Genomic DNA, 72,089 nt, shown 5'->3' on the forward strand with positions numbered 1-72,089 from the left:
TGTATATATGTGAGTAGATGAGTAACTATAGGTGTGCTAGCATGGTTGAGTGTAAGTGAATGTAGGTGAATGAATGTATGTGTACTAGAGTGGCCGAGTATAAGTGGCTATGTATGTGGATCAGTGCATGTATTTATGCATAAATGACCAAGTATGATGTCATGTATGTGAGTGTTGGTGTGTGGGCAAGTGCTAGCTCATGCGAGTGAGTGAGTCTTGACTTATGTGCACGAGCGATTTTATGTGTGTTAGAGCACATGGTTGAGTACCATCACTTTCACAAGCCATGCATGCTAGGCTTAATGGAGTGCTTATTGTTTCAAGTGCTTCAAGCCATGTGGCTATGGCTACCTCTCACATAACCATTGCAAACTCTCCAAACAAATATAGTGAGCTCACCAATCTACCTTCTTGTTGTAATATTTCCACAAAAGGATCGTCGATGGCTCCACGATCCAAGTGATACACCTTAAGTGAGCTTCACCTTTATAGCTTCAATCATTGTGGAGGCTTCAAGAATAAGAAGAAGAAGAATAATAATAATAATAATAATAATAAGAGGGGGAGGAAGCAAGAGCTTCTCCATGCTAATCACTCACACACACACACACACACACACACTCTCTCTCTCTCTCTCTCTCTCTCTCTCTCTCTCTCTCTCTCTCTCTCTCTCTCTCTCTCTCTCTCTCTCTCTCTCTCTCTCTCTCTCTCTCTCTCTCTCTCTCTCTCTCTCTCTCTCTCTCTCTCTCTCTCTCTCTCTCTCAAGGTGCATGCAAGAAGCGAGAAGAGAACTCATAAGATTGCACACTATAAGAATGATCTTATCAATTCACTTTCTAGCTTTTATACATGATCTTGGTTTTCTTGGGCACCTTGCATTAGCTTAAATTGCTTTCCCTTACCTTGCACACACTCTTTTATTTTTTACAATCATTTTTTACTTGTTAGGCCAAGATCTCTTGTGCTCATGCTTAGCTCGAGTTTTATAATTTGCACAAGAGTGAGCCCAACTTTCATTTACAAAACAATTTCAAATTGATTTTCTTATCCAAAAATTACATGCAGTGGACAATCGCTCTGATTTTTGCTTCTCTTATCCTTCTAAATTTGTAAATTTATGTCATCATTTTGCATGTTTCCTTTTTTGCACCTTCTTAGAAGAGCTTAGCATTACCCCCTTCTAGACTTGTGTCATTCCCATGGTACTTTGTAGCTTTGTGGGTATCAATGTGTGGTTGGTCATATAGAGGGTAACTATGAGTAGCACGGGAATTTTAGGCCATTGTTGGTGTGGATGTGATTAGATCTTGCTTGATTCTTTAGGGGTTGCCTTGTCATTGAGGTAAAGGAGAAAGAGAGAAAGCAAGATGACATGGGCCATTGATATTGTTGGTTTGATCAAAGCCAATCTTCAAGTTGAGCTCTCATTACAAAAAAAATTGTGCACTTCTTAAGGGTATGTGTTTACCTTGTTGTGTTGTGAGTACTATATGTGCATGTGAGTGAAACTAGGAGATGGGTCCAAGCTTGGAGTATTGTTTTACACTTGAGGACCTAGTTGGTGCTAAGGTAGGTGTGGTTCAAGATCAAGGTAATAGGTCTACTAATGCTTTATGGATATCCTGCCCTTGAGATGCCATGAGTCTGTGAGGTGGGGAAGGGCTAGGAGGTTAGAGCCCCCTAGGTGTTGTGACTGTGTGTGAGGCTTTCTTTTCTTTTTCTTCTCTCTCTTCTTTTTTCTTTTTCTTTTTCTTTTTTCTCTCTTTTTATTTTTTTCATTTCTCTTTTTTTCTCACTCTTTTTATAAAAAAAGTACAAATAAATGATGAGAATTTCATTGTGGCTCTCTTTGATTCCTTGGTGTTAAGTTAAGGAAATGGCCACGGTGATCTTTCTAAGCATGCTCTACTCATCATGTAGGTTTCTAGTGCTAACCTTGCAACCAAGGATGCTAATGGAGAAAGGGGTGGTTGCAACAACTGGTGAATTGGCTGACATTCATATTCTCTAATAATTTGAAGCAACATGCCTGTAATAGTGTAGTGCGAAGAAGTAGGCTTACGATGGTATACCTATCTATTCTTACATTTAGATCAAAGAAGAGTGGATATAGACCCTCTTCTTCTACCACTTTCTTTTGATTGAATAGTTGGAGAAACAACCTTAAGTAATTACACTTGGTCAAGAAAACAAGGCATGCCAAACTAAATGGTCTTGCACCAACTATTTAAAAGAGGGAATTAAGCCCTTCTTTTAGAATCTAAGCTTTTCTTCTAGCTTATCTACTTTGATATTGAAAATTAGGGGGGAAATCATGATTGCAATGCTTTGTAGTCATAGTCAATTCCACGCCTCCTTGGATAAGACATATTGTTGGGATTCCCTCATTCAAAAGATATAATGCACTATAGAAGGCTACCCACTCTTCCATATTGTCATCCAGGATATTCCTTCTCTATCATGGTCTTCTACACCTTGAATACTTTATCCCAACAAGGGTTGACTACTTTGCATTGCTACAGTCTAGGATCTCGAGTAACTTGTTCTAGCCATTCCTCCCCTAATCTTGAGGACACCTAAATTACTTTTTGCAACATAGTGAGTGGCAGCATCTTTGTGGGTTTGTGGGGAAAGTTGAAGGAGAACTACATGGGGAATTCTTGAGCCTCTCACTACTCCCAATTATTGAGTTACCTATCCCAATTGACTGAGATCTACTCCCCTGTTTATGGAAATGGTACGATGTGGCGGTGAACCTTCTACTTCACTCCACCCTCTTCTTCTTTGCATGGCTTTTGTAATTCCTTCTAGAGGAGCAAGTGCCTTTTCCAAATCTATGGTAGTTTTTGGTTTTGAAAATAGTTTTTCCTTAATCTCTTCTTATTCCCTATCTAGCTTAAGTCCAAGGGGTGATGGTGGTGGTTCTTTTGTGGTTTGAGTGGGTTCCTCGTTGCCTACCATCCCAATTAGCCTAAGATATTTTGCTGAATTGGTGCATCTACTCTTCCTTTGTCATCCTTCATTCCAATTTGGGAGGTTCTATCTCCACACCATGTTTAAGCGCTTGCCTAGTGAGTTCTAGTAGCTTCTTAAGATTATCCATTGTGTCCTCCTCACATGGATCCTATACTTCAAGCAACATGTTGGTGAAGCTTTGCTGTTGAGCCCATATCACTTAATCTATTGCTTTGGCTCTCTCAACTACTAAGTTCTTTTTGCACTTAGCTTGAACTAATCAGGTGGTTAGGTCTTGCAAGGCATCGATATTTCTCTCCTCCCATTGATACATTTTTTCCTTTGCATGCTCTAGCCCTTTGATTTGCCACTTTGTGACAGAACTTCCAGCATGGTTTTCTATTCTTGCTAGGTTTAGTTAAGGATGTTTCTTTACAATAATTTGTAGCCTAGTTGCTTTTGGAGTAGAGTCTAGTTGTGCATGGTTTTTTCTATCTCATTCTCTAACTCCACGAGCTTTGAAATCATTTGATGGGTCTCCTTTCTTGTTTGATTTCCCTCCTCCAACTCCTTCACTAGTTGCCCTTCAATCACTTCAACTCCTCTAGCTCCCCTTAGACCTTGGCTTTCTCTTCCATTGCTTAGGCATTGAGTTTTGAGTTGCATATGATTTTCCCTTTCAACATCTCATTGTTCTTGTAACTCTTCAGACCCCTTCCCTTTGTCACTACTTTCCTTTAGCATGGTCAACTCTCTCTTTAAATCAAATATTTCCCTTGTTTTCTATTGTCGATACGTTGGATGAGCTTTCTTTTCCCTCTCTAATGCTACTAAGGACGTCTTTCTCTCGTTATCCAACTAGTTTCTTTTCTCTTCTAGTTCTTTTCCTAGCTCTTCAACGCCTTGTGCCAAACTTTATGTAGTTATACTTTATGATCCTTCCACTCTCGACATCTTAGGTGCTTTCTAACAAGACTCTACATCTACAACTATTGAACTTTTAGTGCGTGTGGTTGCATTTTTTTCTAATATTGCACGAGAGAGCACAACAACTTGTGTAGGAAGCTCATAAATCGTGCTCTTTAGTCTACTTCTAGCCATGTCCTCTACTATGGGAACTAGGGTGATTGATGTAGTTGCTACAATTGAAGGAAGGGGTAGTTCTGTTGGAGCCTTACCCTTGCATATGACTAGTGACCTTATCAAAGGTCTTACTACATTGATGTCTACTTTTGATGAACTATCCAAGTTACGACTCATTAATGCAAGCTTTTCTACTCTTGAGAGTTGTTTCATAGACCTTTTCTCTTGTCACACTATAAGCCTTCTGGCAGTTTCCTCCACTCCTAGCTACTGTTTTTTGATTTCCTGTTCTTCTTTCCTAACTAAGGGTTCATGCTTGAATGTTACTATGTGCTTGGATGATACCTCATGCATTGCTATGGTTGGGGGTTCCTAGAAGCACACCCCTAAACCCTATCAATGTAGCTTTGGTTGCCACTTTTTTCCTCTACTTCCTTCCTTACTACTGACATGGGTCATGATATTTCAAAGTCATGCACTAGTTCCAAGTGCCTTCACTGTATCATGGATAGTTTTTATGATAAATGCATTGAGGTTTCAAAGTCATGCACTAGATCCAAGTGACTTCACTATATCATGGATAGTTTTTATGATAATGCATTAAGATTTCTATTACCCATTGCACATGCAACCACTTGTTTTAGCATTGCCACTTCGATCCGGCTCATCACACCTATTGTGCTAGAGAATAGGGTGTGTATCAATTTTGCTTGAATTCTCATTACAAGGCCTAAGATGTCCTCCAAGCTAATGCCATCATTGATAAACACTTTCCATTTGTCCATTTCAAGCACTATATATACATATATTTTTGGTATGTTCTCCTTTTTATTTTGCATGCCTAGGGCTTTATGGACCACTTTTGGATTGAGAGCGATTTCCACATGTTTTTGCTCATTGTCATCACTCACTATGACTAACCCATTGTGCCTATCAAGGTGATAAGTCATGAAAAATTATGTGCACTTGTTATAAGTTACTTCTTCAAAAATTTCCATGTAATTGTTCAACCCCCACTGATCCAGTAGCTCTTTGGCATCTAGATTTTCAATTGCCACTTTTTTTAGGTTATGGATCTAAGTATATTGCAAGTGGTGATATCCTTTGATCTCTATGCTCAACTTGTAATCCACCTATTCTTTCTCAGTGAATGGTGTAAGTGACTTGGTTGCTTTCTCTCATGTAGCTTTTTCTCATTGTCCTACCATGTCAAAAAACTAACAACACCTTGTGGTGAGATTTTAAGAAGGATTCGTTAAGAAAAATACATGAGAGAAAAAACGTATTTGCACCTTATCATGAAAACTTACTTGAATATACTTAAAATTTTATGCCTAAATGGAAAATTGCATCTAAAGGGGAAACAATCAATTTTGCAAAGTCCTACAAGGTCCCCTTCCCCTCCAAATGAATTGCAATACTTCCCACGATTGCAAAAGAGGGGTCAATAAAGGTGAGTTAATGTGTGTGTCTCAATTATAACCTTACTATGCATTAACACTTATTTATATACAAAGAGATGACTAGCTATTTTTTTAATAGCTAATCGTAGAAGTGCAAATTGTATTGCATAGTAGTGTAACAGTCCACATTGTGTGGCCAAATGTCAACATGGGTGATATAGGTTAGGAAATCAATGAGGAGATCATGTGAACCTATTCAGCTAGTTATGTGAAGATCTTCCTCACTAAGGATTCAATCCATGTAAGGGTGCAACATCACGTAATCTTCTAAGCTATGATTACAAGTTAAGACAAGCACTTGAAATGAAGTGGAGGTGACATAAGTGGGGTCATATTTAGATATCTTTATGGCATGAGGTTGCTCAATATTGGTCATGATTTGACATCCCATTCTTTCACACTATGCTTGTAATATAAACCATCACTGGAAGAATGAGAACTCACATTGTCTAAGACGATCCAAGTTGGCAAGATTCTTAAGTACTATCTTGACACAACTACGCTTGAAGGAGATGATTAGGCATCCTTTCAAGGCTTGCTCACATGAGATTTGGGTGGCAGTGAACTCATTGGTAATTGAGGATGCCTTACTAAAGATGAATTTGAATTCTTTGTATGACTAGGGTAGAGACTTCACATCATTGACAATGTTATGATTGAGGAGGCCTAGTGAAAACAAATAAGAGGGGAGAGAGGTGAAGAAACTAAGAGCACACACACAAAGGCAATGCAAACTTGAGCACACAAAGAGACAGGGCTGAAATCTTCTTCTTCTTCTTTCTTCTTATTCCATACAAAAGAACTAAGTCTACAGTATGATAAAAGACTAATGCGAAAGTACCACAACATATGTATACACAATTACTAACTGTGAATTTGCTAAAGAAAGAAGAGGTGGCACAATAAATGTGCCATAACCAAGGATGGTGGACTATGTGGATGCAATCCAGTTGTAGAATCATTGGTGTATCCTCATGTCGATCACCTAAAATACTAGTGAATAATATCCTATCACATCACTAAGATGCATAGTGGATGCTAGCATGTAGAGCTCAACATCTCAACACACCCCCTCGAGCTCAACATGAGCTTGTGAACTCCAAGCGTAGTCTTGAAGTGTTGAAGCTTCTCAACTTCCAAAGCCTTGGTGAAAATATTAGTAGCTTGATCCTTTGTGCTATGTACGCCAAATATCACCTACCTAAACCCATTCCCGAATGAAATGGCAATGGACTTTCATGCATTTGGTCTATGCATGATATACTAGGTTCCTAGCCACTTGAATGCCACTAAGGTTGCCACAGTAGATGATAACCTTCTTGTCCGCATGCATCCCCAAATCACTAACTCACTTGCGTAACCAAACCATCTCACATGCTACAATTTCAACACCTCTATACTCTTCCTCTATACTAGACATGTTGAGAATAGAAAATGATGCTTGGCCATAGAGGCCAGATGTATGCCCATAGAGGCTGAATCTATGCCCTGAAGAGGCTAGAAGATAGACAAACGATGTATGCTCTAGGAAGAGATGTTCAGAATCCCATATGCACAGTGAGGAGAATGGTACTATCCAAAAATCTATAAAGGCATGTACTTGGTTGACACTCATAACAAGGCAATGAAACTATTAGTTTGAGTCATTTTCAATGTCATTGTCCATCTTACACAAGAATGTGTTTATGAGTCCAAGCTAATCTATCTTGGAACCTAATTCACTTGTGTAATAGTTAGTCTATTTAAATCTATGTCATCATGAGTCGTACATTCATCTTCCATCCTCCGTAGCTTCTGCCACGCTCTAGATCCCATGTTTATCATGGTATCAGAGCTTAGCTGAGCATGGCACTGCTTCTCTAGTCTCTTCGCACTCTCAATCCCTCTCTAGCTCAGTCCAAGCACAGGTTGAGTATCTAACTTCATCTCCTCACTTGAATCACACTCTCTCTACCTGTTTGCCATAGCTAGAACACGACAGCCCCTGATTCTCTCAAACTAGGGCATATCTTCACTTGCTTTCTTCTAGGGGATTCTTTCCAAGCTCAGGATGCAACTTCTCATTAGGTTGCATCATGACATTGGCCACTCCTCGATTCAGCATTACATGATTTCATCCTCGTTGTTTGAAAACACGTCTGTCTTGGTCGTATGATTGCCACCACTCATAGAGCATGCCATTACTCCTGCGAGCTTAGGGCAATGGAAGCCCACTAAAAGAGCTTCATACTCACCAAGCAACTTACCAAAACAGTCACTTTGTGCACCGAAAATGGAGAAAAACTAGTCGGGCTTGTTAACCCTAATTACAGGCAGCCATAGCTAACTTCCTAAAGCTTCATTTTTTATTCTCTCACTCCTCCAAGCTCAGTAGAGTTCTTGCCACTCTAATTCATTCGCCTACTTGCTCTCCAGCAATATCTAATCAACAAAGAGAGGAAGTTCTTGAAGTATTTGAAGTCTTGAGGACCTCAAGCATCAACACCATAACCATTAGCATTCAAGCTTCATTTCCTATGGCCCAATCTTCGTAAACTCAAGAAGAAGATTTGGAAGACTCCAGCTTAGCACAAGAAGATCAAGCATCAACATCAGGCTCTTCAAGAAAGTGTCTATCGACACTCCACTAGTGTTATTTGGCACTACTTCTTGTGTTCTTGGGGCACTCAAGAGCAACTCACTTTTTGGTATTATCTCAGTTATTTAAAGTTCATTCTTTGCAATATTTTAATGTGGAAGTGTCAAATTGATAAAACCACTTGTAAGCCTCATTGTAAGGGACTAGACACTACCTTGAGCATTTGCTCAATGGTAAGACCTTCCCGCACCTTTAAAAGGGAGATGTTTTGTGCACAAATGTCAAGAAAATCCAATGCTAGTGTAATGCCAAGCCATTTTAGTAAACATCATCATATAGCACCACTAATCCAAGGCTCCAAACTCTATGTATCCAAGCCCACCGATGTCATAATGTGCTGTTAAGAAATGCATTCTAGCAAGCCCCAAAGCTATCCAAAGAGAAATATATCTGTCTTGGAAAGCTGCATGGAACCCCCAAATCTATGTATCCCAAAGTTTATGCCATGTCAAGCTACATCAATGTACCTATTTGTATCCATCTCAAACTCGCTGAGAAAGAAGATCAAAAGGACTTTACAAAGAAGACTAGAGCACAAGATAATGAAGAACAAAAAGATGAAGAGCATGAAGAAAATAAAACAAAGACCAAGAAGATCGAGGACATCACCAAAAGAAGCCAAAGGAAGATGAAGAAGATACTTTGCACTACTGACAACAAAGAATTTCCCATAGTGGATCTTGTTTCCCATAGTGGATATAAAAACCCTACCAATATGTAAAGTTTCAAGCTTTAACTTGACTAGGCTACCAAAAAGCTAGTCTCTTGGTCCATGTTGGGGTAAAAGGCCCTTGGGCCTGCCCATGTACAATGACCGCCCATATTATTTATTCATATATAATATGATAGTGCAATAAGGTTGTCATATCATTCTTAATAGCACCTACATTGTGTGTGCTCTTGTCTCCCACATCTTCCTCTTCTCCTTCTCCACTGCCATTACATCCCATTCAATTGGTATCAGAGCGGGTCCTTCACGAGCGCTTCCCCTGTTCTCGACCTTTCCTACACGAGGTATGCATGGATAGCAAGGTTTTGAAGAGGGCAACCACTGTTGAGCTTGCCCGTGAAGCTTGAAGCTTCCCCTCCACCTTTGGCTTGATTAGTGGCCTTCTTTGGCCCCTTGGAGACTCCCCCACCACTTGCAACCTTCATAGCAGTCCCCCCAACCCCATATCTTTAACTGGCACAATCACGCCATGTTGACAACCATTTTTTCCAGCATGACAGAGATCTATAGTAGCTCCTCATCCACGTGGCGCTTGTTTATGGTCTATTCAGACCCCTCGACAATTGGTATTGAGCTTGGGCGCTTACATTTGACTTGGGGCTTTGATAATGAGCTCCTCTTGGCTGTATAAATAGCAACAGGCCTGATTTCAGCCTGTCCCATACATTTTCAGTAGCCCTCAACTCATTTACTTTATCTAGCACTTGGTTATGGCTTGTTGAAGCCTAATTTTAGCCTATCCCAAACATTTACAGTAGCCCCCAGCTCATTTACTTTATCTAGCACTTGGTTATGGTCTATTGAGACCCCGTGGAAATTGGTATTGAGCTTGGGCACTTACATTTGACTTGGGGCTTTGATCTTGAGTTTCTCTTGGCTATATAAATAGCAGTAGGCTTGATTGCAGCCTATCCCAAACATTTTTAGCAGCCCCTAGCTCATTTATTTTATCTAGCACTTGGTTGTAGCTTGTTGAAGCCTCTCGACACTGGTCTTTGGGTTTGGGCATTGATATTTATGGTTGGCATTGAGCTTGGATCTAATTTAGCTCAGCCATGGACTGTTTGAGCAGTCCCAGGACTATCATAAATAGAGCAGCACCCTGTCATTGATCTTTATAGGTATATCTGATTTTCGAATGATGCCTATATGTCTAGGAATGTATGCCTATGATGTGAGATGCTTTTGGGGATGAATTTTCTCAGCCATTGACTATTTTACGCAGTCCATAGGTAGCCCAAAATAGGGCAGCCCCTGTCATTACATTTTATGCTTATGCTACACGGTCATTTGATGCTCGATTATGCCTGGTTGGTGCCTATACATATGGGAATGTATGCCTATCTATTTGAGCTTGGTTTGAGTACTGATTTACTTAGTTTACAAAGGTTATTTGCTGTTGGGATATTCGGGGCTACATCTATTTATGCTATAGTTGGGTTATGCCTATTGGTCACAGGGTGCTCCTGGCTATTTGGGGTTATGTATTGATGTATTTGGATGATGCCACATGGTTCTTTTTGCTCCCGGAATGCTTTTGAGCAAGAAGTAGAGCTTGATTTTATGGTTCACTGTCATTTTTTATTTGCAATTGGAATTCCACTTATGATTGCTTATGCCTAGGCTACCCATGTGGGTTTATGTCTTGGTGGATGCTTTTGGGTTTGGGCTTGACAAGATTTGCATTTGAGGACTTTTGTGGAGCATTTGGACATTGATTTGGCTTTTTCCATTACGACCTTGGATGCTACTTGGCCTTATGCTCCAATGTTATGGATCCCTGGATGTTTAGTTGATGTAGACATGTGTTGAGTAGAGTTACTTCATTGTCTTGGCTGAGTTTTATTGAGCAGAGATTTATTGCGGTTTATTTGGTCAATTAGTGGACTTTACAATGCTTGGGCTACAAATATGGCCTTCTTGCTCCTCTGTTGTCTAGCTTCTATGCTAATTGGGCTATTGTTCCTCGTCCATGTTAGAGTGCAGATGCTATGTATGCTTGGGCATGTTAAAACAAAATGTTTTAGATGGATTAGAGAGCAGCAAAGATAGAGACGGACTCGACATGAATAGAGAGTCAGTGATGCAATAGGTGTTAACACTTTTTCTAGTGGTGAGGTACATGTAGTTAACCCATGATGATAAAGTTGAGCATGTCCTCTTGTCATCTTGTTTCCCTACAACTTACTTGCTTAGTGATTAGGCCTATGCCTTTGATTGGCTTTTGGAATCTATGGCATCTTGTCATGTTACCCCTCATAGAGCACGGTTCTCTTTCTACAAGGAGGTTGATGGATGTATTGATTTGGGCGTTGAGCAGACTTATGCTATTGTTAGTACAGGGGACATACAACTAGCTTTGCCTAATGGGACTTCTCTTATGCTCAGGGATGTTCTACTTGTTCCCATACTCAGTAAGAGCTTGATTTCTGTCAGTCAGTTGCATGATGCATGTTACCCTATTTCTCTTCAGGATAGGTCATGGAAGATCTGTCTTGGTTGCTTGGTTTTGGCTAGAGGTTCTAGAGTTGGTTCCCAGTGGGTTCTCATTACCCAATGCATGTCTCTCATGTGGGAGATTCTATGGTTGTAGTTATCTGGATACCACATGCATTGTTATGGCATTATTGCCTAGGCCATATGCACCATAGAGAGATGGAGATCTTATGTCGTCCAAACTCCATGTTGCCTCCTTTATCACATGCAGATCTTGATGCTTACCCTAATTGTACTTATGGTCCTTGGAAAGCCCCTTTGACTTATGGCGATTGTGAGAGGCATGATCCTCTAGATCTTGTCCATTGTGCAATATATGGACCTATGCCTTCCCAGTCACTTGGTGGAGCATCATACTTTATGACCTTCGTGGATCATGCTACCGACTGTGTTTGGGCTTTTCCCTTGGTACGGATTGAGGATGCTGTAGTTATGCTTAACATGTTTATGGATTCTATTGTTGCAAGCCTAGGTGCTTGTAGATGGATTATGAGAGTCATGCTATCTCTCCTAGCTTTCAGTCCTATTGTCAACAACCTGGCATTGATTTCCTATGCCCATAGTATTATGGGATTGCTCATGGCATGTGCATGACTCTACAAGCAAAGGTTGCTTCTATACTTACCACAACTAGGTTATCTGATGGCTTTTGGCTTGAGGCCCTTATGACGACAACCTACTTGCTTAATAGGACATCATGTCTAACTTTGGATGGTATTACACCACACGAGGCATGGAGTGGCACGAGACCCTCCTATGATTTCTTGAGGATGTTTGGCTGCCATGCATTTGTATGTATACCAGATATGCCTATGTCACGTAGATGTATACTCCTTGGTTATGGAGATGGTGACTTTCAAGCTTACAAGTTATAGAATTCGGATGCCCAACAGGTTATACCTAGTCGTCATGCTATCTTTTATGAGACACAGACATCTCTCAAGCCTCTTGATGCACTTTTAGTGCGCTTCATGGTTGATGCTGCAGCTGTATGCCAGTCTTCCGCTTCGTTGAGGCTGCATACTATCTTGAGACCCTATCTATATGTGTCCGGGATGCTGGCCCTTCTTGTAAGATTGAATTTGGAGAGTCTATGTACTCTCAGCTATCTCCTATGTGCCACACTGATGCTATGCGCTACTCTGATGCTTATGCATTACAACCTTACACTCATGAGTTGTGCTTGCTTCATGAGAAGCATTCTTCAATTGCTCCACTGTATGGAGTTGCGGGATCGCTTGTCTCCTAGATGTCATGGACTCGGGGATGCTTGCCTCTTCTTTCGCAAAGTTTCCTGTTTATTGCACATCTCACTTTCCAATTGGGCATTGGGTGAGATGTCATGATTCCTCACCTTGTCTCTTTTATTTTTTCTTTATTTTTTCACTCCTTGGCCCATTGACTTTTAGTGGGAGGTTGTTGGTGTAAAAGGCCCTTGGGCCTGCCCATATACAGTGATCGCCCATATTCTTTATTCATATATAATATGATAGTGCAATAAGGTTGTCATATCATTCTTGATAGCACCTACATTTTGTGTGCTCTTCTCTCATGCATCTTCCTCTTCTTCTTCTCCACTGCCATTGCATCCCCTCTGAGTGAGAAGCAGGCTCTCATACCTTGTGTGTGCAGCTCAATCGCACTCCAAAAGACTCGTTCTGATACTAGTTTTAGCCATTCACATGTACAATAGGGTTTGGAAGAGTAGGGACTCGCTCTTTGGAGCTTGTTTCTACTTCCCCTTGACTTGAGCCTTTGTAGGATTTTTTGTCATATTCTAGGCCTCCGTTGGGACTTGTCTTGCCTCCTCCCACCCTGGTTTTATACAAAAACATGATGCTAGAATGATTCAGCATTTTGTGCCATTTTTCAGACCTATCTACAGCTCATGATCATCATTTGAAGTAGCCCCTCATCAATAGGGTAGTGATTGCCCATATTCTTTATTCATATATAATATGATAGTGCAATAAGGCTATCATGTCATTCTTGACAGCACCTACATTGTGTATGCTCTTCTCTCCTGCATCTTCCTCTTCTTCTTCTCCACTGCCATTGCGTCCCCTTCAATCCATGTTCACATACACGGGGGGCAAAAGCTAGCAAGGATAAGAACTCATCATTTGAGGGGGGGTGTTGAGAATAGCAAATGATGCTTGGCCATAGAGGCCAGATGTATGCCCATAGAGGCTGAATCTATGCCCTGAAGAGGCTAGAAGATAGACAAATGATGTATGCTCTAGGAAGAGATGTTCGAAATCCCAAATGTATAGTGAGGATAATGATACTATCCAAAAATATATAAAGGCATGTACTTGGTTGACACTCATAACAAGGCAATGGAACTATCAATTTGAGTCAGTGTCAGTGTCATTGTCCATCTTACACAAGAATGTGTTTATGAGTCCAAGATAATCTATCTTGGAACCTAATTCACTTGTGTAATAGTTAGTCTATTTAAATCTATGTCATCATGAGTTGTACATTCATCTTCCATCCTCCATAGCTTCTGCCATGCTCTAGATCCCGTGTTTGTCAACAAGACAAGCCAACTGTTAGTTGCTTCTTGTTGTTCCAAATAATTCAGTCTTGTGTGCAGTCTTGTAGTAAGTGCCTTGGTTGTAAGTCCTCTTTGATATGCCAGTATTGTGGAAAGTAGGGTCATATTTGGCCGCAGTGTCATATGATGTGCGATAAGAAGCACAAAGAGAAAAATAAGGAAAAAGTGCAAGAAAAGTCTGATGATCACAATATTATCCCTAGCAAGCCAAGTGTAAATAATGAAAATATAGATATATTGTAGCTAAAGTTAGATGATGAGTACATCTTAGTAGATTCCCCTCCTCAATTGATCGATGTTTTATATATATGCTTTTAGTCTTGGTTGCTTGATTTGAGGGCTTCCTTTTATGTTACCCCACATAGGAATTGTCCCATCATAGCATGATAGGATTTGCGTGACTGGGAAATGACTTAACATTGGTAATATATAGCTAATGTTTCCTTTAGGAAACTCTTTTATTCTGCATAAGTATGTAATATGGCAACTTTGAGCAAAAACCTTCTAGTTGTTAGATAGTCAGATCATGTAGGCTATTATATATCCTTTGGTGATTTTGCATGGAAGATTACCCATGGGAATCTTTCCTTTGCTCAGGGTGCTAAGGTTGGTAGCCTCTATCCTTTATTTGTATCTATGTCTCTTGACCATGTTTTGGTTATGATTGATATACTATATGTATCTTTATGGTATCGTCACCTTGAACATATATCTTTAAAGGGAATGAAAATGCTTGCTCTTTTGCAATATCTTCTACCTCTTGATTACAAATGTTTTGATTCTTGTGACCATTGTCTTTGTAGTAGGCAAACTTCCAATTCTCTCATAAGAAGTTTGGCATTACATGCATGGGTGAGTCTTTAGCTCTTATGCATTCTAATATATGTGGTCTCATGCTTGTCAGCCATTGGGAAGCATAAAGTACTTTGTTATGTTCATTGATTATTATTCACATAAGGTTTGGACATATCCTATTAAGCAGAAATCAGATGTCTTATCTACCTTTTACTTTTAGTATTGGCCTACTCTTGTTGAGAACCAATTTGGGTATAGGCTAAAATACCTAAGGCCTAACAATGGGAGTGAGTATGTTTCTTAAGTGTTTAAGTAGTTTGGTGATGAGAGGAATATTAAGCGTCAATTGACCGCCCCATACACCCCACTCTAGAATGATATTGTAGAGCATACGAAGAATAAGACCATTTAGGAAAGAGTTTGCAGCATGCTTAGTCAAGCAGGCTTATCATAACATTTTTAGACTAAGGTGGTTACTACTATTGTAGATTTGATATACAAATCCCCATGCATTGCTATTGATTGTCAGGTTGCAAAGGAGGTATGATTTGGAAAACCTTTCTCACCACATCTTATAGTCTTTAAATGTAAGGCTTTCTACCATGTACTTAAGGACAAATGTAATAGTTGAATCCTAAGTCAATAAAATGCATCTTTCATGGTTATGGGAATGTAGGTGAGATGGACTATTACCTATGGGATCCGCAAGCTCAAAAGAGTATCCATAGCCATGATATTGATTTCCATGAGGAGAAGATGCATAAGTACTTAGCTTGAGCAGGTAATTGAAGTACACTGGGTGATCTTTTAGGAGGAGCCTCTTATTACTATACAACTAGCTAGATAGCCTATAAATCATGTTTTAGTAGCCCATGATCATGATGTTGGATAGGATGTCCATGCTCCACAGTCTATTTTGAGATGGTCCACTAGAGATACATGTCAACCCAATTGGTTTGTGCCCTCCATGGATTATGTTATAGTGACAAATTCTAGTGATCACTTTACTTATGAGGAGGCCATGTGTAGAGGTGATAGTCACTCTTGGAAGAGGGCCATGTAATGTGAGTTCGATTCACTACGGAAAAAACCATACATGGAATTTGGTTTCTTTTCCCAATGGGAAACATGGATATTAAGGTCTTTAAGCAAGAGCATGGTGTTGACTTTGATGAGGTCTTTTCTCTTGTAGTCAAGATGACTACCCTACAATTGGTTTTGGTCTTAGTTGTGTAGTTAGATCTAGATCTTTATCAAATGGGTGTGAAAATGACTTTTCTGCATGGGAACTTACATGAGCATATCTATATGCAACAACTTAAGGGATTTATGGAAAAGGTTATGGAGCACCTAGTGTGTAAGTTGAGAAAGAGCCTTTATGGTGTTAAGTAGGCACCTAAAGAATGGTACCATAAATTCGACATTTCATGCATTTATAGGGATATACTTGTAGTGATATGGATTTGTGGATTCACAAGACTCGTGATGGCATCTTTATTATCTTGGTACTTTATATTGATAATATGTCGATTGCAGGGAGGGCTCACGATGAGCTATATGCTTTGAAGACTTAACTCAAGAAGAGCTTTGAGATAAAGGACATGCGGTAAGCTTCACATTTTCTTAGTGTGCGCATCACATGGAAATGCTCTAAGAGGATTTTTTACTTATCATAGTAGGAGTACATATAGAAGATGCTTGAGCGACTCCATATGCATGATATTAATCTTATTGTCTATCCTTTACTTTCCCATGTGAAGGTCAGTCAAGTAGATTGTCCCCAATTAGATGAGCAAAGGCCGAGATAGCCAAGATCCCTTATGCATCCATAGTGGACAATTTGATATATGCCATGATAGCCACTTGACATGAGATAGCATTTGTAGTGGAATTTATGGCACAATATATGGCTACACCTAGTTAGTGACATTGGGATGCCATGAAGTGTATCATGAGATACATGAAAGGCACATATATATGTACATTTGCTATGCTAGCTAGGATACTACAATCATTGGTTACAATGACTCCGATTATACAGAACATGCAGATAGTAGACAATCGACCTCTAGGTATGTCTTCACCTTTGATGGATGTGTTATATCTTAGATGTTTAGGGTGCAAAAATGCATGGCCTTATCTATTATTGAGGTAGAGTATGTTGCAGCCATTGTGTCTTACAACGAAGCCCTATGGTTAGGTTGTTTGGTGGAGGACACCTTAGTATTATTGTTACTCCTATATTGCATTTGGATTTTACGAGTGTGCTATTCAATTGGCCAAGAATCTAGTCTTTCATGTGAAGACAAAGCACATTGAGGTGTGCTATCACTTCATCAGGGAGATAGTAGAGGATAAGTCTAGTGAGCTTGTTGCCAAGATTTTGGCTTGCAAGAATCCTATAGATCTCCTCACTAAAAGTCTCTGAGTAGAACGTTTTACCTTCCTTAGAAAGATGATGGATAGGATGACATCTATTCCTCATCTTGTTGTAGTTTACGTACATTTGTACTTTGTCACTTTTCTTGTTCTCTCCTCACTCAAGGCACATTCGTCTTTAAGTGGGAGATTATTGGGGGTAAAGGCACATGTGCTTATGCCACCCTGTATTTACTGCATACACAATGATTGCACACTTGTATATTGCAAGTGGTGGGCACCCATCATTGTTATTTTATTCTTTATTCTTTCGGTGGCTATTGAATAAGAGAAGGCCGATCACACATTATAACTTTTGGAGTTTCCACATACAATGTCTCTCTCTCTCTCACTTGCTTTCTTGCTCCATCTACCATAGCTCTTTCTTTGCTATTGCTTTTGGTTGTGTGCACACTTGGGCTCTATCTTTCACTGGAGATGTATATATAACATTTTTTTTGCTAATGCAGTCAAATATGAAACAAGGTTAGGTACGAAATTGTTTACTTCCAAGGCAACCTATGGTAAAGATGTAGGTTCTTGTAGATCTTCATGGAGAAATTTAGGTTCTTATAGTCCATTCTATAATTCTCTTGACATTTTCAGCAAACCTGAATACTCTTGATTTGTTGAAATTTCTTAAACACTTGGAAAAAGCACTTTGCAAGTAAAAGAATGGAGCACTACTTGATACAAAAATTGTAACATACTCTTGCTACATGCATCTACCTCATACACAATCGGCATTTTCATGCTAAAAAACCAACCAACATGAATAACATCAACCATTCTTGCTATAACATGAACTACATAGATATCCACTGTAGATACATGTATACTTCTAGATGCTTCAACTTCACTAATAGAATGATCAGAGTCGTCAAGAACTTACAGAAATATTAGTCTAAATTGAAATATCAACAACCTGATCATTCAATGCATAGAAATCCTCAACAATAACACCTTGACTTGAATCATGAGAAAATGCTAACTTTGTTTGCAAATCAACAATTTTATTATCCTTCTATAGAACAACTTCCTTAAGAGCATTAATGAAATCAAAACAATGAGAAACTTGGAAATCCATTACATTCTTCACTTGAGAAACCTCATGCTATAGTATTGCTTTCTCTTCTTGAAGCCAATTGATAACAAACAAAGCTTCAATTGCTGTAATATTTGCCCCATTTCTCTCCTTCTCAAGCTCAACAGAAAGCCAATGAATCACCTCAGTTGTTGGATATTAAATCATAGAGTGCACCTCATGTAGAACTTCAAAAAATTTGTACAAACTAATTACATTTTGCAAATCTTGATATTCAACCAACTCTTCAAAATTAGGTTTGTCTGTTGTAGCCATGTCAAAGGAAATGTAGTGCCAATCTTGTAATTACATTTTGCAATTATTGATATTCAGCCAACTCTTGCAAAGGAAATGTAGTCCCAATCTTGTAATCCCACTCTTCCTACAAAGGAATTACAGTGCTAATCTTGCAATCCTGCAATTCCTATAGTGGAACACTAATTAGTTCACCTTGAGCAACACAATGACCTAAAATATTATCTTGCATGTTGGAAACATTATTATCCTAAATCAATACATCCAAAGATGGTGCATTTTACACTATGAGTTGTGGCACTTTTTCAAGTTGTTGCAAAGTTCCTACATCAAAATCCAACTTAATAGTTGCATTATCTTCCTTAACATCAATAAGAGAAGCAACAAAATCATCCGCAATGACATCCTCATTGCAAAGATCATAATCATTAAACTTAGCATCCATAATAGCATCATCTTCTTGAATACATAACTGATCATCTTGATTGTTTTCTTCTTGATTAAAGCTAATTGGAGATTGATTATGAGATATTTTGCAAAATACCAAAATATAGAAAACACCTTGAGGTTATTAATGCAAAGTGTGTGATGATCCACTCTCCCATTAGCAAGTTTCTCTATTGGGTTTGGGACACTCCACGATTCTTGGCATCTTTGGCTCTTGTCCTCTCTCACTCCCTTTACTTCGATCTTTGGCAAGACCATGGGCAAAGAGCACTAATCATCATTGTCATCATCACTTAAATTTGAATCTAAATCTAAATCCAAAATGTTATAATACTTCTCCTTGAGTGTTTCAATTGTCATGATACTTCTCCTTGAGTGTTTCAATTGTTATAACCAATCTCTCAATATGCTTAACACTTGAACAATATCCGATTTTCTTGCCTTCATGATCATCATGCCATTCATAAGCATCATGAAGAATATCCTCAAAAGAATCCAACTTCTACCATGCTTTATCCATCTTCGAACTTGAACCCTTATTGTTGTTGCTGAAAACCTCTTGCGAATACCATCAAACTCATTACATAAATCAAACATATAGGAATACTTGTAGGATTTTCCTTCTTCACAAGACTTATGAACATAAGAACAAGTCTTTGAAGTATGTCCAGACTCAAAACAAACTTTGCACATTGTGAATCTTGCATAGACTTCCTGTAGTAGACAAAAGATAGTGCTTTCTCTTTCTTACTAGATTTAGCCAGAGTTTTTATGGAGAAGGTAGTCCTACAATAGTGTTTGCATTTAAAAAATCATTTGTGAATAATATGTCTCTAATTTCATCCGACTAAAAATATTCATGCTTCTCCTCCTGCAATCTTCTAAAACTCCTACTATTATTGCTTTGTGAATGGTTTCTTCAATTCTTGAAACTTGTTGCTTAACAAAATAATTGAGTAATGGTCTGATATACATGCAAAGAGAAAAATTTCACCCTGTGGACTGTATCATCCTGATTCAATTAAAATCTCACTGCTTCATACAATTGTCACTACTTCAGGCTGTGACAAAAGATTGCAAATTTCTAACAAACAGAGTCATTTTTTGAGTAGGTCTTAAAATAAGAGATACAGGTTAGGAATGGAAGAATTACATCATCTCGTATATGAAATGTATCACTGCTTTATACAAGAAATTTGAATTTCTACCATCAAACAAGGTTGTTTTTTCTGGTGTTTTAAGCCAGAGATATAGAGAAAAATTACTAGGGTATACACATAGAAAACCCTTTGAACTCCATACAACAAATTCATTTTTTAATCCATAAAACAAAGTCATTTTTCATAGAGCTTGAAACCAGAGGTTCATGATGGTAATGGCAGGATCACCAAAGTGTTGCATCCCCTAATCTATGTGAAATGCATAATAAGACCATAGTACCTCATACGGAAATATATATCACTATTGTAGGTAGTATGGAAAATACCTAATACCGCATGAAGCAACTCATAGGAAACTTAGAAAATAATGACATAGGGATATGGAAATACATACTACAACACTAATAATAATAAATCAAAAGCATAGATCAGAGAATATGTTGAAAGTAAAAAAGAAACACAAAGAATCATGGCACTAGCTCTGTCAGATCTTATATGTCATCATGAATATCCATCATATAACAGGTCGTAAGCATCATGAATGAGCAAAAAATGTGAGATACCCATAATACCTCTTCAGGTCATGCCTAAAAAGTGTCATCATGAATATCCATCATATAATAGGTCATAAGCATCATGAATGAGTAAAAAATGTGAGATACCCATAATACCTCTTCAGGTCATGCCTAAAAAGTGCTTACATAACTACACTTCATGAGGCATCTAAAGACTGCTTCACATATAGAACTACTATGACTAAGGTTCTAACCATGCTAAGGGAAAAATATAATTTGTCAAGCCAATGGCTAACAATGGCCTTAAGTAGGCACCTAGGGAATGGTACCACAAGTTTGATGTTTTTTACATTCATGAAGATATGGCTATACTGCTATGGGTCTATCTTTATATACGAAGAAGACTTGTGATTGCCGCCTTATGATTTTGGTACTCTATGTGGATTACTAGGAGTGCTCATGATGAGATGGAGCCTTGAAAAATCAGATCAAGAAGAGATTTGAGATGAGGGAAATGGGATAGGCCTTGCATATTATTGGAATGGGCATCATGTGCGATCCCTCTAAGTGGCTCCTTTAGCTATCATAGAAGAAGTATATCCAAAAAATCCTTGAGTGGTTTCATATGCATGATGGTAAGCCTATTGTCTATCCTCTTCTTCTCATGTGAAGGTTAGTCAAGCCGATTGTCCACAATCTAATGAGCAAAAGGCTGAGATGACCAAGATTCTTTATGCATCCATAGTGGGTAGTTTGATGTATACCATGATAGCCACATGTCTTGACATAGCATTTGCAGTGGGAGTTGTGGCATGCTATATGGCTACACCTGGAAAATGGCATTAGGATGCCATGAAGGGTATCATGAGGTACCTCAAGGGCACAACAACTACGTGTATATGTTATAGTTGCCATGATACAAGAGTCATGGGATATATTGACTCTAATTGTGCAAGACATGCAGACAATAGGAAGTCCATCTCTAGCTATATCTTTACCTTTGTTAGATGTGTTATTTCTTGGATGATGTCCAGGGTGCAAAAGTGCACGACCCTCTCTACTACTGAGGCTGAGTATATTGCAGCAAGAGGCTTGCAAGGAGGCTCTTTGGGTAGCCATCTCGTGTGGCAGACCTTAGTATTACTAATGTGGTCTCTACACTACATTCAAATTCTATGAATGCTATTTAGTTGGCCAACAATTGATCTTCCATGCGAAGATGAAACACATTGAGGTGCATTGCCACTTTTCTGAGAGGTCATTAAGGACAAGTCTATTGACCTTGTCAAGATCTCAAATGACCAAAATCTTGCAGATTTGCTCATGAAAAGTCTCTTAGCAAAGCATTTTGTCTTTCTTGGGAAGTTCATGGGCATTGGATGAGATGACATCTTTCCTTGTCCCATTGTACTTATATACATTTGTACTTTGTCAACTTTTTCTTATTCTCTCCTTACTAGGGGTATATTTGCCTTTAAGTGGGAGGTTATTGGTGGTAAAGGCACCTATGCCTAGCCACCCATATATTGCTGCATGTGGCGGGTGTTCATCATTGTCACTTCATTCTTTATTCTTTCAATGACATTTAAATAAGGGAAGGCTAGTCACACATTGTAAATGTTGGAGTTCCCACAGCTTCTATCTCTCTCTCTCTCTCTCTCTCTCTCTCTCTCTCTCTCTCTCTCTCTCTCTCTCTCTCTCTCTCTCTCTCTCTCTCTCTCTCTCTCTCTCTCTCTTTGCCATAGCTCTTGCTTCCCCTCGTGTGCTTCCACTTTGAGCTCACTTCCCTCACCCACTGCCAAGGATATCTGGATAGCAATCAAGATATAAAGAATGCAACCAGCAGTAAATAATTATATACCACTAGTGCCAAAGATGATCATGAACTCAAAGTGTCACTAGTCAATATACCCCATAAGCATATACATCACTAATAAATTGCTAACGAAGGCAAGTCCCCATGCCTAAAGCATATAGAATAAAATCAGTCCATAAGCGGAAGTATCTATATCAAGTAGCATACATATAAATTAAGATAGTCCCATTGTCTCAAAGAATCAAAGACTCTTCTAAGTAAATATGAGCGTCTCCCACTCAAAGTTAATCCAAAATGTAAAGTGAGCAAGAAAAAGCTCAATATATAATGCTCATAATATTCAAGTGCCTAATAACATGAATCAATACATCCACGCATATATATCCACAATAATTCCTCAAACCCCTAAATGGAAAACCACGAAAGCAAATAGCCGCTACAAGTATGTATCCAAGGGAGCTCAAAACCAAGGCTTCGAGCTCAACATAAGCATATTCAGGAATAATAATCAATGCCAAGCATCAATCCATCCATGTAGCATCCCAAAAGTGCTTATCGGTATGCAATACATAAGCTATCAACTTGTAAGCTTGTTATCCACAATATAAAACATGAAAGGACCTTCCAAATATTGAGCTAAACAAGCTCTAATTGATCCAAAAACCTTTTTTTAGCATAAAAAGATTGTCCCATAAGCATCAATAAAGGATTAAATCAATCAAATACTTGCCTTGATAGTATATAGGAAGTTTGTCCTCAATGTAGTGAGCAAAGATTTGTTTGCAACACAGTGAATAGCAAGTCAATCTACAACACAATGAATAGCAGGTTTGTCCTACACAAAGTGAACAATAGCTCTATCCTACATAAAGTAAACATCAGAGATCTGAACAATAGATTTGTATTGTTTGTGCAAAGTAAATAGCAAGAGTTGGAAGAGGTGAAAAATGTCAAGAATAGGGGCAACAAATTAGGTGCAGATCACACCGATAGTTGTTGGTTGGCTATTGCTGCCACTAAGCTCAATGATCACTTGGCAAAGCTCAAATGTTTCGAAGATAGGCCTGGATCAATGTTAGAAAGGTTGGAAGTGATAGCATGACTATTGCATATCTCAATGAGTGGTTGCCATGGAAGCTGCAAATGAAGCTTTCTTCCCAATCTAAAGTGGATATTGGTGAAGCTCCTCACCACTCTGATACGAATTAAAAGGCAAGCAGAAGGTGGAAGCATGAGAAAAAACAAGAAGGGTATAAGAGCTATGGAATTTCAAGCAATAAGAGAGAGACTAGTGTGTGGGAATTCCAACAATCACAATGTGTGACCTACCTTTTCTTATTATATTTATCACTAAAAGAATAAATAATAAAGTGACAGTGATGGACATCCATCACCTATAGTGTATAATCTGTGGGTCTCTATATAAGTAAATGTAGGTGGCTAGGCATAGGTAGCCTTTTAACCCCCAACATATAGAGCCAATTGACCAAGGCAACTAGGTGTCCCTAACTTAAGGAGGTGTAGTGTGATGTTTGTGGATGTATATGCCTTGTCTTTTCTTTTCTTTCTTCTTTATTTTTCTTTTCTTATTTTTCTTTCTAATTAGTTAAATGCAATACCATACATTGGCTCTTAGCCTCACATGGAGCCATAAGCATATAAACTTTAAGAGGCCAACAAAAAAGAATAACCCTAGTTGATATAGTTGTTGGATGTGGAGCCGGGGCAATTTTAGCTCAAAGCTTGGGTGATGAGAAAAAACGATTGTTGAAAAAGAGCCACCATGCCTATTTTTACATTAAAGTACTTTGCAATCTTATTGAGGAAGACAACAGCTAGTTAACATGGACATTCAAGGCCAAGTTGTCACAAATAATGTTTATTCATAATCAATGGACTAGATATCTTGGCTTCTAGTCATCTTCCCCTTGGCCCTTGACTGGATAGTGTTGCAATTGGTGGTTCTTCAAGAGAAATTCTTGTACTTGAAGTCATCTTCAAGCATTGATTTGTTATCCTCATGATTTGTTATAACCTACATGTGTGAAGAATCAAGCTCATTGACTCTCATAGATGTAGGTTAGTTGTACCTTGTGTGTGCTAATAAATGAGTCGAGACGATCTAACTAGAGTTAGTTTTTAGGTTCGGTGTTTACACTATTGTTGGTGTACTTTGGCTTTTGAATGTTATTCAAGTCAAATGAATAATGAAATAGAAGAAGAGAATACTATGCTCTTTAACCTTATTCAATATCTATATCTCTTTCTCCCTCTTTGCACTTCATGGTATCAAAGCCATGAAACCATGAGACCCTAAGAGCCTGTGAGCTTGGCATTGGTATCGCGGGAGCTAGAGTCTAAAGGCAGGAGCTGCATTTGACTTGCAAAGGTTCATTGGAAACCATAGCCATACTTGGATTTATCTATGTAAGAGATTTGAAGGATCACACTAGAAGAGTTTGTGGAGGCTTGCAAAGAGGGTCAATGACAAGCATTAGACCTTGTTAATGAGTTCATTTAGGAGTAGCAAAGCAGGTAGCAAATCAACATGGGGACTGGACAGTTTGTGCATGTTTCTTTAATGGAAAAAAATGGGGCAACACTGAGCAAACTGTGCCTCATTGATTGTGGGCAATATGACCTTTGATATTGGAGCTTCTGTAGCTTAATGGGATGCTAATCATGTCAAGCATTAGCAAGATGAATTAGAGTAGCCATAACAAGGCTGAGATCGCTGTGAAAAGAAAAGAAAAAGGCACATGTTTCTTCCTGTGGTACATATCAATTTGGTAACACTACAAAGTACTTGTATTGGACATATTCAATCACCATAGATGCTTGGGAATGTATATGATTCAATCTTGAGCACTTGGACATAAGAATGAGGAAGAAAATATACTCAGATTTGATAGGTAATAGTAGGTTGAATTTTGTCTTGAAATTTGGACTAGTTCTACTTGGAGTTGTGGAGCATGTTGAAGCTTGACTAGTACTTGCAAATGCTTAGACTTGTCCCACATGAGTTGGGGATGTTTTGTGGACTGTAATGAGCATTGAATCTCAATTTTGGACTGAATACACTAATGGTTATACAATGGGTTGGCTATAAGCAGCCTAAAAACTTGTTTGGCATTGCTATTGGTCACATGAACCATTGTTGATGCTTGTATGTATCTGCATTGAACCCCAAGGGTTATGGTAAATGTTAGAGATGTTATGGGGCTATTTTGATTTGAGAATACTTTAATTTGCACATGGAATTTATTGCTGGTTATTCACAGACTATTGTCTATCAAAAGCTTTTGGAAGACATCTACATGAACTGTGTGCAGCAAGTGAACTCTACTTGGTATACTACCACACACAATTGTCATCGCATATGTCTGGAGATATTTGACATGATTTTGAGCTAAGAAATCCCTAGTTATTGCAATAAATTTATTGTCATAAATATTAGGACTAAAATTGTCATGTTAGAGTAGTGACTTATTTATGCAAATTGAGAACAGGCGTTTGTTACATGTATGGATTGAGTAGGACTAAGATGAAATAGCTGCAAACACATCTGTGTTGCTTGGATGTTATATGAGCATTGTGATCAGTGAAATATCAACTTGGTTTGTAGGGAGTCAGGCACTAATAGTTAGGGACTATAGTAATACTAGAGTTGTAATCATGGAAAATGCTGAAAAAAGACATACAATATCCCTCAGATAGTGGGTGAAAAGCCGGACAATAACAATTATGCTATTTGGAAATTTCATATGAAGAACTTTCTCATCAGAAAAGGCTATTGGAATCTTGTGACATGCGATGAAGCTAAACCCAAACTTCCAAATAGACATTTAACTCCTGAATAGCAGAAGTGCTATGGCACTACCACTAGTGCACACAAAATTCAACTAAAGCAAAAGTTCAACCCCTTGTATAGGAAAGGATGGTCCATATAGGATTATATAATGGAGATAAAGACTGTTGTAGATCAATTAGAAACTATTGGAACTGAAGTGGAGGATGAGGATTTAGTTGCAGGCAATGACCTTGAATAGTCTTGGACCTAAATCCAAGTTATTTGACACTTTATATCAGTGAGATATGAAATGCCCAATTTTAATGAGCTAGTTGCATTGCTTATTCATGAAGAGGTGAAACCGGGTTTACCTACTAGCTCCAGTGGCTCAAAAGGTAAAGATGTAGTGTTTTACTCAAATCAAAGAGGCCATGGTACCCGTGGTAGAGGGTCTTTCCATGGTAGAGGGACTCAACAGCATGCATCTCAAAGTATGCAAAATCAACAAGGACATCATGCTAAGGTGGTGGATACTCCCAAGCAAGGGGGAGATCTAACTCTCCAAAGGTAGAGGATCCTGGCAGTCTCAAAGACTACACACGATAATGCCAACAAGGACAAGGACTATCACTACTGTGGAAAATATGGCCACATTGCTAAAGAGTGCAAGAAGAAGCAAGTGAATCAAAGAGGCAAGCAACAGGGACACTATGCCTCATCCAATCATGCAAAGCATGTTTTGCATGAGAGTGGTGATAGGTTATTTGCTAAGATATATGTACAGAAAAAGGATGCTAAGTAATAAAAAATAGATGACATATGGTATATTGATTCAGGAGCATCAAATCTTATAACACCACATGGCGAGTGGTTTGATGAAACGAAAGCAAGTACAAATGGTTATGTATGCATTGGAAATAACACACAATATGATATAACTCATACAAGAGTTGTTCCGTTGGTTATGCTTGATGGCAAGAAGAAGAAATTATATGATGTTTTGCATGTTCCATCCATCGCAAAGAATCTATTATCCATTGGCTAGATGGATGAACAAAACCTGCAGGTATGGTTTAACAAAGATGGCTATTTTATTGAGGAATATGGTTGAGGTTACAAGCTAATTGCAAAGGGCAAAGACATGACTGAATGTTTACATTGGATGCAAATATTCATGAGAGCTGAAAATTGCAATGTTTGCTCACGATGATGCAAGTGTCAAATACATAAATATCCGGCATAAATGCATTGGATACATAAATGTTCAAAGGCTAAATAAAAAGTAGCAAAAGGATCATGTTTTGGGGTTGCCAAAGTTTAAATATGCTGATTTGGGACACATATGTTTAGCTTGTCAATTTGGCAAACAACCTTGCTTTCCATTTGTCAAACATACATGGAATAACAACAGACCCTTGTAGCTTATTCATTCGGATGTATGGGGACCCACACATAATATATCTCTTGGAGAGTCTAGGTATTATGTGACTTTTGTGGGTGATTTTAGCAAGTATACTTGGATATACATTCTAAAACATAGAGATGAGGTTCTACTTACTAAGCATGGAACAAGAGAGAGTTGACATGTAGTTATACTCCATAGCAAAATGGAGTGACTGAATGGAAAAATAAGGTCATCATGAAAGTAGCTAGGGCAATGCTGAATGAGAAAGATATGCCTCTTTCCTACTAGGTTAAAGCAATTTTTAGCATTTTTTATGTCATGAATCAAACACCCACAGCTGGTATACGTAGGAAGACACCATATGAGTAGCTTTATGGATGTAAGCCTAACATTAGACACTTGAAAGTATTTGGGAGCATTGCATATGTCCATGTACTCGATGAAAAACGGAAGAAGCTTGATCCAAAAGTAATGAAGGTTGTTTTTATTAGTTACTCACAGGAAATAGAAGGCTTACAAGTGTTATGTTCCATCTACTCATGAGACTTTGATTAGCTTGATGTAGTATTTGATGAACTAGCATCCTAGTATGGTGCTAAGCAAGTAGAAATTCATGATGACTCCTCATAAAGAACATATGTTGAAAATGGAATGTGGCTTACTACTAGTGCTATTGGACCTACACATGATGTATCTACTAGTATCAGTCCTTGGACATGTAGACTACGTAGTCATGGATCTCAGTCCACTGACATGGATACCTTAGTGAGGGGGAGATTGGACATGGATAAAGTAAAAGAGAAGGCATTGGATGATGTAATAGGTCCATTCACATCGAAATATGATTCCACTGATAGCTTGGATAGTGAGCTTTCTTGTTATACCTATAGTTGTTATGCTTGGTGTTAATAAGCAAAGGTATGTACCACCTCATGAGAGAACATAATCACATAGTGCACCACAACTACGGAGATCACAAAGATAAAGAAAACTAGTTGACATATTCACTTATTGTGGATACTCAGCCAAGCACTATGCATACATGACAAAAGTTATGAGTTACAAAGAACCCATTTGAAAAAATAGTCAAAGATGAGAATTGGTGTAAAGCCATGGATGAAGAGTATGATGCTTTGATGGAAAATCGAACTTGGGATTTGGCTTAGCTACCTGAATGCAAGACATCTATTGGACGCAAGTTGATTTATAAAGTCAAATGCAATTCAAATGGCTCACTTGAGAGATACAAAGCTAGGTTAGTTGTGAAGGGTTATGCTCAACAAACGGGATGGACTATGAAGAGACTTTTAATCCTGTTGTAAAGATGGCAATTGTATGGACTGTCATTGAATTAGTTGCATCCAAGGTTGAGAACTTATATCAAATGGACATAAAGAATGCTTTTCTGAATGGTGACTTGATGGAAGAAGTCTACATGGATCAACCAAAAGGATATGTACATCCTGAATATCCATCTTATGTTTGCAAATTGAAGAAATCATTATATGGATTGAAACAAGCACCATGGGCATGGAATGGCAAAATCAACTCGAGTCTTGGATTTCAAGTTGGCAAAGCAGATCATAGCTTGTTTACCAAGAAGAGGGAGAAAGGTTATGTGATTTTGGTGCTATATGTAGATGACTTAGTCATTACATGTGATGATTCATAGCAGATTGATGAGATCAAGTCTATGTTGCAGAAAGAGTTTCAAATCAAGGCTCTAGGAGAGCTAAAAATTTTCATTCGAATTGAAGTCATATGCACATCTCAAGGAATCTGTATGTTACAAAAGAAGTGTGCAGATAATATGCTGGATAAATATGGTATGCTAGAGTGCAAGCCCATGGATACTCCATTGGAATAGAATGTCAAGTTGACAATTGATATAGGAAATGGGATTGAGAATATAACCATGTACAGATAGATGGTTGGTAGCTTGATTTATCTTACCATCACTGGATCGAATCTCAGTTATTCAGTTGGGTCGACCAATCAATTCATGCAATAGCCAAGGAAACCTCATTTAGAGGCAGTGAGAAGGATTATGAGGTACGTGAAGGCTACATTACACTATGGGATGTTCTATGAGTATGGTAAGACTCTTGAGCTAATAGGTTACAGTGATGCGGATTGGGCTATGTGTGGATAAACTAGTCAAGATATACTATGACAACATGAGCAGTGTGCTTCTCACCAGTAATCCTATTTATCATGTAAGATTGAAGCACATAGAAGTGCAGTGCCATTTCATTAGGGAAATGGTACTTGGAGAGGCAAGATAGATCTTATCCATGCGAAGATGGAAGACCAAGTAGCGAACATCTCTACCAAATCACTTAGTAGAGATAAGTTTACTCATTTTAGGATTCTACTTGGGATATAGGAGGTGACTTAAGCTTGAGGGTGAGTGTGAAGAATCAAACTCACCAACTCTCACAATTGTAGGTTAGTTGTACCTCGTGTATGCTAATAAATGAGTCAGGATGACCTAACTAGAGTTAGCTGCTAGGTTAGGTGTTTACACTATGGTTAGTGTACTTTGGCTTTTGTGTGTTATTCGAGACAAATGAATAAATGAAATAGAAGAAGAGAGTACTCTACTGTCTTTGAGCTTATTTGATGTCTGTGTCTCTTTCTCTCACTTTGCATCTTCAAAAACATGTACTTGGGTGAAATTTTAAGAACATCACGTAGTTGATTCTAGCACAAAGCTTTAAAATTTTCATGATATGCCAAGCTTTTTACTAATGTACCTTGTGTAGTTGCATATCCCTACTCCATAGATGGAGCATGTGACAAGTATTGCATGGTGGTCGAGAAGTTGTTCAATCATACACTCGAGTGTGCAATTTTTGAATATTATATTTTATGATGAATAAATAACTTACGTTAATAACTAATGAGAGGAGAAATTGTATTTATTTATGAAGAAGTGGGGGTTTGTTTATTTGCAACTAGCAATCCATGCACTAGCCAATGTAATCATCCATGTCATATAGCCAATGTAGGTTAGGAAATTAGTTAAGAACTCACCTAAAACCAAGCAAATGGTTATATGAAGCTCTTCCTTAGGATGATTCGATCCAAATATGGGTGTAACATAATATGATCTTCCAAAGGTGTGTTGTGGATCAAAGTAAGCACCTTAGCTGATGTAGGGGTAAATAGTTTTGATCGTGCTCATGTATCTTGATCACTCATCATGTTGCTCAACATTTTTCATGATTTGAAGTTTATATATTCCCATTGTGCTCATTGAATAAACCACTTTTATAGAAAGGTGATTCTGATTTTTCTAGATGGTCCAAGTCATCTAGGTCTTCTTGCATCATGTCTAGGAAACTATGTTTGAAGGAGGTGATCAAGCGTGTTGGGATAAAAGCAATGGCCAATAGTTGGGTGGGCACCCCTTGTATATGTACACAGTGTACAATCATATGTAAGTAAAAATAAAAAACAATAACCCACATAACTCTCTTATGTTCTTCTCTCTCTCAACCCTCTTGCACTCCATAACTTTTGCCTTGCATCCACCATTGCTTCCCTCTCAATTGGTATTAAACCAAAATTTTGCGTTCATGGAAGCTCATATTTGGAGCGAGGAGTGCAAGGAGTGAAGCTTTGTAAATAATTTTGATAGGGTTCATCTAGATTGATGGACTAGGTTCTACCCTTCTCTTTGAGACATAATCCAAAAGCTTGTGCTCATTTGCATGTGTCCAAGAGGTTATTTACCTTGCAAACTTGTTCAAATTGTTTCACGATGCTGTAGGGATCATCTCCTACCATAGATTATTCAACTTGCTTGATGACTATGGGAATTTTTGTCTGGCTACTAGCATTAGGTGCTACTCGAAGTCTTGTTTGAGTTGAGGTTGCTAATACAACATTATTCCTCTCATTAGATGCATTGTCCAGCAAATCCAAATCTCAAATGAGGTGAGATCCACTTTGAGGGCTCTCTCCCTATTGGCATTCCCTCTTCGCCTTGTCCTTCTTACAAGATCTAGGATTTGCTAGACCTAATCTAGCTCAAAACCTCTCCTTTGCCTATCCACATCATCATCTTGCATAAATCTAGCCACTTGTTTTACTAGGTCTTCTCTTAGTCTTCGCATTTCTTCCAATTCCACTATTATCTCATGTGTGATCCTTCTTATGTGCACTATCCTTGTTTGCTAATCATATTGTGTGAGTAGTTGTTGAATGTCCATCAAAAATTCAGTTGGGTTAAAGCCCATACTTTCTAAATTTAAGCTTTTGGCAAACATTGTTCCAAGAACTTCCTGCCTAACTAGGGTTTCTATGAGACTTATAAGCTTAGACAGGGGAACAAAAACTCCCAACAAATAAGACATGTCTTACCTTGGTATGGAAGGAACCTTTTGACAAGGTGTTGTTACCTAATTTACCCTTCTTGGTTAGAAAGGCACACTAAACTTTAAGGTCTCTATCGCTTTGAAAGCTCTAGGTTATTTCATGGTTATGAGTTATGTTTTCCCATGCTTGTTTGTTTAGCAATGGTATGATATTTCTTGATGGTCAAGCTTTCTTGGTCAGCGATGTTCATTATTTGGTTCAATGCCTACTTCTCTCAAATTCCCTTTAATCTAGTCTCGGTTCTTGGATCTTCTTGCTTCATTTTGATTCACTCATCCTTACTTCATAGTTTGGCTCAATAAATGAACATCTTAGGTTTTATCCATTTACATGTTGTGTTTTCTTACTACAAAAAGTCTTCTTATTAACACAATTGTGCAATTGATGCAAGTGGAATGTGCATAATCAAGCTTTCACTTTCCACAATCAATGTGTTTCAATACAATGCAATTGACTTCTATCTTAGTGGTGCTCAATTAGGCTATTTACTTTCCAATAAATTCATGAGATGCCCAAACAAATTCTATTGTGTAATCACAATTTCTCACACAATAATTAAGTTCTCATTCACTATCTTATAGTTTAGGAACTCCTATGGTCCAATTATTCTTAATGGAAGCAATTAGCTTTATCACAACTTGAATGAGCTAGAGCTATTTCCTTCCCAAACTTGTTGGTCCCTTAAGGTGATATATGTGTCCAAGCGATGCAATTATGAAAATCTTTTGAGGTTTTCCCTTAACTATTTGAAGTGTTTGCAAATAATGTCTTTATTAGCAATAGTTATTCGAAGTAGGGGTGAGGTTCTCGCTTCTTAAAGCCAAGGGGTTGAGCACATGGATGCCCTCAAGCCATCGTCACAATTCCTCTCTTCAAGGTATGTGACGAGGTTGGCCCAAGGTGCAGTCTACCAATCCCAATAATGGTGCTACGACAGAGGGGTTAGTTTCTTGTTAATATGAATCACAACTATCAAGTGCTTTGGATGTGGGGAGAGTCTAAGGCTTGCAAGTAGCTAGCTCTAAGAAGGTGTTCTAATGTCTTTGAGTCCTTTGATGGGGTTGCCTATGTAATCGTGCTTCCCTAGAGGCTTGGACTTATAGCTTAAGTTCTTAATAGGAGTGTGATAAGGAATCCCTAGGATTCTAATTCATAGTTTGTTATGCTTGATGTGATAATGTGTGTTTGCCCCCTATTTTTTTGGTACTTTTGTCCAATGAAGTGTTGGATCTTGAAGACGAGTCTATTCTTGTTTGGTTCAAGTCATTTGGGCTTCACTACACAAGTAGTTCATGTGTCCATAGGTCTAGATTGAGTTATTGTCCTATACTTTTTTTCATTTTAAGATATTACTAGCTCAATTTGACTAGGTATGACAAGAGGTGAGTGTAGGGACAAATGTGCAAGTTGACTTCAATTGTGAGGCTTGCAATCTCGTCCCAAGCTCATAGTACACTATGCATCTCGGTGGTCACTATGATAATGATGGCAAGGTGGAAGTTTTCAGGTGCTTCACACAAGCAAGAGTTCATTTGCGTGATGTGATCTACTTCTATTGCTTGCTTGACCTAGAAGCCTATGTGGAGCTCTTGTTAATTGTGTGCAAGTCATATTGATCAGGGTAGCTTGATAGATTTGGCTCACCTAAAATTTCAAAATAAGGAATAAATTTAATAGTAGAGAAACCTATGTTTTCAACTAGCTTTACATGGCCATGATGGGATCATTGCACTCTCATACAATGCAAGTCATGTGTTCAAATCCATCTAGCAAGATCGAGCACCATGGAGGGGATCTTTTTTGCCTTGGGAAATGAGAATGATGAACCCTTTCAGATCACTAATAATTGGTGGGTGAGATGGGGCCCCTATGTGAATTTATACACAATCGTAATGTCCAAGTGTCATTCCAATGATAAGCAAGTTGAGACCTAAGGTCAAGGGGCCACATCACCAATGGTTAGCTGAGGGGTTGTCAGCATGGTGGCTGGCAACCTGTTTGAGGTGGAAGGAGGGGTGGCCTTAAGTTTGAGCAAAGCAGGATGACGGTGGTGTATCTGGGGCCAAGGGTTTAGAGATGGCCCTCAGAGTGGTTTGAGGTTGACTATGTAGGAGGGTCCATGTGAGGTTGGCTATCCGCCGAGAGCGTGCCTATGGTGGCCAAGCTATGTGTCAAGGTCACTTAGGCCTAGTACTCAAGATGATTAAAAATCAAGGTTGAATAGGATTGCAAATAGCCTTGAGTTTGTGTGAGATTTTGTCTAGGATTGAGAGAGGTTGAGAAAGGCAACCCATAGAGAGAGAGAGAGAGAGAGAGAGAGAGAGAGGGAGAGAGAGAGAGAGAGAGAGAGAGAGAGAGAGAGAGAGAGAGAGAGAGAGAGAGAGAGAGAGAGAGAGAGAGAGAGAGAGAGAGAGAGAGAGAGAGAGAGAGAGACTACCTTAAACCATGAAAAACAAGAGGTTCTGAAGATATTTGTGAATTAGGATTGAGATTGCCTCTCCTCCTTCTCTTCCATTATCGATCGTATAAATAACACTTTCGCTTCTCCTCTTCTCTTGTTGCTATCCTTCCCTCCTTCTTCCAAAACTAGCCAAGAAAAAGTATCCAAAATAGCCCTTCTTTCATATTTTCTCAATGCATCTAAAGCAATGCAAAAGTCCTTGGTTCACTTCACCATATTGAGCAACAAAAGTTGTTTTCTTGAGCTTTTTGAGACTCTTTTCAACCTTAGACCTCAATTTTTGAAAGTTTTTCCAACTCTAATGTATGCAACACTAATCTATGAAAGGGAAATCAACTAAACAAACCCAAAAGCAAATCTATCCTCTCTTGATCTATCCTTCCTAATCGAATACACGTGTAATTTTAGAGTGCAAGCTCCTATTCCATCATAAGGTAGAGAGAGTGTGTGCCTCAATGGTTGATTCCATTAGTCTTGGCACAATAGAACCAAAATGTTAATACCTTCACAAATGTAATGCAGGGCTTGAAGGAACTCTTGTTTTATTCAAGAGCTTTGATCGACTATCTCTCACCTAGCAATTACATGCTCTTCCTCATTGATCTACTCGCCCATCTCTCATGCCCAAAAGCATGAAAGATCAAGGATGATGAGTGTAGTGAACCCGTTGACTCACCTTCTTGTTGTAGTCAAGGCTCAAAGGTGCATTGATGGCTCCACGATTCGAATGTAGCTCCTCATGCATGGTCTCTTTCCATTGCTCCAATTTGATCTATGCAAGCTCTATGACAAGAGGTAGTCAAGGCTCAAAGGTGCATTGATGGCTCCACGATTTGAATGTAGCTCCTCATGCATGGTCTCTTTCCATTGCTCCAATTTGATCTATGCAAGCTCTATGACAAGAGGAATGGATACGAAGAAGTAGTAGAAGAAAATAGAAGAGGAGGAGAGCTTCTCCAAGAGTCTCTCTCTCTCTCTCTCTCTCTCTCTCTCCACACACACACACACAAGCAACCACAAGAAGCAATAAGCAAGAGATGAGGCTCTCTCAAGTCTACATACACTAAAATGAGCTCATCCATTCACTTTTCAATTTTTATAAGTGACATCACTTTCTAATTTTTATAAGTGGAGTTGTGTGTGCATCTATCCACTTTTTTACTTTTACACTTGGGGTTGCATATACTAGAATGAGCTCATCCATTTACTTTTTGGTTTTTATACATGGGGTTGGGTTGGACACCTCCCCTTCTTTTTGGTCTCTCATGACCTCCTTTGCTTACACATGCACCTTCATTTAATATATCCTTTTTTAGTCTAAAGTGAACCCAAGCTCCATGCCCATAATAGCCTATGCCTATTATAGGCCCATTGTCCTAAATTGAAATATTTATTTGCATAGGAGTGAGCTTGACTCTCTTTGTAAAAAAAAAAAAACTAACATCCTTTGGAAAATTACAAGTTCCCAAAAATGCAAACTTGAGTTGAAAAATAAGCTTGATATGCTTTAAAATTAATGCCCTCTTGTAGCATATTTCCACACACGTTTTTGTCTTTTTAGATAACTTGAAATTTTGAATTTCTACCTACCTTCCTAGAAAGAGGTTAACATATTCCCACCAAAAGCCATTAAATAGCCTTGCAATGTCATTAGCATCAAACACTTCACTAATAAAAACTTGAATTTCTAGATCCACCTCAAGTTGTAGACTTTGAAGAAGGAACTCTAGAAATCTCTCTCTTTACCTAAAGAATTCAAGCTTAAGTTCTTGCTCCCAATGCAAATGTCTCTTTTGTATCTCTGACTAGTTCTCAATCCCCTACAAGAGATGAGAAATAATCTTGTAATTAAGAATATAGGAAATAATCATAGCAAGCATATCCTAGCATTGTACCACTTGTGACAATTAATTTTTTGCTTACCAACCATTGACTTGCCATAATCCTTTGCCACATTACTATTTGTTCATGTCTCTACATTGGTGGCAATCCATGCATTAGTTACCTTTAACATGAAATGCTCATGATTTAAGAAATAAACATTCAATTAAAAAGGGGATGGTCCATTGATACGTTCATCTATTGCCTTAATCATGTTTAATGTTGGAAGTAGCAAGACAATGACCAAACATAGAAAGAAACATTCAATTTAAAAGATGGTGGTCCATCGATAAGTTTATGTCTTGGCTTAAGCACATTAAACTTTAGAAGCCATAGGGAATGACAAGGTGTCACATAGGAAATGACTAGGTGTCACATAATCAACATAGGAAATGCCTAGATGGCACATAGTCAACATAGGAAATGACTAGATGTCACATAGTTTATCTCTTACCTTAAGCACATCAAACTTTAGAAGCCATAGGAATGACAACTTTGCTTGACAATCTATTTCTCTTCTTTCTCTCTCCTCTTTTCTCCCTCTATTTCTAAAATTTTATTCATTCTCTCTCTCTCTCTCCTCTTCTCCTAATTTCCTATGTCTAAATTTTATTTTTCTCTCTTTTTCTCTTTGCCTTTTATTTTAGTTTATTTTCTCTAATCCCCTTGTTCTCTCTCCTTTTCTTCTCTTTCCCCTCTCTCCATGCTTTTCTTCTCTCTCTCTCCCCCTCTCTCTCCTCTCTTTTCATTCTCAATCCCGCTTCTCTTTTTTCATTTTTTTGTTCCTTCTCTCTCTCTCTCTCTCTCTCTCTCTCTTAAATTTGATTGTTTCTCTCTTTATAAATCTGTGTGTGTATGTGTGTTCATATTTTCTATTCTTCTTTTTCTCTCTCCTTTTCTTCCCTCCTTGCTTTTCTTCTCTCTCTCTCTCTCTCTCTCTCTCTCTTTTCCTTCACACACACACACACACACGCTCACTCACTCTCTCTCTCCCCCCTCTTTTTTTCTTTTTTACTCTCTCTCTCTCTCTCTCTCAAAATATGTGAAAAACTATGTCAAAATTTTAAAATTAAAAAAGTTTTTAATTTTAAAATTTTGAGTAAAAGAGGAGAAAAAAGAGAAAAAATGATAGGAAAGTTTAAATTAAAAAGTTTAATCTAACTAAAGAGAGAGAGAGAGAGAGAGAGAGAGAGAGAGAGAGAGAGAGAGAGAGAAACTTTTGATTTAAAAAGTGGGAGAAAGAGACACCTCTCTCTCTCTCCCCTTTTCTTCTCTCCCCTCTCTCCTTGCTTTTCTTCTCTGTCCCCTTTTTTTCTCCCCCCTCTCCTCTTTTTTTATTATTCTCTCTCTCTCTTTCTCTCTCTCTCTCTCCCCCCTTTTTTCTCCTCCTCTCTCTCCTCTTTTTTCATTCTCTCTCTCATTCTCCTCTTTTTTCTTTTTTAATTCTATTGCTCTCTCTTTTAAATTTTATATTTCCTCTTTTTATAATTCTCTCTCCCAATTAAATGTAAAATTCTCTCTCCCCACTTTTCTTCTCTTTCTCTCTCTCCTCCCTTTTCTTCTCCCCTCTTTTTTCTTTTCTTTTCTCTCTCTCTCTCTCTTCATTCTCTTAAATTTTCTTATTCTCTCTCTCTCTTTTAAGTTTTACCTTTCTTCTCTCTATAGTTTTGTCTCTCTCTTTGTGTTCATATTCTCTCTTCTTCTTCTTATTCTCTCTCTCTCTCTCTCTCTCCCCCTTGCTCCTCTATTTTTCTTATTCTCTCTCTCTCTCTCTCTCTTCCCCCCTCTCCCTCTTCATTCTCTTTAAATTTTTTTCTTTCTCTCTCTCACTCACTCTCTTTTAAATTGTATCTTTCCTCTCTCTTCTTCTTCTTCTTCTTCTTCTCTCTCTCTCTCTCTCCCCCTTTCTCATTCCTCACTCTCTCCTCTCTTTTCCTTCTCTCTCTCTCTCTCTCTCTCTCTCTCTCTTTCTTTTTAATTCTTCTTTTATTTTAAATTGTATATTTTCTCTCTCTATAATTCTCTCATCATCATCATTATCTTCTCTCTCTCTCTCTCTCTCTCTCTCTCAAAGTATGTGAAAAACTATGTCAAAAATATTTTAAATTAAAAAATAGTTTTAAAAAGCATTTAATTAAAAAAGAAAGAAAATTTTAATTGTTAAAGTATTTAATAAAAAAGAAAAGAAAGTAAAAAATAGCTTTAAGAAACGTTTAATTAAGAGGAAGGAAAAAGAGAGGAAAGTTTAAATTAAAAAGATTAATTTGAGAGAGAGAGAGAGAGAGAGAGAGAGAGAGAGAGAGAGAGAGAGAGAGAGAGAGAGAGTGTGTGTGTGTGTGTGTGTGTGTTTTGATTTAAAAAGGGGGGAAAAGTTTGATTTAATGAGAGAGAGAGAGAGAGAGAGAGAGAGAGAGAGAGAGAGAGAGAGAGAGAGAGAGAGAGAGAGAGAGAGAGAGAGAGAGAGAGAGAGAGTGTGTGTGTGTGTGTTTTGATTTAAAAAGGGGGGAAAAGTTTGATTTAATGAGAGAGAGAGAGAGAGAGAGAGAGAGAGAGCATGTGAGAAGGGGCTTTATTAAAAAGGGCTGGGGAAAGAGAGAGGGAATGATTAAACTAGAGAGAAAAGGGGTTTTGATTGAAAAGGGAAGGTTTGGGAAGGGGGTAGGTTCAGGAAGTGCTTTGGAGGTTTAGGGCTTTTCAACAAACTTACAACCAAAATAATATAGTAGTAAGATAAAGAAACCAACAAGAGTGTAAACCCATAATGTGCTAAAGTATACCCTATCAGGTCTAAAAGCCCTTTAGAATTAATAATCATGTAAATTTCTCTAGGTAAACTTATTGCTTTCTTCTAAACCTACTAGCTTAGGCACATCAATCAAATTGTGAAAATTGTTAAAGCACATTGTTGTCTCTCTTCCAAACTTATACTTCTATTAGATGCAACCTATCAAATGGAGATTCGTCCAACCCCCTAGGAAGACAATCCGGAAGAGATTTCAAATTTACTCGGCCTTCTGTAGGTAGAAGCACTCTCGTTGCTTCTATTGGTTGCATAGATCATAAGCATCAACTTTCTTATTTTGAAACTTTGTGCATGGTCCAACCTAATTACCTTATGTACTTCTTCCCAACAAAACTCACTTGAATTTATGCTTGATAAAGACTAACCAATCCCCTAAAAGAGGCATTAGAAAAGTAGGCATATTCTTTGAACTACAAAATAAAAGCCCCCCCATACTTCACATCTTGAAGGGATAAGGCATAAGGCTTCCAATAATGCACAAGCTTAGCTACACGATATCTCTTGTGGCTTGCAACAAACCCTTCTAATATTTCTTGTGATGATTTGAAGCTTCATGAAAAAAAATTCAAACGTCAGCAAAGGTTAAACACTCAAGGCAAGTTTTTGGAGAGAAGAAGTCTTAGTACCTTTGTCCATAGATTTTTCATCAACGGTTCCTCCATTGCGTTTGTTTTGAGTCTTCATTTTAGGCAAAATGCCATCCTTATTGTTTTGTTGATTCTCCCTAGACTCCATGCCCTCGAAGGGTGTATATAGATATGTAAAGGTTAAACACTCAAGGCAAGTTTTTTGAGAGTAGTAGTCTTAGTACCTTTATCCATAGATTTTCCATCAACATTTCCTCCATTGGGTTTGTTTTGAGTCTTCATTTTAGGCAACATGTCCTCCTTATTGTTTTGTTGATTCTCCTTAGGGGTCAGCTTCTTCTCTTGCAAGGGAGATATGTTATAATTAGCAACATCTTGAGCTTTGTTTGGTTCATCGAAAGTTGGCACATTTTGCTTCTCTTCCTTCTTTTGTCCTTTCTCCTCATTTTGCAACTTATCTTCTTGATTGTTAGCCTTTTGAGGGCCTTTTCTTGCAAGACATCACGTTGCTTGCAAATGTACAATGCACATCACAAAAGGCGAGTAATGAACTTTGCACATTTACATCAATACCTTTGCTATCATGTAATTCTAGGACCTTTGGAGGTTCAATCTTCCCATCACAAAGAATATGCACCCTTCTCTCTCCCTTAGGATCCATAGCAAGAGGTGGGATGTACAACACCTTTGATAATGTTTTTGCAAGAATCGTGATCTCGACATTTCAGCGATGTTTGCAATCTAGGAAAATCGGTGTGGATTGGACATTGAGAGAGAGCAACACCTCATTAGAAGGAAACTTGTAGTACGGGGTATGTAATGCACAAGGTTTGCTTTATCAAGTAGAGCGAGGAACCTAGCACCCAATCATGTTGCATTAGGGAACCCACAACTACTTGAGAGAAGCCTTGTGCAATAAATTTGCAATGCTTGAGTCCCACTCTAGTAGCTTGAAGCTTGAAAGGTAGCAGGAAGCCATCCAGGGATTCATCTTGCAATGGAATCCTTCCCATACGAAACGTAAATAATCGAACGTATGCAAAATCCACATAACAATTGCAAGGAGGGTGGGTAAGAAGAGAGACGACATTCTTCTGAATACTTCTGGGCTTGGCAAGAAGTTGCTAAAAGTCCTTTGCGATGGAGAGCGTGTGCGAATGAGTTGTCATGGCCTCTAGAGTGAGTCCCATGGGATGCTGGTATAGGTAGGGTTCAAGACTCAATCCATTGGGACTTGATAGGAGTTGGCAGCGGGAGTGGTAGGTAATAGAACCTTCTCAAACTCTTCGCTGGGTTTTCATTCATGGGATGTTACGTCCGCTATCCATAGTTTTGCCTTTTGACGTGGAAAGGCTGGGAAATTTGAACGGAGGCCTATTATTATGAAGGAGCCCGTACGCGAGTGATTGGGAATTATGGGATGCGTGGGGGTGGAGTTGCGTATGCAGCCAGCTTGTTGGCAAAGAGACACTGAAGTCTGAAACTCCTCTTCGAAGAGACCTTTTATCTTTTGTGGTTGTTGGGGGGGGGGGAGGTTGGTGTCCCCATTGCCGCGTGCGGCAGGCGCACCAACGACGAAATGATGCCCAAAAGGCCAGGCCAGTTGGTCGTCGCGTGGACTCTGGAGGTTCCGGGGAAAATAACATTAAATGCCGCAAACTCACCAAAAATCTTATGTGCAGCGCGCCTCCCCCTCCCCCACAAAATGCGATGCAATCCTGCTGCCGGCCTCACTCTCATAAATTCGCAATTTGCATTTATGCATTTCGTATAAGGAAACTCTCAAGAGGTTTTTCTTGGACCAGCCTGCTTGAAGGTTGTTGAAACCATCCCGCGGGCTGTGTTGTTCTTTATTGCGCCACTGTCCACACCACACCACACCACACCCACCCTCCTCCTCCTCCTCCTCTCTCTTCTCTCCTTCATTCATTCCCGCCATCAGTACTGTAACATACCCACACACAGACAGACACAGGCCACAAACACCACGACGACGACGACGACGACGACGACGACGACGACCGCGACCTCTAAGCAGCAGCGTCCGAAAATAGGATCAATGCGCATCCTTGTGCTCCTGCTGCTGTCGCTGTGGTCGATCCTCGCCCGCTGCTCCTCGGCTCAGCTCAGCCCTTCCTTCTACTCCTCCTCCTGCCCCAATGTCGTCTCCACCGTCAGCAACACCATCCTTGCACGGGCCAAGCAGGACAATGTCGTTGCCCCCTCCACCATCAGGCTCATTCTCCACGACTGCTTCGTAGAGGTGCGCCTTCAAGCGCCCCCCTCCCAATCCTTTCGCCCACTCTCTGTCGCTCTCTCTCTCTCTCTCTCTCTCCCTTTCTCTGTGTGCATCAATGCATCAGGTAGGACCATTTCGTTTTCAACAATCACTACATGAATGAATTGCTTCACTTGGTGACGTCGATAGTTCCATGCGAGTGACGATGGTAGGTCCCCACTCTTGTGTGCTTTCCCAACATTCTCCGTGCATTTCTAGTAGTGCTGACCTCCCGGTTGTATCATTCGCCTGTATTTTAACTCATTCAGAGGATCTGTTTGGGGAATGAAAGTGCTTGAAACTTGATGGAGGTAAAACGAAAAAAATGTGTGGAGTTTAGAGATCCACATTCTTCCACTGTTTCTGATGGTAAACCATAAGGCATTCCTTCCGTTTCTTCAGATTTTCTCTCTAAGCATTGCCGACAGTATTGCTACAAAAAAGTGTGTGTTTTGTGATTAACGTTCTCGTTGCCTTCCCTCCCGCTTCCACAGGGATGTGATGGTTCCATCCTGCTGGATTCTACCCCAGGCAATCAAGCAGAGCGTGACGCTCCAGACAACAAGGACCTTCCCCAAAATGCTTTCGACGCCATCATGGAGGCCAAGAAGGCTGTGGAAGCAGTTTGCCCCGGAGTGGTCTCGTGTGCTGACATCTTGGTGCTTGCCACAAGAGATCTTGTTGGCTTTGTAAGTATGAGCTACTGGCATCCATACCGCTGTGTCTACACACTTTACATGCTTGATATATGATGACTTTACGTCCATGATCAGTTGGGTGGACCCAGCTGGGATGTTGCACTAGGCAGGCTTGACGGTACTGTTTCGAAGGCATCATTGACACAGGGAAAGCTGCCTGGGGCAAACTTCAACCTCCAACAGCTCGTCAGCAACTTTGGAGGGGTGGGTTTGAGCGTGGAAGACATGGTCATCTTATCAGGTATGGAAGTAGTCCATGCACCTCAGCTGCCCAATCGAGCTATAATTTCCATCGACTGTCAGCTTCAATATTCAGCCCATTAGTGCATTAGTGATTATTAACACATACTCAGCCCAGCATGCATTGCTAGTGTTCATCACCGGCATTCTGGTACTTGATTCTACACGTAGCATATTGAGAATGTGTGAGTGCATGGATCTGACCAAACTCTAACTCGCAGTTGTCATATGATGCTTTTGATATGCCCTCCATGACTGTATTATTTAGCTCATTGTGTATGGATGTGGTCCCATTGTGGACATCTGTGTGCAGTGGTTCTTTCTTATGGACTACCTCAATTTTGCTCATCAAGCAGGTGCACATACGGTCGGTTTCGCCCACTGCAATCAATTTCAAGACCGCCTGTACAGCTTCAGTAGCCCCAATAAGGTGGACCCATCCATGGACCCAGGCTTTGTGAAGCAGCTTCAGCAGAAATGCCCTCTAGGCAGTGGTACTAATAACCTCCAGGCTTTCGATCAGCTCACCCCTTTTATCTTCGACTCAAACTACTACAAGGATCTGCAAGCAGGAAAAGGATTGCTCTTCTCTGACCAGGTCCTCTTCCAGGACAACTCGACGCGCAGCCTCGTGAATTCGCTAGCAGCCTCACAGAACCAGTTCTTTAGCAGCTTCGCGCAGGCCATGATTAAGATGACAGCCATTGGAGTAAAGACAGGGAACCAAGGCGAGGTGAGGAAGGATTGCAGGTTTGTGAACCCTGCTAACAGCAAGACGCCCCCACCGACAAAGACCAATCCTCCTCCTCCTGCAGCACCAGTGGTCCAGCCTCCTGTTGTGCCTGCCTCCCCACCACCACAAGTTGTACCACCACCATCCCCTCCTCTCTCCCCACCGCCGCAGGTTTCGCGACCACCGCCGGTGCAGGTCATACCACCTCCATCTCCGCCCGCATTTCCCCCTCCTCGGGTGGTTGCGCAGCCACCTCCAGTCAACCTTCCTCCATCACTGCCTCCTCCTATTGTCAACAAATCCCCACCCTTCAACCCGAACCCCAACCCTAGCCCTGGTTTCACCATCCCAGGCATCCCTGGCATCAGCCCTCCCATTACCATCCCACGCTTTCGGATTCCCGGCTTTGGCATTCCTTCCCCTCCATCATCATCATCGTCTTCCTCGTCGTCATCATCTTCATCCTCCTCCTCCTCTGCCTCCCAGTCAAAGGAGAATGCCCACTAGTGCATTATCTTGTTCCCTTTGTATCATACAACTTCTGAGCCAATACTGCCAGGATCTTGAAGTAGATGGTTGGTATTACATATTTTTTGTTCTTAGTAGCCCAAATTGGTTGTCTAATACAGAACTAGTGAAGGAAAGGGTTCGTGAATAAGAATGTGGCTTCTTTCGCAAGAGGCTGAGAAGCAAGTCATGAGAGGGGTCTTTGTGGTCACTTGCATGAAAGGGGTGCCCCTTGTGTATTATGGTGGCAACTGGTACTTGTATGGTTACACTTCCTTGGATCTTCAATGCCAATCCTGTGCAGTTAATGTTGTGCCTATCACAAAGATTGGTGTAAATTGCGGTAGCAATTTCAGAAAAGCCATCTGAGAGAGGATGGAGAGTCCAGGGTTAATTCAGGGGCCGTAAAAACACTTCTTCATGAAGCTCCGTCAACCCCATGCTATCAATCCTAAATAGTGGAAAAGGGCTAATGTATGTGTACTCAGAATATCAGAACCTTGAAATAACGAATTGGCAAGTTGCAGCCCTCCCTGTTTTGTGAATATATGCAGAATGCATTATTGGATCTCCCCCAATGCTGTAAAGCTGACGGGATCCTTTCTCGATAACTCAAAGACTGCTGTAAAGCTGAAGGAATTGCCCTTTTGTATCCTCGTCCAAATATCTGCATCTGTTCTCCTGTTTCCTTGTCCAAAAATCTGTGTGTTGCTTTTCTGTTCATTCAGGGCCTCCATCTCGAAAGGCTTTAATAAAACATTGGTTTTCAGGGTAATACATTACTCAGTATTTTACATTACTCAGTATTTTTTGTATCATACGCCACATTGACCTTATGTACACGTTAACATATCCTTCTTTCTACTAAATTTACAATCCAGCAATGATAGGACCAGCTATAAGAGAAAAGCGGTATACCCCTTTGCTATATACCTATCATTGCTAAGAGAATGGCGGCACATCCCTTTCTATTTACTGTTTTATGGGTTGTATCATGGAATTTTGGTTTGTACAGTTAGAATTTTGGTTAGGGGAAAACGCCAAATGTACTAACACTCAGCGATACTCCATTTCATTCTTTTTCAAGCCTCATGTCACACTCAAGTATATATGTCTGATGTGTGACACTATTGCCACATATAATGAATTGCCCAATAAGCACAAATATGAAGAGACAGACATACAATTGACTATGGGACTCATGATTGTCCACATCTGTGCTTTGAGACATTTGACCTTTCTAGTGCCCATCACATACCACAATCTGCAATCACCATGGCATGACTTGTCATCCACACTCTTGTTATTATTTTGTTTTCTCCTCTTCTACCTTTAACTTGACTTGATCATCCTCTACTCATGGAGGCTCCATTTAGGACACTAGCATTTGGTTTGTGGGCAAAAGTCTTCTCTAGGAGTCTTTTTTGAATATTTCACCAAACTCAAGATGCATGACTGCTATGATTAATAGGATTTTGTGGATTAGGAGCTCAATCGAGACCCCAAAGAGTCTTAAATTGATAGGATTGTCCCAAAGACCATCAACGTGTGGGATTGAAAAGATTAACATGACAAACTACATGATCATGTTATGCATCGAGATGCTAATCATGGCCGCAGGTTGTCTATTTCTTCTCTACATTTTCCTTCCTTCCTCCTCTTCTAAGAACTATGTTCATTATCTCACTTTTCTAGCACCCCAAGTGTAGATGCCCATTCTTTCCCAACCAAAAGTTGGATTGGACGAGACCAACTATACTTTTGATTATGCAAGATTGAGGCCATCCTTAATACCTTTGACCTATGGGATTTCAAATACAGATGCTAATCTCACAAGTGAAGAAGGATGCAAATCCTTGAGTCGCATTATATTATACATTCTTCTTCTTTTTCTTCTTCTTCTTCTCCCCCTCTATCATCTTTTATATATGTCAATGTGCATGAGGTAGATACGAAGAAGTTGAGCTATGGCTTTTGGAGTAATGCATGTGAGAGTGAGTGACTTATGAGGTGAAATGCTTATCCATTTCTTGCTTTCTCTTTCTCCATCCTTTCGTGGCAAAAGGTAGAGTGGATGGAGTGTATAAGAATCATGTTGAAAGAGAGTGAGAAACTTGTGAGGTGAAGTTTTCTCTTTGTTCTCCTTCTCCTTCTTCTCGTATATCATCTTTTCTCTACATCGTCATGCACAAGCCAAATACAAAGAAGTTGAGTTGGGGCTTTTGGAGTGACACCTAGAATATGGAGCTATTGTTGAACCTTCAAGTTTTGGACTACAATGCAAGAGATAAAACAATAAGCTCACTACATCTTGATATGATCCTTGCATTCTTTGTTTTTGGGGCACAATTGTTGAAACATCTATTCTGCCATCCACCTCTTCCTCTAGAGCTTCCCATGCCTCTAGAATTACCACAGCTTCTTAAAATTTGTATGTCACCAAACTGTTGATTCAAGTTATTTTACAGATTACCACCAACATGACACATACCATGGCATCTTGAAGAGAATCTACCATGTTCCCTTCTCGAACTTGAGTAAAATTCTTGGACTTGTTCCCCACTTCTTTCTAATGATTTACACCACATGTTGATGCCTTCAATAATCATGAGAGAGACCAACTCATCAAAATTTGGAAAAGGCTTCCATAACTACATAGAAATAACCAAATATTTTCATGCCTTCTCATTATTAAGGCCACCCAAAGTAGATGAACCAATTCACACAGTTTGGTAAAAACCTTTGTGTGCTTTCATCAGACTTCATGATGATAGTTTTACCTCTATCTTTTGAGGATTTCATACCTTCTATGACTTTGGGGGATAGATAATGACATGTACCTAAAAACCATACGATATTGTATTGCAAGATTCATATGAAGCTTTCATTTGAAGACCCATAGTATGGATATGTAGTATAAGTAATTCTAGAAGATAAGGATCATCCATTGCAATTACATAATTTGGCCTAAGCTCAAGGAAGAGAGGCCCATTGGACAAAGGAGAGACAACAACACCAACAATCATGTCTATTAATTCAATATGCCTAGTATCTAGTATAGCAACCGTGCAAGATACATTCAGACCTCTTCGAAAGAGTGGGATTATACCAATTGCTATGTAGCCTAAATGCAGGTAGGGATAGTCTTTTTTTGTAAAGGAGGACTAATCTAACAAAGGAAATGAACATGAAATCAAATTAATCTAAGCTTCACACATCAAGAAATGTAACAAACTGAATTACAAACATGGCCATGCCATGGAACATCTTCCATTACCATAACACAATGTAGCCATAAGCTGTTAACCAAGTACAAGAAGGATAAAATTGTGATAATGCCAAAGAAGAATGATGCTACATGAGCACTTCTTGCCTTTTTATACTAAACCCTAAGTCTTATTTCTCTTGGCTCAAGTGTTTACAAAGTTTATACTTGGAATAGGCTTCACATCTCATGTTGATAATTTGCTTCATTACATTTTTGGTTTGATGTTTTTGGATTTTTGGAAGAAGTAAATAAAGAAGATTGATATGTTGATCTTTGGCTAGAGTGTCCCAATAGTCAGATTGCCTTGATATTCTATGTAGATAGTCAATGCTTTAAATTTAAATAGTTGATTTTCACCATAGATATGTTAAGAAGAATCCGTTTCGAACTTGGATGTGCATAATCACCAATGATCATTGAGTTGCCCAGAGACTTGTAGCGTTCCGAGAGTGTCTTGAATGCAGAGCTGAAAATATTAGCACCAGTGTTGGAGGAAGCCATGAAGGATTTATGGAACAAAGAGGATAAACGCTCAAACGACACCAATGATGACACAACCTAAAAGCCTTACAACGAGTAGAACCTCACACAATCACTAACAACCTTGCTTTCCTTAGATTGAAATGTTTTAGCCGCTCTGATACCAAACATAGAGAGACGCCACAGAAGCGAGCACAAACAACATATACATAGAAACTCAGAAATCTTGATCACAAAGTGCGAGCAATATCATCACTATATTTAAAAACTTGCTTGGATACAAGGCTATTGATGTGAGCAAAGGCTATGGAGAGTATATAAGGCTGGAGATATGCTTGATGTATGTTTTCAATTGAGATACAAGGGGAGTTTATATAGGCTTATAGATAGTGGAAATAATCATTGCTCTTGAGAGTGGAGTGCTAGTGCACATCTTTTAGTGCTTGCCATTTGGTGCATGTGGAAAAAGCAATTGGTGCTCATGGAATCTTGTACAAAAAGTAGTTAGGGTGGTTGGCATGATAAAAGATCTGTTATAGTATTTTGCACGCCGGGAATATGTTGAAACGTGATGGCAAGAACATAAAACAATAGGGACCACCAAAGAAGTGTTTTATTGCCGATTTCATTTAGACCCTTTTTTGTATGGTAGCTTGGCATGTATTGTAAATCTGTCGAATAGTGAAAGGGACAAACTCCACAAAGATGCGAAAAGCTTTGTTATCTTTAATCATGGCCAAGATCTCCCTTTGGTATGACATGTAGTTTTTTTGTGTGTGATTGAAGATACCCAAGGCATAGCGGCAAATATGCAATGTTGGTGGTGAAGTAGAATCGTCTTCTTCACATAGACAAGCATCCCATTTGGAATCTAAAGCATCCATGTAAAGGATGAGAGGAAGACCAATAGGAAGCCAAAGGGGTGGAAGATGGCAGATAAGATTCTTGATATTTTGGACAGTGAGGGTATGTATAGGTTGCCATTGGAATTGTCATTTTCTAAGCAAGGGATACAAATCTTTGGAGTAGACCACTAAAATTAGGGGTTGCAGACTTTAGCCAATTAAGGCATCCAAGAAGCTATTGTAACTACTTGACAGTGGTCAAATCATCCGACATTTTAAGAACTTTTGTTAAGACATTTTCTTGTAGCTTGAGATTCCCATGCTAAATTTTGAAACCTAGAAATTCCACAGAAGTAGTAAACATAATAGATTTTGTTGGTGATAGAACCATTTCTGCATCTTCAACAGCCTTTGCAAATTGATAAACATGCTCAATGCGATCTTTAATGGTTTCTGAAAAAAACCAAAGTATCATCTATGTATACCAAACAAAAACAGAATTTGGAGGAGACGAATATGTCCATACTTGGAAATAAGTTGGAGCTGTCTTGATTCAAAATGGTAGGACTGTGCATTGGTAGTGGCCTCGAGGGACACAAAACACAGTTTTGTATCGATCTTCTTTTTTGAGAGGCAATTGCCAAAATCCTGATTTAAGATCAAATATACTAAAAATATTAGCTTGTTAAAATTTTTTGATCAAGATGTCTTTCAATGGAATGGGATGACCATGACCAATTAAATAAGCATTCAAAGGCTTACAATCGATCACCATTCTTTTGCATCCTCTTTTCTGCTCAGAGTGTTTGTTAACATAAAAAACTTGACACTCTTCTTTCAAGACAAAAGAATTATTACTTCCTAGGGTGATTAAGGTTCAGAATATCAAAGGTAAAACACTTCATTTGCCCCCCGCCCCCCCCCCCCCCCCCCCCCCCCCCCCAAATAATGGTTCCAGAAGAAGAGAAAGTTTCTTAGAAGCTATTTGTTCGCACAACCCCAACTCAAAATCTCTCCATCATCACAACAAGCTAATGTATTAAAATTCCATACTCAACCCTATGACTACTCTACTGTGATACATGGCATCTGTCATTAAACATTGTAAGAAATTGATCGAGCAAGCATCTTTCTCCTCTATTGTCAATGTTATTCAAGAGTTTGAATATGAAAAAAACAAGTATAAAGCTACTCCATATCTTCAACCTGAGGATTCTGCTTCTTGTATTGCAAAATTACAAGCCTCAAATTGGACACACTTGGCTTTGACAGGTCTCATTGTTTGAAAAGGTTGATAATTTGCAACAAGTCTGTGATAATGTGCTTATTCTCTATTAACAATTGGCGAAATCTTAAATACAACCATCTTCAGGGTGTGCTTCTTCCTTTACTATACCCTCTCCATCTTCCCTACATTCTGTCTTTCTTGCTGTGACAAATTGTAATACTTTTTCTACTAGAAGATTACGGAAAAGCTGGAGTTCTTATTTCTCCTCCCCTTCTCATGGTTCACTTAATATGCATCATATGCCTTATGCATCGCACAGAATTCTACTGACAAATGCAAAGGCAAACAACTTTGCATAGAAGGTACATTTGTAGCTTATGTGCTCCCCAATTTTAAATTGATGATCTTAATGATTATGATGATCAAGATGGGATTTTCAAAGAATTATAGAAAATACATTGCCCTTCCTTGGTGTCGATTATGAAAGGAGAATCTTCTTATCAAGAACCAAGCTTATTTCAACCCTCTCTTCAACCTGGAGAATCTACTGAAGAATTATCTGAATATCTAGAAATGATGTTTCCAGATTGGTCTGAATAACATTATCAGATTGCATGTGATAAGGTTGATGAATATGTGCTTGTAAGAATTAGAAGACAAAGTAAAGCCAACAAGGTTCTTGACCAAATGCCATTGTGTATTGATTCAGAAGATACAAACAAAGAAGCTCATAAGAGAAATACGGAAAACCGTGTGAATTCTAGAGTTATGGGAGAAAGTATTGAGCAAATACCCCCTACTAGCCCTGCTAATGAATTGCCCACTTGGTATTTTCGTGATCAAGCGGCTTTTCAGCATTATCTTACCTACACATTATCCTCCTTTGATGAGGATGGAAACAGTGTAGTGAATGAGGATTTTGTGCCCATAAATCCTCATAGAGACAACCTACTATCGGATACTTTATTACATGCACTATTGAATGCCCATCATATTGCTATAAGTAATGTACCTCTTAATGCTACAACTGAACAATAATCTGGTAGTATTAATGCCACTTCTACTTCCAATGCTAAAGATTCTTACACTAGTTTTTATAAGAAAATTGGTGTTTTAGAAAAGGTTGGATCTTTTCCAATTTGGTCTATTGATGGCAAAAGGCCAGAAGATATCAAATTATTGATTTACATGATGTATGCCTACATCGGCCAGAAAATGTTGGTGGATAAACCATAGAGTAACTGCATTGATATTATCAATGCAATGACTCATGGCTTTGTAGGTGGTTTAAAGCAATGGTGAATTTCCATTCACCCACAAGTCAAACTGGCTATAGCATAGCATACTGATCTAGTGCAATTATTCTTTGAGCTTCTACTAGGTGAACTAGAAGGAAACAAGCTAGATGATGTTCTGGAGTCACGAGAAGTATTTTTCAAGTTCGAACTCTATGATCCTAGATAGTATAAGGAGTATTTGATCTATATGAGGGATTTACTTTATGAAGGGCTTGGAGTGCATGACAATAGCATGAAGGAACACTTAGTATGTTCATTTCTTGAGTCCATTCCTTTTTACTGCAAGCAAAGAATGAAACATGAAAATAGAGATTTCTTCGATAGTGTTGGAAAAATGATACAAATCATTGAACAAACCATCAAAGAGGTTTGTAAACACCACAAAATGATAGCTCTTAATCAGAATTTTCCTCAATCAATTTGTAAATTTGTTGTTAAGTATGATGTGGATTTTGGATGTAAACAATGCTCTTGTCATCCATATGGTAATAGTGGTTATTCTAGAATCCACTATTCTCGTTCTTTTTGCTATCATAGTAAGGGAAGAGGACACGACTACTTCAACAGACATGATTCCCACAAATATCATTCTAGAAAATACAGAAGACATTCTTCTCATAAGAATGATGGATCCTCTAGACATTCAAGAAGATATTATTCACATCTGAATGCTTCCCTTACAGAAAAGAAGAAAGATCTTAAATGTTTTCTTTGTGGCAATTATTCTCATCTTGCAAATAACTATCCAACAAAAAAGAAACAAACCAATAACAATGCTAAGGTTAATCTACACTATCTCAATGAAGCCTCTTGTAGTGATATTGCTACTACTGAATCTGACTATGACTATGATTCTACTACTCCCAATGAGTCAGACAGTGAAGCTAGTTCAAGGTATACAGTAGCAACTCATTCTGAGTATGTGTTTGATTTTGATACTATAGGTTATGATGGTTCCTAGACAGATGAAACCCTCTATATTGAATCTAGTCTAGAGCTCTCACCTACTCCTTCAAACTCTTCTGTACATTTTGATACTTTTGTTCTTGTGAATGCTCATGCAATAAAATTTTCAAGATGCAAATATAAATTGTTCCTTGGTGCTTCTAGTTCTATTGGTTCTGGTTCTTCTCAGAGATGTAAAGGAAAACAAAAAGACTCTGATTTTGAAGACAGTGATACTTCAGACACTGCAATAGGTTCTTCAGACAAAAAAGCAAAAGAAAAGCTTCGTCAAGAAATTTTCAACAATCCATATGATCTTCCAAAACCATGTACTCTCAATTCTGAAACAAAATCAAAGGCAACATGTTTATACCATACAATTTGGAAGAGCTCCATCATCCCCAAACTGCAACTACCACACAATTTGGTAGAGCTCCATCATCCCCAAACTGAAACTCAATTATTACAATCTCTTCATCATACTGCTCACTCAACCCAACAGGAAGGCATGGAAATGTTGCAAGCATTTCAACACATGCAACAAGAATTGCATTCTCTCTATAAAATCTTCAAAAGAATGCTAAAAGGACAGAAACACATTGCTCAACAAACTACAAAAGTCTTGATAGAGTTACAAAATCAAGCTACAGATCTTTCTACTAAACCTATCAACCAGATAAGGCTTTCGACCTCTAAACAAGTACATAATAGGAGGTCCAATCCCAATGATTTGTGTACAATTAAAAAATATGCCACAATTTTCCTTATATGTAGATGTCTTACTAGATACAGGTTCTAGCCTAACTATAGCTCCATATGAATAATTCCCTCTAAATTGTATAAAAGTCAATAGTCCTATTATTGTAGAACTCTCTAATAACAAAAAGGTGACCCTGATCCATGTAACTCAAGCCGATCTTCATCTTGGTCCTATCAAAGTGCCTATAGAGATTCAGATTATGAAGCAACTGTGCTATGATTTGTTGATTGGTACTGATATTCTTTAACATCTAGTATCATATACATTTTGGTCAAAACATTTCAAAAATATTTGGGGAAAAAGGCAGACCTTCCTCTACTCCCTAAAATTGGTCGCAATATACATTCTGTTGTTGAACTTCCTACTACACAAAAGACAGTCTCTTGAGAACAATGGATTCAAAATGAGAAAGAAAAATATGCCGGCGAAGAGATATTGAAAGTCACAAATCATCTGAAGACGTTAATGCATGAAGATCCGTAGACGTACATGGAAAAAAGAGTTTCTTTTGCCATTCCACTATATATTATTTCTTCAAGTATTCAATTCTTGCTCAAGTTAAATATTCTATGCCACTATATTGTCAAAAATATATTTTCAAAGGTTGTCCAAGCTACATGTGAATTTTTTCCATTTTTGATATACCTTAATACAATGCTATTAATACATGGAGACAACCAATACATTACCTTTTTGTCTTTTGTGTTTCATTTTTTCTATGCCTGTAATTCTTCTATAGTCTCATAGGATCACTTAGCTCTAGTTCCTTTTCTTTAAATGAAACAAACTTGTGGAGGCTTTTCCACTAAGTTCTTCATATGGAACTTCCATGATGGGTGGTTGTTCTTATCTAGCTTATTACTAAAAAAAGTTCCATTGTTCTCAGTCATTTTGACAAAATAGAGTACCAAATAATAAGCAGGTTTTCTCCAACCTTCTCATGAGATATGCACAATCATGAATTACTCACTACTCCATAATACATATAATCTACAAAATTTTTACAAACAAACCTTGTATTTATTTCCTAAAATACACCTCAAACTTACAGATTTGAAATTTGTAACTTATGCATTGAGAATGGTTGACATCACCAAAGTTACAATATGCTTTGTCTCATGAAACATGAGATCAATGTAGAGGAGGCAAAACATGTTCTATTATCACGTTTCATGAGATAGGTAACATAAATGAGCCAATTTTTTAAGGATAAAAAGAAGCAAATACAATTTATGATTAGAATGACCAAGAGGAGGCTTTCTTTGGAATGCATATAATGAGTTTTTGTTGAGACAAGTGATAATAGAATCTTTGATTTTTTTCACTAAACAAGAAACTCTTCAAGGTTCAACTCCATTAAGACTATACTAAATATTCCTTTCAGTCTAAAAGAGCTCATGGATAATCTTGTTGGGAAGCTTTATGTCCACATGGAATATTATTCTAGCGATGTAGACACTCTTGCAATTGATGGCTATGTGCATCATAGTGGTGTAATTGAAATGAACAATGCTCCTAGGAAAACTCTTATTACCAGGTGGAACCTTACTGATGAGGAGTTCAAGAAGCATGAAGTGAATTGCCATCATCACAAGGATTGATGCCAATGTCTCCTTATTTACAAGGACATAGGATTTGTTGTTTTCCTTCAATAAAAGATTCTTCTTTAAATACAATGCAAGAGAAAAAGGGAGAAGATGCTGCAATTCCAGAGGAAGAAGTTGAAGAGAGGGTAGATATATTTCAAGAGGAGATTGAGAACCAATTGGTACAAGTTTTGATCTGTTTAAGAGTGAGAACATCACAAAAGAAGAGGATAAGGAGATAGATTTGAATGTAGAGGTAGATGAAGACCCTTTTCTTTATGTGCCAACATTCCCAAATTACCTCATTGACAAGACAAGATATTATCAATGATATTCAACATCTTTTCAATCTTAAGGAAGACTATTGCTTGGCTATCCTTGCAAGATGGGGCCACAATGAGAAGGAATTTATTACTTATGAACCATGCTCACTTGTAGTTCTTGATGTGGAGAGGGGAAATTTTCAAGATAGCTCTATAGCTTTAAATTCATGTATTGATTATATTGTGGACTAGAAAAAGAAGGGATTGCACACCATTGAAGAAGAGTAATCAAAGGTTTAAAAAATAGTTGAGATTGGAGACATTGGACATGAAAATTGTTGAAAATAGACCTCTCTAATAGGCTCATGTGAATCCTCCTGTAGTTGGTGAGGATATGTATTTAGACACTTTTGAGAAAAGTACTTGGATACTAACATTAGTGGTGATGTAAGGAAGCCATTCCTCTTAGTCTATGTAAGAGGCTCATTCTCATTGTAACACTTACACTTGGATCTATCCATCATTGACTTCACTACTATATTCTCTCTTTTCTTTATTGAGGGAGAGGTGGTGGCCTTTCTAGAGCAATTAAGTTCTTCACCTACTTACTTCCTACTCTTATCTCCTTCATCTATTTGTTGCATATTATTGGAAAGCTCACTTCACATTGAGATCATTGGTACTAGACTAGTTTGCTGCCATACTATACTCTAACTCACTTTGGAGCTGCAATCCATAAAAACATCCATATACTCAACATTGTTGATTGTAATAGCAAGAAGAAGTGTCATTAGTGAGGGAAAAGGAAGTTGTTAAAGAAGATTTTGTGAAAGCCAAAAATGTAGAATTGACAAAAGATGGTGGAGCCCAAGACAACTCTTAAAGAACATGGTTCTCTTATGGATTAGGCCTATATAGTAGTTGATAGAGCTGGGCTCTTCTTGGTACATGAAGCTCCTTTCCATCTCGCTTTGTGAGGTGTCCACCAGTCTCAATCCACGGCACACCTTTTAGTAGTCCATTAGTAGGTTTCCCAAAAATGATGCCGCCCGACACTTCCTTGGAACATCACAGGGTTTGTCACTTAGGCCCTACTAAGTCTACTTTGCAATGAGAAAGTTCCGGCCAAACCCTCTAGGATTGACCTGAATTTATGGGTTTCTAAAATCAGATGGGTCTCCTAGCAGCCAGCTAGCATCAATAATTTCGAGTTTTCACTTTTATAGGATTACTCGATCTGAAGCGGACTTGCCATTGCACTTAGTTCAATGAGAATGGGAGACAGAGGAGAGTGTAGTACATCAACCCTCGTGCCCATAAGGCAACATCCCATTTTGGCCCCCTAAAACAATGCAAGTTGGTTCTACCTAACGACTAGTTAGTCAATTTATCGTCTTCTTATTTCTATTGCCGATTTAGAAAAGCTCAAAGCTAACGGGACCACCCTACCATTGGACGGACCCATTGAGGGATTATGCCCACCCGCTTTCCTTTGGTGATGGGATCATCTTTAGTTTTTAATTACCTACAACACATTTATTGGAACATATACAACTAGCTTCCTTAATTAGTCTGTTAAATCACATGTTCCTTCACGTAATTTATCTCATAGACACGCATACAATTCAAACAATCCTTGAATAAAGCAACCTTATTTATTATATTGGAAGCTCATTACAATTTCCATCTTTTTGACCGTACAGAAAATACACATAATTCCAAGAGGGTATTCTACCCACCAAGATTCCACCCTTGTAACTAGTATTTAGGGTTCCAGGATCCAATCTTGGGTCACAAGGGGCTCGTCAGATTCTAGGAACAATGCATGATTTACAGTCAGAGCCCCCTTTAGCACCCACATTTCCTATTGTCCGAGACTATTCCTACTGACAGACCTTTCACTTACGGAGCCAGTCTAAGCCTCTCAAAGCGATGACCATGACCCCCTTGGAGTAGGGTCTCACCACTATAGTTGGCAACCTAGCGCAATCCTTTCTTTTATTCTGTTTGTCAACAATTTCAATTAGAGATCTAGATTCTAGCAAGCACAAAAAGTCCTTTCAAATTTATATCAAATGATGCAATGACAATCACACCATCGTGCAATTCACAGCTTCACATAGCCAAGGTAGACCTTATCCTAAGGTAACCTTACATTCTAATGAGGACTCTCCTCCCCATAAAGAAGTGTTGAGTACATCTCTTGTAACATGTTAAGCGAGGCATGAAATTTTCGTTTGGGCTATCTTACCCAACATAAGCAAAATTCTTTAAAGAAATATATTGTGCCAATAACTCAACGAGATGACTTATAGGACTCTTAAATAGACATTCAATTTTCATAACAAGCATTAGTTAACACCTAACCTTGTCATATTTGACCATAACTATATCGAATGCGCATAAAGACATGTGTACAATAACCTTGGACAATTATTTCTATCATGATTCTATGATCTAGAATCTCAATTAATCTAGGTGCAATTCATAATGAATAATCATTTATGCTTGTACTAGTATGCTTAGATGAAGTTATCAATTCTTGTAAATGAAAAATATGGAAGCTAATATTTTATGTAATTATTTTATGTAGTGAAACAATAATGAATAACTTGGTTTGGCAGTATGACAACATTACAAATTTCATTTTTACTTGTGCTTGTACTAGCCACACCCGATATTCCGTTGGTAGTGGCAACTCCGGCAACCTTGGGCACTCCCATATCTTTGGCAATATTCGTTGCTTGACCGGTTGGCGGTGGTCCTCATGGTCTTTCCACTTCGTCGCTTTGGAGCCATCATCCACGAGTGGTTCGAGAGATAGGGAAGGAAGAATAGATTCGAGGTGAGAGAGCATAAGAGAAGATGGCTTAGTCGAAAATCAAGACAGGGGAATTGAGCTAACTTCCTTTCTCGCAGCCTCTCGGGGTAATCCCTCTCTCTCTCTCTCCCTTTCAAGCTCCTTCTCACAGTCTCTTGGAGGGGTATTCTTCTACCTCTCTCTCTCTCTCTCTACCTCTCTCTCACAGCCTCTCGGGGTCTCCTTGTGTCTCCCTAATTGCTCCCTATGCCTCTTATTTATTGTTAACCCCAAGTCAAGAAGGTAGAAAAATGAATGAAAAAGCGAGAAGAGGATGGAAAAAGAGCAAAGGCACGCAGGCGGATTCTAAAGCTAAGCTAGGGCCAAAACTGTAATTTTAAATGAAAGGCACCTCAAAAAGCTCCAAAATCTTGTGTAAAAGAGCGTGAGGTTCCCTCCTGTGCCAATTGTAAAGTATTAGACATGTGTAAGCTAGAGGCATAAGGCTAGAAGAAGGAAATAGAGAAAGGACCTTGCCACAATGGTGGCCGGTCATGTAAAAGAAAGGGATGGGTGTCCATGGGAATTTAGGGTTTTGTATATAAAGTTCAAAAAGTGAATGGAAGCTCATTCTTTGGTGTGTGGCTAACAAGAGCTCTCTTCTTCTTCTTCTCCTTTCTTGTGTGTGCTCTTGAGAGAGGGAGTGTGAGAGTGTGAGAGAGTGAGTGTGTGGGAGTGAGGGATCAAGAGGGTGAAGCTCTTCACTATCTCCTCCTCTCTTCTTCTCTTCTCTTCTCTTCTCTTGCACGCACGGCTATGGTGGATGGAGCTTGGAGATGGAGGAGGCTTGAGCTAGCATCTAGGATTGTGGAGCTACTGGTGTGTGCGAGAGAGAAGGCAACTCATGTCGGCATCAAGGTAAGCTCACTACACTCGTAGGATCGATGGCGCGTTGGCTAGGTGAGAGATAGCCATTAGAGCTTCCTTGGAACGCTTGAAACAATAAGCAGTCCATGGGTTTTGGTAGTTGAGCGAAAACTCCCACATTTTGGTTCCGTTACCAGGACCAACGGATTCAAGCTTGAGCACTTGCACGCCTCATATCGAGCATCGAAGTAAGGGATTCATCCCCGAAATGGAGCTTGAGATAGGTAGGAAGTTTGGGTGTTTTGATATTCGAAACAAGTAAGTATTTTGGATTAGTTAGTTTGTTTGATGATTGGAAAACATGGAGAAATCATTTCAGTTTGTTGCTTTTGATTCTTGTTGCATTTAGCGTAGGATAGGATTAGGAAATCGAATCGGGAAAGGGTAGGGTTTACTATTGCAAAACATGGCATAAATCATGCAAAAATGGCAAAAAACATGCTTGGGATGCTTAATGTCGGCAAGTGAGTGATTGGAAGCATCAAAACCTTACCCGGGAGGGAGTCTACAAGCCAAGAGGCCAAGGGAGAGCTCATTTGCAATCATTGCAGTGCTAGAGAGAGAGAGAGAGAGAGAGAGAGAGAGAGAGAGAGAGAGAGAGAGAGAGAGAGAGAGAGAGAGAGAGAGAGAGAGAGAGAGAGAGAGAGAGAGAGAGAGAGAGAGAGAGAGAGAGAGAGAGAGCAAAGATTCGATTCGATCTCGTCATCGGAGAGCCTACTGCTCACCTCAGGTATACCAATCACTTCCCTTGGTACCTTAGTTAGGATTTGGAAGTTTGTGCTTGGAGTGATTGCCTAAATTGTGGGATTTGATGGAAATGGTCGTCGCGCGGCATTTTTCGCACCGCGTTCGGCCTATTCGAGTGGCCGTTTTCGGGCCAAGTCCCAAACTCGGCCCTCGGCCCCTGCCATTCGATCGGCTCGACCCAGAAACCCTAATCGGCCCTCGGTCCATAGTCTACTCGGCCCGTTTGAGTGATGGCACTCGACCCCTTGACCGGCTCAGCACTCGGCCTGGAGTCCACTCAGCCCCATTTACCAGTTCGGCCCTTAGCCCAAGACCTGACTCGGCTCTTGGCCCGTCTGAGTCACCCACTGACCAGTTGGGCCGAGTGTGAATTTGTCTCAACTTTTCAAAAATTTGACCTGACCTAGATAGGGCTCAGCAAAGTGCAAACTGTCACAAGCCCTCCCGAGGCTCAGAACTTGATTCTGGTGCGTGGAATAGACAAAATCGTAAGTGGTAGCCGCTTAGCAACTTGAGTAGGAGATCGCGAGACCAAGAGACTTAGGGGCAACCTGCTGAGCCATAAAACCCTGATTGGACCCAAAAACGAGCAAGGCAATGTAACAGAAAAACCCTAAACCCCATCAAGATGACCAGAGAATTGATCGACAAAGCCTATCAGGCCCAAGACAAAGCGAAAGTGCATAAGACGATTAGAGATTGTTTGCCACACTCACCCTGAATTTCCGCACTTGAAGTATACTTAAGGAAAATTGAAAGCCTGATTGAGCACAAGTGCACTGGAAAGAACACACACATTGAGTGGAGATAAATTGAGGATTGTATTTAATAAGTCAAGGAACTCACTCAGATAAACCACTCAAGGAACCCACCAATAGGAGAGAACCCAAGACGTAGACAAACCATCAATATGTGAAGTAGGACCAAGCAAGCGGCGCCAACAAAGTGGATTTGACAAACCTAATCAACCTAATCGATAGCTTGGTGGAGCATGAGAACTCGACTATGGCAGAAGAAAGCTCAGACCGCAGGTCTAACGAGGAACTCGACTTAGGCGTCTTTCTAGAGGCTATTTACCAGTAGCTGGTCAGTAGCTACGATGCACACGCCCGGTATGAGCACCGCAGCCGAATAGCAAATGCATCATCACAGACTTAGAAGAAGAGAGAAAGCTAGCCCACAAGGCATTGCAAAGCATAGTCAAATACAACAAAGACCAGCAGGCTAGAAGCTAAAGGCAAAGCACGGAGTTGCATGAGGTGCAGCGGGTGCTGGACTTAGCCGGTAGAAACTGAATGGATCACGAGAGAGCCCTAGAAGGAGACTTAACGCTGAGTGAGCTTCTCATGAAGCGATTGCTAGACAACACCATAGTAGAGCAAAGTACCGCAACATTGGCGACATCACTGTTGGCACGATTAGGAGCAACCTAAGGCTCTAAGAGCCAATCTAAAATCCTAATAGTTGCAAAGTAGCTCGTCAACAAGTACCAATCCCATGACGATCCATATAGCTTTGTAGAGCAATTCGAGCAAGTCTGCGAAGTCAACGGCCTCAGCGACCTGACTCAGCGCTCTCAAGCGTTTGGGCTCTGCTTAGGTGACAAGGGTAGGACTTGGTATACAAGCTTAGATATTGCAGAGCGAGCAAATTTCAATGGCCTCAAGAATCTCTTCATCAAGAGATTTTTCGAGCTTGGATACTCTGACAATTTGCTAGTACGATTGATGAATGTCAAGCAAAAAGAGAAGGAGGACATTCACGATTGCGTAACCCACATGAGGAGTCTCTTCAAGAGAATCCCTATGGGCGAACAACCGACTGAAAGAGCAGTTTCAACTGTATTTATCAGAGTGAAATTCAAAACGAGGAACTATATAAGGCTTTGGCAGGAAACTCGAGCTTGGAACGAGACGCGCTAGCTAGGGTTTTTGAGGAAGCCACGAGAGTTGATGATCAGCTGAAAGAGCGGAGCTCCAGGAACTCCAACTCAGAAGAAACCAACTCACGAAGTTCAGAGAGTGCGTCATTCTCTAGTGAACGACCAGCCCTATCATCCCAAGATAAGGGGAAAGCCACCGAGACGAACCAAAACTTGACTGATATCAAGATGGAGATAACCAAGCTGTAAGACATGTTGAGACGACCAACGCACCCACACGTCCAATGCGTGTACTGTGGTGGAAACCACTTGCCAGCCGAGTGTCAAGACCCTAGGTCGAGACCTTGCACTAACTGTGGCAGGTTCGGTCATGATGTCGCGCATTGCAGATTGCTGAGAAGACTTCCGTACTCTCAACCATACGGCCAGTCTTACCTAGACAACATGCCATAGCCACTCTTCAGAAGGGGAGACCCATTGGTCCTTCTTACGCCTAACGACATTAAGCCAACTGTCCCTAGGGTGGACATAAACCCTATATGCATACCTAGACCGGCTTGCCCCTACGTGACCCATCCATCGAGTGATGCTCCAGTCCACTACGTGGAAGAGCCAAATGAGGAAGAGACTTACTTATACCCTTATGTCTTTCACGACGATGAGGGAAACACAGTCCTTATGGACTATCGACCAGTATCGGTGATGGCGTTAGGGAGAGGACGAGGTAGAGGCCTAGGAGGTCAGACACAAGATCCAATCATCTGTTGGACTTGTGATCTCCCAGGTCATGTCTCATCACGTTGCCTTGAGAGGGAGCAATATAATAGAGACAAAGCTGACCTAAGGTGCATTGAGTGCAGAGTCACCCATCTCTTCATCGATTGCCCAAAGAGGAACCTTCTTCAAGTTCAGCCAACGTACCATCTATCCCATTGGAGTTGTTTGGTGTTGAGAATCTCGATGGTGAGGCCACACCTATCCCATTGCGAGTCATGACCCAGGCCCAAACGAAGCAGGCCGGCATATCACTACCCAGACTAGTTATCTCGATGCAGCCTTGATAGGGAAGAAGAGCCGTAGGTAGAGAAAGAAGAGGTCGGAAGCTAAGATTGCACTAAAAACTCAGAGTGCTGCAACTCTGCCTGTTGGGAAGAAGGTCATTAATGTAGAGGCAGAAACTTCAGCCCCTAAGACGGTCGAAAAGGGAAGTGCCAAGGTAGGGGAATACCCGCATCCGAAGCGCCAGCTAGAGGCCATAGAGAAAGTAAAGGACTGGGTGAAAGAGGCCCAAGAGCACTTAAGGGATGCTGAGCCCATCCTAGAGAATGAGATCGATGATCTCCCCAGCATAAGAACGCCAGTCTCACCTCCTCAACCAAAGTCAAGAGATGAGATCGCACCACAAGCAGCACCACTTAGGCCAAGCCGTCTTGATGCTGCAAGTCCACAAATCAATCACGGCCATTGGCCAGGAAAATCTAGTTTGGGAGAGAGACGAGCAGCCAACGACCTCCTTACTACGTTAGTGACCACCCCGGTGACGTTAAGCCTAGGAGACCTACTTAAGCAGCATCCCACCCTATGGCAAGACCTAAAGCAATGGGTTGAGGGGTCACGAGAACAAGCTGCTGATCTGCATGACCATGATGGAGAAACACAAATACCGAGTCTAACGTTGCACTTTGTGATAAAATCCTTGCACGTTAATGCTTTTTGGGAAGGCATCGAGATGCATGCAGTGTTACTAGTCCTAGCCTTAGGCGACACATCGAGAAAGGGGATCGTAGACAAGGGAGCCGGGGTTAGTGTGCTGAGCCACGCAGTACTTCAAACTTGGGTTAACCCACCTGTCGAGACCGCTCTTTTTAATGTCACATTAGCAAATGGCATGAGAGTGAAGCCATTCAAGGCACTTAAAAACTGGCCAGTGAAAGTTGCAGGTGTCCAGTTCTCTGTCGACTTTATAGTCACGAAGGGGGTGGGCTACGATATCCTGTTAGGCTGACCCTGGATGCGCAATGTCAAGGTTATCGAAGATTGGGGTAACGACTTGATCTTTCTAGGCAATAGAACGGAAGCTGTGAGGGTAGAGACGGACACTTGGAGGACCTCACCAGTCGACTTAGATGCAATCTCCGCGATGCTCAAGGGTAACCCTCAAGTCAAGAAGTCTTATGGGCCCTTGACCAAGTATGTCCCATGCCTTGAGGATGAGCAAGATTGGATGCATGTCCTTGCTACAATCGACCTGCCGTTCTCAAATCATGAGGCATATGAGCAAGCCATCAAGATGATGGGCAAGTCTGATGGCACGCCCTCCATACCAGTTTGCATGATGGCAAGAACCCTTCTCGTGGGAGACCTAAGCCCGTCACCTTCCAAGTGCCAAACAACAAAAGAGAACTCCAGGAGGTTTTGGAATACTTAACGGACACGCTAGCTGACAATCCAGCAGCAAACTTCAAACCACTCCAAGATCTCTTAGATGAATCCAAGTGGCAATGAACTAGGGTGCATGACTAAAACCTCATGTACAACTGCACCCTAGTCCCAGATCAACTACAAGAGATATACCAAGCCCTAGGAGATGACGAGCAGTCTGATGTAGAGGAATCTAATGACGAGTACGAAGACTGCCAATCCTTTAGTGACGAAAGTGAGGATGAGATAGATATCGTAGAATACGACACTGAGGGACATGAAATAGAACAAATACGGGCAGACTCCAAGCCACAAAAAAAGAGTGTCTTCAGGATATAGTGAGGGGTCATGCACATGGATTGTGATCGCGCCTAGTGAGAACACGTAGGATCCATAGACTTGGAGCAAGTAGGCCTAGCCCAACTAGGAACGACACCGGTGCTTAGGATAGAATCACCATCTGAGATGCGACCACTAGGGGAGACCACCTCTTCTAGCAAAGATGGGGAGTTTGACTAGGCCGCCCAAGACCCTACCACCAAGGGGAACCTACCCGTCCACTTGAGGCATAGAGAATTGAAGCAGGAAAGGGTGAAACAACCCAGGGACGCACGAACCGACGAACAACAAAAACCGTAGGACCTCCCTAAAAGATTTACAAAATTCAAGAAAGGAGATAGGGTAGTGATCCTTTTGGGTGCCAAACGGCAAGGGAAAATGAACGAACTAATCGAGCGACTAGCCAAGGTCAGGGAGGTGAACCTAGCCCAGGAATGGGAGACACCCTGACCAGCCTTCATTGTTGATGACTTGATTGAGGAAGAAGAAACGAGTCTTGTCGCTCTCTTGTAAGATACGTAGACGTATTTGCTTGGTCCTTGGAAGAGCTTAAAGGGGTAGATCCGAGTGTAGTGGCTCATAATATACCCATGACACCAAATGCAACATCGGTGAAGCAGCGACCGTACCCAATGAATCCAAAGCACGCTCATGTTGTCAAGGAAGAGATTGATAAGCTGATGAGAGAGGGATTTATTTATGAAATTGAGCACACGGACTGGGTATCACCCATAGTAATCGTGATGAAGAAAAACAGAAAAATTAGAGTGTGCATCAATTACAAGAAGGTGAATGCTGCTACTAAAAGGGACAATTATCCATTGCCATACATCGAGAAGTGGCGGGCAAGGAGGCCTACAATTTTTTGGATGGCTTCTCAGGATACAATCATGTGTAAGTGCATCCTGCCAATAGGCATAAGATTGCCTTTGCCACTGAGTGGGGCGTCTTTGCTTACATAGTCATGCCCTTCGGGTTGACTAATGCCCCTGCCACTTTCCAATGCCTCATGTGCACCATATTTAAAGACATCCTTCGCAAGGAATTGGAAGTCTTTGTCGATGACCTCTACTTTCACTCGACCTGGATGGAACACTTAGACAAACTCCAAGCAGACTTCTTCGAGCGATGTCGCCTATATCATCTCTCCTTGAACCCCTTAAAATGCCAGTTTTGGGTAAAGCATGGATGCATCCTAGGCCATATGGTGTCGAAGAACGGCATTGCCCCTGACTTCTCAAAAGTTAGGGTTATTGTTGACCTCCCACCCCCAATCAACTATAAGGGGGTCCAATGCTTCTTAGGCCATACAGAATACTATCGGCGGTTTGTGTTAAATTACGCGTTGATAGCCAGACCTTTATACAAGCTGTTGATTGTATTTGAATGGATTGAAGTATGCCAACGAGCATATGAAGAGTTGAAGAAGGCTCTAACCACAGCACCGATTCTACGAGCCCCATATTGGACCATTACCTTCCATGTGCATATCGATGCTTCTAAATTTGCTGTGGGGGCAGTGTTGTGCCAACCTGACGAGCACAATCTAGACTATCCGGTGAGCTTTGCTAGCAGACAACTCACTGAGACGGAAAAGAACTACTCAACGACAGAAAGAGAGGGCTTGGCCATGGTGTTTGCTGTGAAGAAGTTCCGGCATTATCTATTGGCTACACCCTTTATCTTTTTTGTGGACCATCAAGCCTTGCTGTATCTAGTGAATAAACCTTGTGCTACATGATGCATAGCTCAGTGGCTCCTTCTGCTTTTGGAGTTTGACTTCTTCATGGTTGTACGAAAGGGAAAACAACACTACATAGCTGACCATATGATATGCATCCCCACAGAAGAAGCCATTGGAGAAGGCATTGCTGATGAATTGCCAAACGGCCACCTCTTTAACCTTTCCAGCGATAGAGATTTATTCAAGGCCGATCTAATGCCATATTGGGTAGATGACATAGTCCAAGTGCTTGAGCACGGACTACCTGAGTGACCGATAGAGAAGGCAAGACTCAAGCGACTCATTCTCAAGATCCAACCCTACCAGTTGATAGCAGGCCAGCTGTATCGCCTAGGGCAAGATGAAATGCTATGCAGATGCATGTGCGAGCATGAGATGCACAACGTGCTCTTAGAGGCACACATCAGAATTGATGGAGAACACTTTAGCGGGGACACGATGGTTCGCAAGGTGCTGCAGTCTCAACTATGGTGGTCAACGTTGTTTTGTGATGCAGCATGATTTGTTAAGCATTATGACGAGTGTCAGCGGACAAAGGTCCCGATCCGCAAGGATCAAATGGAGTTGACCCCAATCATTGCATGACAACCCTTTGAAAAATGGGGAATCGACTTCATAGGACCCATCAGCCCCGTTGCACTGTATTCGCATGCCAAATACATCATTGTGGCCATAGACTACCTAACGAAGTGGGCAGAGGCGAGAGAAACACGAAAGAAAGATGCTCGAATGACTGCCAAGTTCTTGTGGGAGCAGGTGATCTCACAATTCGGTTGCCCCATCGAACTAATCAGTGTTTGAGTGCATCTCCTATCCACCTTCCTAATTATCCATCAGAAATCCTCTCCATACTACCCTCAAGCAAACGGCCAGGTAAAATCCGCGAATAAGATTCTTATCAACGTCCTAACCAAGGTAGTCTCTGCCTCACGCGCAGCGACTGGGATAATAAGCTGATGGCAGCCTTGTGGGCTTACCGCACAGCTTATAAAATGGCTGTTGGGCCATAACCCCTTTAGGTTGACCTATGGAACCGAAGCAATTCTCCCTGTAGAATTCTTTGTGCCTAGCTTGAGAATCACACTTCAGGAGTGATGGGAAGGAAAGGAGGCATGGACGCAATGCCTAGTTGAACTCGAACGCCTCTTGGAGACTCGCCTTCTAGCCACTCATGCGCTCATATGTGAGAAGGCACAACGCAAGAGCTGGTTTGACAAGCACGTCAAGCAACACGACTTCAAATAGGGCGACTTAGTGCTCCTATACTCAGTTAAGGGGCATAAGCAAAAAATGAAGTTTAGGGGTCTTGAACCTTTCAAAGTTCATGCAATCAACCAAACGAGCAACGTCGAGCTCGAGACTCTAGACGGTGAAGGAATAGGCTTCTTCAATGGCAATCGTGTCAAGAAGTACTATCCTCCGAGACATCCTTTGCATGAGCCACCAATGTTAGAACCACATGTCAAAGTATGAGTAGCCACAATCATTGAAGTCGATGACAAGGATGAGGAAACGGTAGAGCCCACATACCTACACATCATGGTCACTGCCAAGCGAACATGTATCTTTAATACCTTGATCAACGAGGGAGCAGACTTCAATGTCTTGACTCATGATCATTGGACCCAACTTGGCAAACCACCACTACAACCCACTAATGCCAAATTAAGCCCATATGGGGGCCGCTCATACACACTTCTTGGCAAGTGCAGGGCCGTCATTTCTATCGAGTCTGAGATTGTACCAATGATCTTCTACGTGTTGCCAAATGCCAAAGACGCAGGCACAGAGTCACTGCTAGAGTGAACCTTCAAAAAGTAAACTCTTTGCAATGTTGATTGTGAGTTGCAGCGCATCCACCTCGCCATAGGCAATGTTCGCATTGTTACAGCTTTTAGCAAGGGCTGCGCAACTACTATGAGGGGAATGCCTGGATATGGATCCCTAAAGCCCACACAACCAAGGGCACCACTTGTACGCCGCCCTCAAGCTTGATCACCCCAAGCCCCATAGAACCTCAAGACAATAAGCCATAGTACTTTCCAGACCCACATCCATCAAGCTCATCCAAGCACATGCCGAAGAGAGTCGAACAAGCCTATTGGCCCAAACGACAGACATCGTCACATAAGCATCACTTGCTAGAGCCAATGCGACTACAATGATCCATTCTGAAGGCAGCCATCCATCAGTGTAGCTGCCACTTCCCCAGCCCTAATCCAGGAGGTCCAACCGCAATCTCAAGAACAACCGCAACCGCAATTGTTCATTGTCAAAGGCTCTAGTGCTATCAAACCCCAACCACCAACACGACTTAAACCCTCCTATGAGCAAAAATCATTTTTGACACTGGCCTCAGATCTAGCCGAAGATACAGGAGATGAGGTGGTTGATTGCATTAGACGACTAGATGTCACTTTCAAAGAGCTAGCTTTGAGCTACGACTGCTTGGACTTAGGCTTGTTTCCCGAACCGTTTGCAATCGAAGTTTGTACGATGCCTTGTTCTTGGGAGATATTTGAACTTGCCTTCACAAAAGCAGCTAACTCCTCTGCTGAATTGCTCAACAACGAGATCTCTAAAGAGCAAGCCCTCAAACAACGCCTCATCATGTCATATGATCAACGAACCACTTCTACCACCACTGACCAAGAAATTGCAGAATTATCAAAACTTACTGATATTGAATCCCTGTTCTTGAGGCACTGGTACACTCTCAGGTTGCAATGGGAAGTTGAAGGGTGCCAAGTCATGACAAATGCTGAGCAGCGCCGTGCAATTAAAACAATGGAGTACGACCCCACTTACATCGCACCAACCTTGTATAGAGTGTTAACCACTCTTCGTGGTGGGGCTGACCACCACTGGAAGAGCACATTAAAGGACACCCTTATCTCGATCGCCTATTGACTAAGGAAGAGCTACATATTGCTAGCCGCATCACTTTTAGTGACTTTCTAACAGATGTTCTCACTTACATCACACACGTGGGCACTTGACCTTTTAATCTAGACCGCGAAGCTCAGTTAGAGTACAACCCCGATTTCTACACTTGGTTTCTACGCCGGTAACTCCTAGACCCATTGCAGAATGCCCCTAACCTCTTAACCTTCAATCCTAGAAGGATTCTTCTTGAGCTGGGAGGGGAGGGGGGTGAGGTGAATCAAATTAAAACCAGGGAAAATCAAGCAAAACACATAAACACGTAAAAAACGAGCAAGATAGGAAAAATGGCATGAGAACTTTGAAATAAAGGGCAAAAAGTTAAAGTCTGAAGGGAAGATTCTACATTGGATGTGATTTTAATGCTTTCATTCAATAAACATATAGAGTCTTTCTTTTTAATTATGAATTTTCTAGCGAATTATTAATTTGAAAGGACTAATGGAAACTTGCGGATTATGACAGGAACAAAAGATGTCGTAGCAAGACTGCGCCCACCGACTTTCATTCACGGAGGAGGAAAGCACGCAATACCGCATCACTCTTGAAAGCCGCGCCTACAACTAGCTCAAGTTCCAAACCATTCATAACGTAGAGGGTGTGGTGGACAAGGAGGAAGTGGCCAAGAGAGTCATCGAGCAATGCAACCTCACCAAGTACCTCGAGAAATTTGTGCAAGAGCCTAACCACGCAAAGTGTGTGGAGTTTCTCAGGACATACGACCCTGACAATGAGTGCGGCACCATCACGGTGGGAAGGGGAGAAAATGCTAAACAGGTGCAAGTTCACTTAAACCCAGCCTTGGTGAAGAAGGCGTTGGGACTGGAGTCGAAGATAGAGAAGAAGCAAAAGAGGAATGTGTATGCCATGTTGAAAATGAAAAAGGAGGATGTTCTAACTAATGATGGCATCAACATCTAGGACATTCCTGATGTGAAAGCTAGACTACAAGCGAAGCTAGTGCACACGCTCTTCTCCATCTAGCGCTACAACGCCTTAATGCATCGAATCGGCGTGCATGTGCTGGAGAATGTAGCAGCTCACACCCTGCACGAAGTCGACTAGAATGGATATGTACACAAAACCATTGACTAGGTGGCTAAAGCACTAGCTTTAGGAAGTACACTAGCAGGAGGGGAGTCCCCAGCTTCCAAGGCCACAGAAAGGAAGAAGACATTGTTCATTACCTATGGAAGCATTTTGATTGCGCTTATCTAGGAGGCAGTGAAGGAGACACAAGATGCAGAAGAAGGAGAAGGAGAAACGCCTGACAGGTCACTGTTGAGATATCGAGCTCCACTCGTGATACGCCAGGGTGACTGTTGTGTATTTATGTCACCGACTTGTTAGTTGTAGATGCGGTTGGTACATCGCTCATGAATAATAGCTAGATGACAGCTATCCTTATCTACTCTAGTTCGTGGCTCAATTAGTATGCCACCTTAGTTAGTTGAGTTTGGTTTGAGACCCATATATAGGGTTCTTCTATTTCTTTGTACTAGAGTTCTTTTTGGCTTACACAACTAACAAGAGGAAAACTGTTTTTAGCCTCCACCCTTTGTGTATTCCCCCATTGTGCAAGCAAGAAAGCTACAAGTGAGACTCCTTCCTTCTCTCCCACAATCTTGACATGGTATTAGAGCCTTGTTCGTGGTAAGGAGCTCAAGAAAGCAAGCCAAGCTCGCGGTGTTCTGGTAAGAGGATCAGTGTTGCTTTCATTTTCTATTTTGGGAGCAGATCTCTGCAGGTAGCACAGCCGGAAATTGCAAGAGTGCATTGTCTCTGGTTGAGACGCCCTTCGCGGTGAAGCAAGAGGGCAGTATATGTTGCGGGGCCTGTTTTTTTGATTTGAGGCCATTTTGGGGCCTGTTTTGGAGGTGGAAATTTTCTACACGCACTCAGGAAAAGGCCATGTTTTATGCTATGCGACCACTAATCTACAGGTCGGTGAAAAGTTACTGTAGAAGTTGCATTGTATGCCTATGCGCAGAGACATTGGGAGTTACAGAATCATCCTTGTTGCCTGTTGATGCAAAATCGTCACTAGGAAGTGACTGTGTTATCAAATACCACTTTCGTCAGTTTTGCAGATTTGCCCTTGTGAGGCTGAAGCTGTGTTCTTTGTAGTGACAGAATTCTTTTCAGTGTTCTGTAATGGCATCTGATTCTCTTTCACAGATTGTCACTGAAAAGCTTGACAAGAACAACTTCCAAGCATGGAAGTTTAGAATGACAAATTTCCTTATGGGAAAAGGATATTGGGAATTTGTTGTAGGAAATGAAGAAGAACCAGTTCTTCCTGATGTTCCCAATCAACAGCAAATGCAGGCATTCAAAACATGGCATGAGAGAGCCAAGAAAGTTATGTACTGGCTGTCTATCAGTATTTCAAACTCTATGATTGTGCATATTCAGGATGCAAGTACGCCAAAGGAGGCATGGGATACTTTGTCAAAAATGTATAGCACAAATACGCAAGCCAAGAAAATGCAACTCAAGCAAGAGTTGCATAATGTGCAAAGAGAAAGTATGAGCATCAATGACTACCACATGAAGGTGAAGAAGATTGCAAATGCACTTGCTTCCATTGGGTCACCAGTGGAAGATGATGATTTAGTTTCCGTGACTTTGAATGGTCTAGGAAAGGATTATGCACAGTTTCGGACATCCATTTCAGCTTGTGAAAGATTTCCTAATTTTGAGGAGCTGATTGCTCTTCTAATTTTTGAGGAGCAGAGAAATGGTGGTGCATCCTCTTCAGGAGGAACTTCAAAAGAAGCTGTCTTCTACTCAAATGCTGGAAGAGGTAGAGGAAGAGGTAGAGGAGGCCGATTTGGAGTCCGTGGTAGAAATCAGAATATGCAGCAAACTCAAGAAAACCAGCCCTATGGAGGAGGACGTGGTAACTCAAGAGGCAGGGGGAGCCAAAGAGGTCGTGGTGGATGGCAAAGAGGCCAAAATGCAAACAGTAATGTTGAATGCTACTACTGTGGTAAAATGGGTCATATGGCTAAAGACTGCTATAAAAAGCCGAATGACATCATGAATGGGAAATTGCAACAAGGAAATTATGCATCTTCTAGTAGACAGGGTGATGACAGAAATGAGCACTTGTTTATGGTGCAGCACATGAACAATTCTGTGACAAGTGCATAAGAAAGCAATGATGTATGGTATGTTGACTCAGGTGCATCAAACCACATGACAGGTCATGCAGAATGGATGGAGGATGCAAGGAAAATGGAAAAACCAGGATTTGTGGAGACTGGTGATGATACTGCACATCCTGTTGTGCAGATTGGAAAAATTCCTTTGTCTATGCAGCATGGGAAAATGAAATACCTGTCCGATGTATTTCATGTCCCGAATATCACCAAGAATCTAGTTTCTGTTGGTCAAATGGTTGAGCAGGGCTTGCAGGTCAGATTTAAT

The 72,089-nt window shown here is 40.3% G+C and overlaps 1 protein-coding gene across 2 annotated transcripts; it reads left to right on the plus strand.

Annotated features, from left to right (window-relative positions):
* Window positions 1–41,389: 41,389 nt before the first annotated feature.
* On the plus strand, window positions 41,390–44,968 carry LOC148024290 (peroxidase 45-like). Of its 2 annotated transcripts, XM_087693913.1 has the most exons (5): window positions 42,024–42,172; window positions 42,273–42,372; window positions 42,498–42,692; window positions 42,777–42,942; window positions 43,298–44,968. In XM_087693913.1, exons 2-5 carry the CDS (start codon window positions 42,370–42,372, stop codon window positions 44,179–44,181), a joined length of 1,248 nt encoding a protein of 415 aa, XP_087550039.1. In that variant the 5' UTR covers window positions 42,024–42,172; window positions 42,273–42,369; the 3' UTR covers window positions 44,182–44,968. The 2 variants fall into 2 exon arrangements, with proteins under 2 accessions (XP_087550038.1, XP_087550039.1); XM_087693912.1 differs by lacking the exons at window positions 42,024–42,172; window positions 42,273–42,372 and adding an exon at window positions 41,390–41,988 and having other exon boundaries at window positions 43,298–44,967.
* Window positions 44,969–72,089: the final 27,121 nt, after the last annotated feature.

Source organism: Lygodium microphyllum, chromosome 15 (assembly GCF_053477565.2).
Source record: "Lygodium microphyllum isolate KBCC chromosome 15, Lygodium_microphyllum_v1.1.10, whole genome shotgun sequence".
NCBI lineage: Eukaryota > Viridiplantae > Streptophyta > Polypodiopsida > Schizaeales > Lygodiaceae > Lygodium > Lygodium microphyllum.

Excerpts from the sequence above, each read along its gene's own strand:
- LOC148024290 (XM_087693912.1), top strand. The coding sequence starts at position 41,785 with ATGCGCATCCTTGTGCTCCTGCTGCTGTCGCTGTGGTCGATCCTCGCC. Across the intron at positions 41,989-42,497 it reads TCCACGACTGCTTCGTAGAG|GGATGTGATGGTTCCATCCT; the intron begins GTGCGCCTTCAA and ends CCGCTTCCACAG. Across the intron at positions 42,943-43,297 it reads AGACATGGTCATCTTATCAG|GTGCACATACGGTCGGTTTC; the intron begins GTATGGAAGTAG and ends CTCATCAAGCAG.